Here is a 72,089-nt window from a genome sequence, read left to right on the forward strand (position 1 = left end):
TCCATTGAATTACATACAGAAGCAGCATATGGCCGACTCTCGCAGCTGTAGACGGTAATGTTGTCTCATAAATGTCAAAATTTATTCATACTGACTTACAAGACACACCTGACTATAAGATGCAGCACCAGCCAAGTTATGAAAAAAAGTGCTGCTTATAGACCAAAAAATAAGGTACCGTATTTGAGCATTTAATTATTTACACTGAACAGTCATTATATCACATGACGTCACTGCTGAGAGACTGTTGCTAGGTGATGATGTCATAAAGAGAGTTGTGACATCACTCCAGTAGTTCTGATGGACAGACATCTGATCTACTCACAGACCTGCATCATCTAACAATGACAAACACACAGAAAAAGATCATGTTATAAAATCTGACCATTAGTTTATTTAACATACAGATATACAGATTTTCTCACCTCTATTTCTTTGTCATCAGATATGTTTTTAGATGAATTCAATTTATTCATGCTGATGAAAAACCTGTAGGGTCAAAATTCACACTCTTACAATCTGAATTCATATCAGAATATTCACTGTATGTTATGCAGTTTTGAGTTTTACTTGATATTTTTACTTACCAGATCCATACAGCTCCTATAATGACAAACTGAGGCAGAAACACCAACAGGCGGAGAAACATTAATCTGTCCACTGCTTCATTGGTTTTGTCCGCCGTTACACTGGTTTTGTCCGCTGTTACACTGGTTTTGTCTGCTGTTTCCAAAGACAAAGACACAAACTCACTTATACTCAGAGAAGGCAGATCATTCAGAACTTGACTTTTCCATTTATCTTCAGTACAAAGACTCACAAACTAATCCATTAAACTTATCACAAAGATCACCTGAACGCAGGTGTGAGAGGCTGTGTTACATTATGAATATAGTCACAACTTACAGACTGGTACAGTGACAGATGTGTCAATTTATTTTGATAAAACAGTTACAATTAAATAAAAATAACAATGACACAAATGTTCCTTCCATTATCAGATATATTGTATATATCATACAATACATATATCAGATGTTGTGTTACCTCTTACAGTACAGGAATACTCTTGTAGCTCCTCACTGTTGATTGAGTCCAGGTACAGCTTGTTTAATAATGTCAATCCATCTGTTACCTGTTGTCCATTCTTATACCAGATGTAAGTATGTTTACTATCCAGAGTGCATTCAGTTGAACAGCTTAATATCACTTTTTCTTCATGTATCACAGGGTCCGGGCTGCTTATCACATGTGTACCTGAGATTTCATATAACGGAGTTCATGTCAACTACGTTTTTAGCCTGATCATTTTGATTTTGCTAAATTGGTAGTACACCTTGGCTGATAAAATTTATACTGTGACAATACATGTATTTATTAAAAACATGAGCATATACCTGTGACAGTAAGATAGACTCCAGGATAACCAGACACTTCATCGGATGTGTTAGTGATAATCCTGAACCGATAATCTCTAGTGTCAGACCTTCTGACGTCTTTGATTCTCAGTGTGTTTCCCACAAAGTTTACACGACCAGCAAACTGATCATCCTTACGCAGATCATAAAAATTATCTGGCAAATGCCAGTATGTTTTCTCTACTGTATATCCAGTGGGATGTGAGTATGAAGAGTGAATATCTACTGTTGATCCCACTAAAGCACAAACTCTTCTAGAGGTGTAAGTCACACCCCAACAGCTACTGTTAGAAAAACCTGAAAGAGTCACAAAATACTGCTGTAACATTCACAATCAATTACAAACACACTCATACTGTATATCAATCAACAAGAAAACTGCTATAATTAATTAATTAAAATATTGTGTAAATGTCAGACTCACACACAGATGAAGAGGGATCTGAATCAGACTCAGAGCAGTAATAACTGTCAGTGTTTCCACTGGATGACACAAATATGTTTTGGTTATATGTTAAATGTTGTCCATTCTTGTACCAGTAGTAATCATTTTCAGATGTTTTTGGGCAGGAGGAATCACAGCTCAGTTTTACTCGCTGTCCTGTAGATTCAGGAGTCATCTTTACCTGTAAAACTAAATAATCAAAACCTTACATTAGATGAGAAATGAAAAGAGTTTAACTGGACTGATGAGAATGTAAATGTACCTGTGACTGTTAGATTGACTGTGACTGAGCTGAGATGTTTAACTCCATCCTTCATAATGATCATGAGCTGATATTCTCCACTGTCTCTCTCTCTTGGATCTCTTATTGTTAGTCGTGAGTAGCGGTAAGTGATCATCTGATCCACTCGTCCTGAGTAATCTGAATCTAAAGTCAAATCTTCAGGTTCATCTTTGTTTCTCCAGTTTGTTCTCTGTTTCTGACTGAACCAGAACCCAGTTGTGATGGTGATGTCTGAGTAAGAGCATCTTACTGTCACCACTGTCCCCTTCACAGCACAAATATTCAGTTCATCACAGGTTACAGTAAATGTATCTATTGTTAGGGACTCTGAAGAACAACAAAAACAAAACAAAATGTAAAATAAGTCTTCTGTGTCCCCTTAGTGTGTTTGTGAAGTTTTAGCTCAAAATACCTCATGGATAATTTATTAAAGAATGTAAAATTGCCACTTTATAGATTTTTGGGTGTGTCCCTTTAAATGCAAATGAGCTGATGAAATGAAAACACTGATCGCCATAATGATGGTTTGTTGAAAGTGTCCTTTTAACTTATTAAAGGCAGTATAGGCAGGAATTATCTTAAACTTTTTTACCAATTTGTTTAAACTGTCTTTATATACCAATACATAATTAAAATGTAAGAACTCTAAAAAAGAGAGTATAAAAATGTCTGAAGTGTCTGATAATGTCTGAAGACCTCTCACGACTGTTTTAAACACAGCTCATTTCTCCATTCACTCCAACCCCTCCCTTCTGGGTTTCTTCTAAAGCCACGCCCCCTAAACACATGAACGTGCAACACTGACCAGCTCTGCTGGGAGAAGCATTTACCTCAGATGAGCGAAGAGGAAGGAGCGCGGTGCATGTAGTAACATCATGTCATAATACACCTAACTTTATATGAATATAAACAAATAGGATGGCTTTTAGTACTCACTATTAAGCTAGCATATCGATACTGGTAAAGTTTAAAATATATTTGGTTTGATTCGGTAACAAACGAGCTAGTTATATTTATAAGACAAAGCTAAAAACAGATTGCATTGATACAAGTTTTTTTTATTACCATCAGTTACACTGTGATGATGGTGAATTTCGTGGAAGATTCATAAAATATACGGTGTTTTGCATGTAAGAGTTTCCGTGATGAAAGCATTGTTGAATCCGATGACGAATACAATACCGGGACAATACCGCTACCGCATCGCCGACTCGAGGAAAAGCCACACGATATTTACTCTCGTTTGATTTCTTCGTTTATTCCTTTTTTTGCCTTGTTTGCCTTTGCTGACTGCATATGCAGGTACTGTGAGTTCTGAATGCTCTTTCTCTTTTTCTACTTTTGCTCTTACTAGCTTTCGTGCCTCGTGCACGTTCAATCGGGTGTGGGCATGTGTGGACAGATCCCGTAGCAACAGGGGTGGTGCCATGGTCGCGAGAGAGTGTGATAGTCGCGCAAGCCAATCATTTTTTTCATCCCGAATGGAAATAATAAGCTATGTTTAAAACAGCCGTGAGAGGTCTACAGACACTAGAGTTTTATACTCTCTTTTTCAGAGTACTTACATTTTAATTATGTATTGGTATATAAAGATAGTTTAAACAAATTTGTAAAAAAAGTTTTTTTTAGATAATTCCTGCCTATCCTGCCTTTAATGCACGCCATTTTATTTTATATATTTTTAAATTAGCTCGCCAGCATTTTTTTTTCACAAAAAGTTTCACAAAATGCCTTTCAGGAAAATTCTTCTAAAAATATATAAACATACAAAATATATCAAATGAAAGAACAGACCCTCTGCTTTCAAACAAACAATAAACAAACAAACAAACCAGGAAAAAAGTTTCATCCTATCTATATTTTTTCTCTGCTTATAAACGCTTAAATATGGGTATTTTTTATCTTTTATCTTTTATCTTTTTTTTATCTTGGAATTTTGTGAAAGAATTTTGTCAGAAATCAGATTTAGAACTATTATCAAAACATACACAGAGTTTAAAATTGGTACTTTTTTTGCTTAAGTTTTTTATAAATTGGGTAAGTGCGGCATCTAGTGGATAATCGCGGTATTACAGATAAAACCTCATCAGGAACATGTATTTTTTATGCAAATGTTTTATCTTAATTGATGAGATAACTTGTCAATGGCGGGGAGAGAGTTAAATGCAAAACGAGCTGATGAAACACAAACACTGATCGCCATAATGGAGGTTTGTTGAAAGTGTCATTTTAAATGCAAACGAGGTGATAAAATGCAAACACTGATCGCCATAATGGTCGTTTGTCGAAAGTGTCCTTTTAAATGCAAACACTGATCGCCATAATGGAGGTTTGTTGAAAGTGTCCTTTTAACTCTTTCCCCACCATTGACGAGTTATCTCGTCAATCTTCAATACCGCTATTATCCACCAGGTGGCGCTCTTCCGCCACTTATAAAAACCGGAAGTATTGCCTTAGGGCAGGGATTCCCAAAGTGTGGTGGGCGCACCCCCAGGGGTACGCGAGAGGAAAAATGTAATGGCGGTCTGTTTCTTTAAATGGAATTTTCCATACAATAAAAAAATAAAAAATGAACAGTAAACATTTCCTTTGTAATCGCTTTTATTTTAAATAAAAAACTATAATAAATTAGTTTTTGATAGAAACGTAGAAGACAGCTGCTGTCTTTTTCTACGCACTGCTCTTCTGTTATGCACTGCAGCCACCATATGCGTGCCAACTCGTTTCATTCATTCCATATATATTATAAATATGCTTAACTGGCTGAAATCAGGGAAACTGTCAAGTGTGCGACGTCTTATGATAAAGTTGTTAGTCACGAAGGAGGAGAGGGACCAAGAGAGAGAGACGTTTTTATGGCAAAAATAGAAATAATGAAATATGACGAGACATGGGCACATCTAATGCACAGGATACGCGAGCAATGTGTTTTCATGCATGGTAAAGAGACCGCCAATGAATTATATAATAAAATAGATAAATACTTACAAAGACACTGTAGAGAACTTATTAAAAGCTTTCATTTAATTTTGTTTTAAACTTGAGCTGTTATAATGAATCTGCAAACTATTATACACCTTTTGTGCAAACAGTAAAGGCTTTCGTGAATGATGGGTCTGCACGTTACGCACGCATCTAGAAGGAGAGCGCACTGCTAAACATGAGGAAACTCTCATATATCTTTTATTAGCTGATGGCAGTAAGTGTAAATTTTTTACCATAGTAAACTCGAATGGCATCTAAATATCACAGTGGTTAAACGCATACACGGGGGCGCGCATCTACGCTGAGCATAGCTGCGTCTGGTCGTACCCAGATAGCAAAAAATATCCGCATGGCTTCTTTATGTCGCCAGCCCCAAGCTGTCGGCTATAGGTGCGTCCCACTGGCGGGGATGAAACTTTTGCCGCCGAATATGTCACTCTCATTTGTTGCGAGATGCCGCCAGCATGCAGCCGGCGGACCGACTGCTTAATTTATGCAATTAATGCCGTCAGACCTCTTTGCGATTACGCCCTTATGACGCTTACTGCCGCCAGAGCACCGCCGGTGGTATCTATCTGGATAGTTTCAGATGGTGCAACACACGTAAATATTTTTCACAATAGCCTCTTTCACACAGTAATTCTGGTAAATTACCATGAATTTACCAGAATGAATTTACCAATAAATACAAAAATGTGCTGTTCACACACGCAGTGACGTTCCGTTATTTTACCAGTAAGACATCATTCACACATCAGTATCAAAATACCGGTAAATTCGTTGAGAAAGCGGAAGTACCTGTAGCACGCGGCGAGCTCAGTGTTGTATTTGTAAACAATCCACGTCGTTCATAATCACGGTCTGTATTTTGTTGTTTTCACGTATGTGGTAAACAGTCGCAAAGTTGCTCATGACCAAACAACATTGAATGAGACGACGTCAAACCGAAAATGCGTTTTTAACAACAGTACTGTTTGCACTTTAGGCTTCACAGAGGGCGTGCTAAGGACGTCGGCAATTCGGCGGTAAGCTGTTTTAAACAACTTGGTGAAGAAATGTGGACGTAAACTTCAAGTGTGCTCAACTTTCAAGCAGCATGTGTGTGGAAACGTCATTAAACACTGCGGGGGTAAACGCGTAATCTGTATTAAAACGCTATGATTGGCCCGAAGCTGTCAGCACGGTCTGACGTCGTCTGTTATAAATGCCGGTAATCCTATAATTTTCGTTCACACACAGCGCTTACCGGTAAATTACTGGTAATCTTACAACCTGTCTTACTGGTAAATTGGGAGCACTGATGTACCGGAAAGGTTCTGTTCACACATGACATGTTAACGGCAATTTACCAGTAAATTACCAGTAAAGACTGTATGTGTGAAAGGGACTAATGTCAGACGTAGTTGCAACCGGCCCCTGGTTATTTGCGCAAGATTAAAGTCTTTAAAAACAAATCTTTTTAGCTTTTTTTTTTTGAAGTGTGGATTGGGGGTGCGCCAACCCGGTTGGGGCATAGAAGGGGGTGCGCAGGAAAAAAAGTTTGGGAACCCCTGCCTTAGGGCAAACAGCTGTATGTCCGTGTATGTTTTAAAGATTGCTCTGCATCTGATCTCTATCAAAAGTCCTTCACAAAAATTGAATTATCTCAGCAAATTTGGTGTTTTTAAAGAAACCTACACATATTTGAGAGGGTGATAAAAACAGAACACATGAAGGTAGGATGAAACTGATTTTTTTGTTTGAAAGCAGAGGGTCTGTTCTTTTAATTCATATATTGTATGTTTATATATTTAAAACATAAATATATATTTATTTCTGGAAGGCATTAAACTTTTGTTAAAATCATGAAAAATTCTGGCGGTGAAAGAGTTAAATGCCAACGAGCTGATGAAACGCAAACACTAATCACCATAATGGTCGTTCGTCGAAAGTGTCCTTTTAAATCCAAATGAGCTGAAGAAACGCAAACACTGATCGCCATAATGGTGTTTTTTTAAAAGTGTCCTTTTAAACGTAAATAAGCTGATGTAATTCAAAAACACAGATCCCCATAATAGTGGTTTGTGGAAATTGAAACTCAACTGTGCTGTCAATTATTTTCTCTCTCTCTTTTTTATTCCCCACATATATAAGTTTCACCTGCTGCTGCACGTGCTAATTTAGTAAACACATCTTTGTGTCATATTTGGGGGAATAAACAAATGACCAAAATAATTGTATTGTTAGAGGATAAGCTGTCGCTATCAGACCTTATTCTTAGGAGTAAGTGAAGGAAAATATTAAACAGCAAAACATTAGTTTTCTACTCAATACTCAAAATGTTTGTACCTTGAATGTGTAAGAGCAGGATCAGTGATGAGAGTCTAGAGTTCATATTTTCACTTTATAAAAATCCAGTGTAACAGGCACAAATATTAATGTTCCTGAAAAAAACAAGCAAATTTAATTTAATAAATTAATAAATCTGTTAGTTTGGATTTCCCTTATTACACTAAAATCATAATTGCAATTAAACACAACTATTATGACAACTACAGTAACATAAATGTATTATCAAGTTGCATTTAATTAAAATATTAAGTATGCATACTTTCACATTGTTGTGCAGTCCTCCTTGTGCAGTGTGCACGCATCAGTGGTATGTACGGTTTTAGCACCTGGAAGATGATCTGTTGATCTCATTTCCTTCCTTCTGAGTCTGAAACTCCTATAAATAATTTTAGTAAATGTGTTGTGGTTTTCTTTTTGTTTATTTAAAGGTTTCAAAGAAGGCATTGATATCTTCTGTATGTAACTTTATTAAGTACAAAAATCTTCTTCAGTGGTCAGTGAGATGAGGAGCTACACTTTCAGAAAATTACCCAATGTTTTTGTTTGTGGTAAAAGTGTAGTAGCCATGTTTTTTTTTTTGGTATAGTGATTACTGTTAGCAAAACTATGGTTATTTGTGGTAAACTTGGTTTTACTACAGTAACACCACAGTCAATTTTGTAAGAGTAATTTTCAACTTCAGCTTGTCAAACCAAACAATATAAAAGCTGTTTTATAATTGTTGCAACTCTGTTTACAGTTAGCATTGTTTTTTTGTTGTTGTTTTTTGCTGCAGCTGCCTTACTAATGCAGTAATTGCATAGAAGTCAGTTTTAATCAAACATGTCCTGTATGGGCCTATCTCCCTCTACCCTGGCCATAAACACATTTATTAAAATGGAAACATTGGAAAATCCAGCAACGTTTTAAGAAATTTTTAACTTGTTTAATCTTGTTAACAAAGTTTAAACAATCAAATGGTGAATAAGCCACCACTTTTATAAAGTGTGCACTCTACGGAATGCATGAAGGGACAAACTTCCGCTTTTGGTGTTAACAACTTGTAATCCCAACATTGGCTTTGGTTTAAAATAGGAAATTTCACCAAAAATTTTAATGTAGAATTTATTATCAATATGTAAAATGACATCCTAACCCAAACCCCAAGTGGCAACGGTAAAAATAAAAAAAATAAAAAAACAATACATAATACGGCACATCTTTTTGTGTCTTTTTAAGTGAATGGGAAGGACTGGCACATCATATTCACTTAAAATTGGAATTTGGCATATAAATTGCATGAGTTTTCACATTTCGTACTATTTATACGCATCTCCATGACACCGGGTTGAAATTAACAAACACACTAAAGTGCCTTGTAACACTCAGCATTATTTGATGTGGTGACGCATCATGTAAACAGAAATAGGAAGTCAGTGCAGAAATATTGAGTATCATTTCTGTTTTTTTTTTAAACCAATAGCATTTTGTTTAAAGCACAGTCCAGCAAAGCTGCATTTGTGTCCTGATTTAGACCAGGGTGACTTAGACCACCTTGCCAGCTATAGAAGAGTGGATATATATATACCCTTATATACACATACAAAATTATAAGATTAATGTTATTATTATTATATTGCTGTTTCATGCATTAATGAATTAAGGGATTTATCAAACTGCGAATCAATATAAAAAAGCTACTAAACAACACTGAAAGTGTCAATGACTCACTTCTGCTGCTATTTACTTATACGTCTGACATCACGGAATCTCTGTTTGCATATGCACACTGTTGTTTATGATAAACTCATTAAAGGTGCTTTAACCAAATTATTTAATTGCACCAAAAACCCATTTAAGGTACACTGATTGGCCATTATCATCCACTCAACGGGCACAACTGTGATTGGTTGTAATGCTCAATGCTGCAAAAATAACACATAAAAAGTAACATCATGCAACATGAACAGATCTACCGTGAGGAAAATAAGTATCTAAACACCCTGCTATTTTGTAAGTTCTCCCACCTAGAAATCATGAAGGGGCCTGAAACCGTCACCGCAGGTGCACGTCCACCGCGAGAGACACAATCAAAAAAAAAAAAAATCCAGAAATCACAACGTATGATTTTTTAACTATTTATTTGAATGATACAGCTGCAGTATTTGAACACTTGAGAGGGTCAATGTTAATATTTCCTAAAATAGCCTTTGTTTGCAATTACATAGGTCAAACGTTTCTTGTAGTTTTTCACCAGGTTTGCACACACTGCAGGAGGGATTTCCTCCACACAGATCCTCTCTAGATCAGTCAGGTTTCTGACCTGTCGTTTGAGCTCCCTCCAAAGATTCTCTATTGGGTTTATGTCTGGAGACTGGCTAGGCCACGCCAGAACCTTGATATAATGCTTACAGAGCCACTCCTTGGTTATCCTGGCTGTGTGCTTTGGGTCATTGTCATGTTTGAATACCCAGCCTCGACCCATCTTCAATGGAGGAGGTTGTTCCCCAAAATCTTGCAATACATGGCCCTGGTCATCCTCTCCTTAATACAGTGCAGTCGCCCTGTCCCATGTGCAGAAAAACACCCCCAAAGCATGTTGCTACTACTCCCGTGCTTCACAGTAGGAATGGTGTTCTTGGGATGGTACTCATCATTCTTCTTCCTCCAAACACGTTTAGTGGAATTACGACCAAAAAGTTCTATTTTGGTCTCATCTGATCACATGACTTTTTCCCATGACTCCTCTGAATCATCCAAATGGTCATTGGCAAACTAAGACGGCCCTGGACGGCTGGTTTAAGCAGGGGAACCTCCGTGCCATGCATGATTTTAAACCATGACGTCTTACCCCCCAGTCACATTAGCTACAAGCAACAGAGACAGAGCGACAGGCTACCATTCATTTTCAATGGAAGTGGCCATTTGCCAGCGACAAGTGACGAGCTCGCCACTGCGCGAGCAAGGCGGGGCCAAAATAGACAAGCAGGCTATTTTATGCAAATGATGAGCGACGCGACAAAGCGACTGCCAATCGGAGTGAAGGAGCAGCGTGACGTAGGTCTGTGGTCGAGTCTGAGAAAATAATTCAAGATGGCGGAAAATGCGTATTTGATAAGTTTGGCATTTTATCTCATATTTTGTTACTTTTATCGAGAAATAAATACTTTTAAATCCAAAAACACCGTTCTTGTAACTTAACAATACCTCTAAAGTGACTTTTGATACCGCTTTTAGAAACTAGCCAAGGAACGCCCATCAAGCAAGTGCGTGTCACTCTGTGTCGCTCACTTTTGTAGCTAATGTGACTGTAGGGTTAGTGTATTACCAACAGTTACTTTGGAAACTGTGGTCCCAGCTCTTTTCAGGTCATTGACCAGCTCCTCTCGTGTAGTTCTGGGCTGATTTCTCACCTTTCTTAGGATCATTGAGACTCCACGAGATGAGATCTTGCATTGAGCCCCAGTCTGAGAGAGATTGACAGTCATGTTTAGCTTCTTCCATTTTCTAATGATTGCTCCAACAGTGGACCTTTTTCACTAAGCTGCTTGGCAGTTTCCTTGCAGCCCTTTCCCGCGTTGTGGAGGTGTACAATTTTGTCTCTAGTGTCTTTGGACAGCTCTCTAATCTTGGCCATGTTTGTAGTTGGATTCTTACTGAATGTATGGGGTGGACAGGTGTCTTTTTGCAGGTAATGACCTCAAACAGGTGCATCTAATTTAGGATAATAAATGGAGTGGAGGTGGACATTTTAAAGGTCTTTGAAGGTCAGAATTCTAGCTGATAGACAGGTGTTCAAATACTTATATGCAGCTGTATCATACAAATAAATAGTTAAAAACATTGTGATTTCTGGATTTTTTTAGATTATGTCTCTCACAGTGGACATGCACCTATGATGATAATTTCAGACCCATCCATGATTTCTAAGTGGGAGAACTTGCAAAATAGCAGGATGTTCAAATATTTATTTTCCTCACTTTACATGTTATGCTGTCATTGACGCTTGTCTTCATTCAATTATTTCTAAAGTGGGAGCTGTGGAAAAATTAGTTTTTCCTTGGATCATCGGAAACAACACGCAAGTAATTCTGCTTTAAGATCTTGTGTCGCATCAGTCAGATTCTCCTCTACAGACAGACGCCGCCCGCCTCATGAGTCGTAAGTTTTGAGTGACGTTGCTTTCAGCCAATAAAACAGAAAAATATACTGACATTTTCTGGTGTTGATTGATTAGCACAGTCTAGCCCTTCCTCCAACCAGAGTCATTGGAAGTACAAGTATGCTTGGTGCAAGTATACTATTACTATTCACCACAGATGTGCTTGTCTCATTTTGAGAAATGAAAATGTCATCACAGAAATCTATTTTTAAGCTTATGCACTCTTAGAAAGAAAGGTGCAAGAAGGTACAAAAGTAATCACTGGTGCATAAAAAGTTGACTTTGTACCTAAAAGGTGCATACTGGTTAAACCTTATAGGGGCTGTTTATACCTGGTATTAAGATGGTTTTTTTTATTCGATAAGATTACAAGTGGACGGAGAGACACAAAGGCCTGGATTGGCCATCGGGAGGACCGGGAGAATTCCCAGTGTTCAGGATGCATTTTGTTAATTTACTAATACATCAAGACTTACTTTTTCTTACTTATCTTTATAACGTGTCGAAATACCACCACCTATTGGATACAATATAGAAGAGCAGAAGAAATGCGAATTTCTCTGAGAACCAAATCAAACTTTTACTCATAATGAATTTCATTATGAAATAACATCACATGGATTTGTTTTAAGTCTTTTAAAGATAATCTCTTTCTTTAATATCCTACTCTACCTATTTAAAAACACATTTATAGGTCAGACGGTGAAGAATAAAAAATCTTGCTAAAAAAACAATATAAATGCTAATAGTTTCTATTACTAAATTCATCTTAGTTGTTTTGGCGATATTCCAGTATGAATAAAAGGTTTCCACAAGTTTCTAAAAGGTGTTTGTTGGTTCCCACAGTAGAGACCATTATCATTTTTATTAATAAAACCAATGCACCATTACATCCATTAGACTTTCTATGATGATTAGTTTGTTCAGCAGGGACACATAATAATGTTCATTCATACAGACAGTATATATATATATATGTGTTAGTTTGAACTTTGTGATATACGCTGTGAATTAGTGAAGTCTGACATTATGGGGACGCGTCTTCATTTGCAGGCTAATGTTGCAGAGAGGATGGTCTTTCTGCCAGCCAAGACAGATGGAGGCTCGGACATTGATTTCCAATGATTAGCATTAGGAAGCGAAGCTGCTCTTGATCACTGCCTGGCAACCATGAACGTGTCCATTGAGTTTTAATTAACGTAAAGTCAGATGCATTTCATTAACATTTAAAAATAGACGTCAGGAGGTAGTCAAGTCAGGAAAGAGTTCAGATTATCTGCCGGTTTGTATTCAGTATGTCAGATTATTCCTACAGACATCTGTATTTAACTTTAATCATTAGGCATAAGTCTTTTGAACAAATATACAATAAGTAACCGCTTTTTCTGTGCATTGTGTAGCTGAAGAATATACTGTATATTTATTATAGGGATGTCCACAATTTTGTTATTTTAATAGTTTTCAGGCCTGGAAATCACCATTCATGGTAATCCTGGTACAGGTACAAAATGTATAGTAATACAGTAAATACATTTGAGACTAGTGCATGCTATTTATTACAGTTTATTGCTGAAAGACTCATTAAAGCAAATTACCTACTTTACAGTCTCACTAAAGGAGGAAAGCACTTGGGAGCCTTAAAATAAATAGTACGATGCATAAAGCAGTATCATATAATATTTACAGTACATACAGTATACTGTAGAGGCATCTCAAGACATAATACTTTATGCAAACAGATTTAATCCTTTAACTCTTTCACCGCCAGCATTAAAAAAAAAATGATTTTCATGATTTTCACCAAAGTTTAATGCCTTCCAGAAAATGTTCTTCTTCAGATATATAAACATACAATATACCAAATGAAAGAACAGACCCTCTGCTTTCAAACAAATAAAAAAACTGTTTCATCCTACCTTCAGTAGTTCTTTTGTAATCAGCTTTTGAATATGGGTAGGTTTCTGCAAAAACACCACATTTTGAGCAAAAAGCAGAGATAATTCCATTTTTGTGACGGACTTTTCATAGAGATCCCATTCAGAGCGATCTTTAAAACAGACACGGACATGCAGCCGCTTGCCATAGGGCAATACTTCCGGGTTTAAAAAGTTGCGGAAATAAAAAAAAAATAGCGGTATTGCGGAAAGAAGGAAAATCTCGTCATTGGCGGGGAAAGAGTTAATAGCCCTGTTATGTATAAGAGAGTAATTTTACATCATAAGAGCCATCCACCTATAATTGGAATAGAAAACAAGAGTTAATTCAGTACAAAATGAAGAAGTGATTTTAAAGGCTAATGATGGTAGTGTGACTCACGTCAAAGCGACCAATTGAAGCCGCGTTCTGGTTCGCCTGCATGATCTCTGTCAGCGCCCACATCTGCTGAATACTGGAGGAAACTGTCTCTGGATCAGGAAGACCCTGAAGCACAAACCCAAAATATTAGGCCTATAACAGTATATGGCCTATTTGATAAAGCAATAACACCTTTAACATCTTTTTGTGCCTGAAACACAATTTTGGAAGGCGTGCGAGCACACAATTTAGTGTAAAGCTAGAATATAGTGTATACTTAAACCATATAGATTTCATACAAGATCCCTCATCAAGACGATCATGTCATTTTTATTGTACAGAATGTCCATTGGAATAACATAGATAGGCACAGGCTTTGTACTGTATGTGTAATATTGTTGCAGATTCAGTTTTGACCAGCAGATGGCAGTAGAGCTCTGCTGTAGAAATTAATAAATGCTCTCATTTAGAGAGCTGACTTGAGCCACACAAGTAATTTAAACCCCATTTTTACCAACTTTAGAGATTGCATTCATTGCAAGAGGACATCCACTGATACAGACTGCAGTTTTATACCAACAATAAAAAACTAAAAGTTAACGCTGGCTTAAAGGGGACATATCATGAAAATCAGACTTTTTACATGTTTAAGTGCTATAATTTCGAGCAACCTTGAAAATGTGAAAAAGATCAACCCAGTAATTTAGTTTTGATAAACCATTCTTTGTAAGTATGTGAAAAAATAGCTAATTGAAATTTGGCTCCCCTTGTGATGTCAGAAGGAGATCTTATAATAATAATACCGCCCCTTAATCTGCACTATCCAACCACAGCACTGACATTTAGTGCAGAGAAAAAAAGAGAGAGAAATAATAATTGACAACCCAATTGAGTTTCAATTTTAACAAACCACCATTATGGTGATCAGTGTTTGCTTTATCATCAGCTCATTTGCATTTTAAAGGACACACCCAAAAACGGCACATTTCTCGCAACTACAAAGTGTCAATTTCAACATGTTATAATAAATGATCTGTGGGGTATTTTGAGCTAAAACTTCAAATATGTACTCTGGGAACAGCGAAGAATTATTTGAAAAGTCTTGTGAAATGTATAAAACTTAAATTGTGTACTTTGATAACCTGGGAGAAACCTGACTGTTACCTTATGATCTTAAATCCCTTTAAATTAAAGGTTTATGCGTAAATGCTTTAGTCTTGCAAAAAAATGTTATTTGTGGATACATAAATTATGAATAGTAAGACCAGATGTAAACTGTTCTTTAAACGTACAGTCAGTCCTGTTGTAGACTTTAAATCAGAATTTTTTTATTGGCTTGACAATTCATTAAAACATTTTATCCTGGGATCCAACACACCATCACCCTCTGGTGGCTGGATGAAGTATACGTTTTGATTTCTATATGTTAATGAATGGGACATGAGCCAAATTATACTTTTTGTATATATATTTTTTTCAACAATGGTTTCTGTTATTCAAGTTATTTTATCATGTTGATGTACATTTAAGTGTTTGTTTTTCTTAAAAAAAAAATTTGATTTAAGTTAGTTTTAGATACTTTTTAAAATGGGTGTAATGACTTCATTTGTGTGTTTGTGATAGAGTTAAATGGGGAAATGGGCGGGGCCTTGATACCAAAGCTCCACCTTACGATCACTACTGCGCAGATTCTGACCCCAATAACATCATCGACATAATCATCATCATGAATTGTTAGATATTTTATCTTTTTTTTTACAATGGAAGATGCATCGTCCATCTTTTTATAGTTTTACCGTGCCTTTTCCCCAATAAAATACCAAAAGGTACAAAACCAATTATTATGCTAAGTACGCTCTTCTTTGTAGGTGCTAAGCGTTTTAAATAAACAACACGGCATTTATAAATAATGCTGAAGAGACGCCATCAAACAAGCATCTTATGTTCTAATGCAAATGACAGATAAATGAGAACTGGGTCATTATAACAATGCTCAGTGCTTGAAAAAAACAACAACAACCCACGAGTTTCATACATTTCAATCATTTTCATTTCAGTCTCCAGCTCAGAGCTCTATACATGCATAGAAACTACAGAGATGCATGTGTTGGTAAATAAAATGCATAGTATTAAATAAGATATTCAATATTCATTGAATGATGGTCTAAATGTCATAAAAGTTGTAGGACAAAATACTTACTTTCAAATCAACAGGTGCCTCTACGGGTGTAAGAGTAGATAACCAGACAGGAACGTCCCGTTCAGAGTCCTGATACGACAAAATTAACATAAACTATTTAGCTTTGTAACTTTAACAGTTAGGAATCAATCGAGTAATTGTAAAAAACAAAAAGAACAAAACAACAATAAATAACAAGGCAAAACACAAATAAACAATACAAATAAAGACAACAAAAACAAATAAATAAAGATAAAACAAACCTTTATTATACATTGCTGTGTATTTCCAATAACAATTGGTTTAATGTAATGTTCATTTAATATATGCATATATGAAGAGTTTCGTTGCAAAACGAGATAACCACCGTTTTTTTGATTGTTCAGAAATCTCGTTTTTTGGTTGTGCATTCCAATTAATATCAATTCAACTGCAGTTGGTTTGTTTTGATTTAAACCTTCATAACTTAAAAAATACAGCTAAGTAGCACCATAAAACAAAATAATAACATGATAACATAATAATAAACATGTTTTGACAAAAATGTTAAAAAATGGATTTATCTCGTTTTGCAACGAAACTCTTCATATCTAGTTTCAAGATCTAAGGTGTCATTTTTATTTTAAATGATGTAAAGGTTACAGATATGTATTTACAATTATGTTTATTTTTGAGCAAAAACGACAATGTATGTTCGCACACGTACCTCTTTCACACATGGATAAATGTTAATCTCTTCAATGCTAAAATGAAGCCATTCTGAGGAGGGCTGTCGTGAGATGAGTCGAACCGCCATCACGTTATCAGGTACAGACGACATCTGAAATTACACAACAAAAGATGTCATGTAAAATCTGTTGACACCAAAGATATTTCTTTCCAAATTTTAATGAATTATGTGAAGAGACAAACTGACAAACAAAGCGATTATTACACATTATTCGTCCGAAAAGAAAGTTTGTTGTGCTGTCATGGCGAATTTCTTATAAAAACTGCCACATTTGCAAAACAAAACTATGCCAAAGACTTGACTTTCTAAGTGTTGATGCTTGTGAAGTGTGTAAGCAAAACCCACAGCCAAGTTTCGTTCTAGTTCAGCTGCCGGCGGTGATACCCGAGAGACCGTTTCTACTCATGCACGTCTCTGAGCTTGTCAGCGATCTGCTTGAACATGATTATTCATCACAAATGATTATTCAGAGTCACAACCTTAGCAGAAATATAAATAAACATAATATATTATATAACAAACAGTACAAGACTTTATATGCTTTATTTTAAAACCTAGTAAGCATAGGCAGCTGCCATCCTAAATCCTAACGAAAGTTTGTGCACTTTATTTTGGCAGCAACTCGGCACGGCACACAAATAGTGCTCACAACAGCTGGATAAAGGAAAGTTTATTATAATGTGGCATAATGCTGCCCGGAGGCATATATCATAAACGATTACATGTGAGCTTTGGTGCAGTTAATTCTGAAATCGCTGATACTACAAAAATGCGAAGCAAATGTTGCAGCTCATTTAAATTATGATGCGGCAGTCTTTGCTCGTACAGGCAACACAAAAGAGATGAATAAAAGTGCTCATTGTAGCATTGCATAACCTTTAAAAGTCATTTATTTCACAGAAAACTAATAAAAGTATATGCACACACAATATGGTATTGGCGTAAAGCCAACCAATCAGATTTAAGCATTTTAAACTCTTTCATGTCATTAATATTAAACATACAAACCTTACCATTTCAACAAGGGTTTTAAGGTATAAAACAATCTGGTTTAAAAATTATTATTCAACCACTATCGATACCAAATCTACAGCACTCTATGAATGCCTGACAAAAGGGGGCGGAGTTTAGGCTGCATGACATCACCAGCAGGAGCTCTATACTGATAATATTGACATATTTAGTACTTTTATATGAACTTTTCATGACTGTAACATTATAAAGTCAAAAGGCATGTTGATGGCAATGTCTTTGATATTGTCTTGCTTCTTAAAAAAAAAAGACTTAATTATATCCCGTTTTCTTCTGACATCAAAAACATCTTACACATATGAGGTTAGGGCTGTGCAAAAAAATCGACACAGGTAACTATCGTGATAATTTTTCCATGATAGTGTATCGATATTTCGATCTCTGGTATTGGTATATATAAAAAAAACATCAAATCTCTCTGTGTGCGTCAAACGACTTTCTCGGCCGCTGCTATAGTTGTCACTGTCCAGTTGTCTGTCATATACGACCATTCGGCCAATGTCTCAGAAGTTAGCAGGAGTGAGAAAATGGCAGATAATTTAAAAACGCCTGCAACTTTTCAAAGCCGACGTGTGGAAGCACTTTGGTTTATTTTTTTTTATTCAGCTCTATTTTTATTATTATTATTGATATAAAAAAGTAGTGCAATGTATCGTAATATCCAACGTATCGTTTCATGATAGTTTTGGGTTTTTATCGTGTCACATGCATCGCGATATGTATCGTATCGTACCGTGAGCCCCTTGGTAATACCCAGCCCTAGATGGGGTGCAAGATGCCAATTTTAATGCCAATTTCATTTGATGACACTAAACATGCATCGTCCAACCACTTTAGGGTTCATGGGAGGACACAGGTCTAATATCTCTGTGTCTTTGAAATGGAGCTAAAAAGCAACGAGGGAGTCTGATCTCAATACATTAAAGCAGTTATTACAGTCCAATCACAGATCAAAGACCTGGACATCAAATCCCTGGAGAGAAACAAATGGGCCGAGTCACTGTGATGACAAACAGGATTTTTTTTCTTTTGATTCGTCTAGGATGCCTGACAAAACCGTTAAAGAGTTTTTTAATAGAAAAATTGATGATATCCCACAGACACAACAAGAGCAGGAAATTATTTTAAAAGATCGTCAACCTCTCATGTTTAGGGAACGATTTGTGTCTGCTTACAAAAAAGTATGCAGTAATTATACAGCATCCTAAACGGTTATGAAAAGCGTCGGTACATGACAAATTAGGCGGGTGTTCAACAAAAGACACATTCTTGCATTCAAAGCACAATGAGACAATACCGAACACAGATGTGAGAATGAATTACAATATACACTCACCTAAAGGATTATTAGGAACACCTGTTCAATTTCACATTAATGCAATGGTGTAATGGTGTGGGGGATGTTTTCTTGGCACACTTTAGGCCTCTTAGTGCCAATTGGGCATCGTTTAAATGCCACTGTCTACTTGAGCATTGTTTCTGACCATGTCCATCCCTTTATGACCACCATGTACTCATCCTCTGATGGCTACTTCCAGCAGGATAATGCAGCATGTCACAAAGCTCCAATCATTTCAAATTGGTTTCTTGAACATGACAATGAGTTCACTGTACTAAAATGGCCCCCACAGTCACCAGATCTCAACCCAATAGAGCATCTTTGGGATGTGGTGGATTGGGGGCTTCGTGCTTTGGATGTGCATCCCACAAATCAAGATGCAAGATGCTATCCTATCAATATGAGCCAACATTTATAAAGAATGCTTTCAGCACCTTGTTTAATCAATGCCACGTAGAATTAAGGCAGTTCTGTATTAAACACAGTATTAGTATGGTGGTCCTAATAATCCTTTAGGTGAGTGTACACACTGTTATTATTTCACGTCATTCTGATGTTATTTCATAAAAATTTTGGTGATCATCCCTAGGCCATCTGTTCAAATGCATTTTTGACTATCTTTGAAAGTGGACAAGCATGAGCCCCATTCACTTCCATAGTAGAAAAAAAGAAATACTATGGAAGTGAATGGGGCTCAAAACATTCCTCAAAATATTGTTCATCAAAAAGAAATTTAAACAGGTTTGTAACAACATAAGCGTGAGTACATTTTTGGGTAAACTATCCATTTAAACGATTTGCACATCATTTGCGCATATTTAGCGTCATCCACTCGTGATCCGATCGACCGAAACGCATCTTAATACTAAACTGTACCTGAGAGAATAATTCAGAATTATAAATTCCTTTAACCGAATGTCCTTCTCGTTCTTTCACGGGTGACCTTGGCCTACCTGCTGCCTGTAGATGGAGAAATAGTCATGCGATCCAGCCTCCGTGTGTGGGTTGTCCATGAGGGGGTGATTTTTCAGACAGGTGACCCATTTAGCACGACCTTCCTCCCTCCGCTGAACACGGACCGTCAGATACGCCGTGTAGTAGTTCTTAAAAGAGATTTCCTGAATCTAAACACAAGCACAGGGAAAATACCTGCGGGTTCAGCCAAAGGTGAACGAGTCATTGGGGCGAACAATGCCGAAAGTAAAAGCTTAGGTTACACACCCTTGTTTAAACTGTATATAAAGCTGCATATTATGAAAATAAATTACACTAAACTGAATTCAATACTTATATAGAGAAGACCACCAATGACGATGCTTGCGCTCCAAAAAGCATCTTGTGTACTCAAATGCAATGAAATCTGACCTGTTGTAAACATGAAGTTTATAAGCTCATTTGATTTGCACCCTAAATACTTTTTATTTGAGGTCACCCTTTAAAAAACTTCAAGATCTTCAATGTGCGCTCACATTTTTTGGACCACACGGTGCGTTAATCTCATTAGTGCAATAACTGAAAGTTTTACATGCATTGTTAGCGATACTCACATTAACCGGTTCTGAGAGGATGATGTCTGTTATATAGACGCCGGGGCGCGATAAATCAGACACTGCGTCTCCGATCTGCAAAGGGACCGGTGACTTTATAGTGCAGTTAACCGGTTCAACACTCATAATGGACCTGTGATACAAAAAGCATTTGAACTGTAAAATACATTAAAATTCAGCCAACAGCTAATGGGGTAAAATATCAGGCCTGGTGTCCAAACGAATGTACTGTAGGTTTAAATAATGGCAGGAGTTGCCATAGGCCCAAAATTAGTTCATTCATTTTATACTTCATTGTTTAGTTAGTCATATTTTCTAAACATTTACAATATGACCCAAATATAAGAATACTACTCTCTACACAATTTTCATACATCTTTACATAACACATAACATTAGAGGTCGACCGATAGTGGATTTTACTCATACCGATAGCTAAGTTGGTCCTTACTAGTTTGCCGATATCCAATTAATCAACAGATTAATAGTTTTTAAAATGGATACTGGATTAAAAAAAAGCATAACACTCAAAGTGAAACAGTGCTGAAATGTATTACAAAAGTAATAAAACAATAGTACTGAAACATAAAAATGTGCTAAATGAAATAAATATATAAATAAAAACATATTAATTATATTAATTAGGGCTGTCACAATGATTAAATAATAGTCTCATCGCGATTGTTTGACCTCATCGCGATGATTTTAGATCACCGCAATGATTGCACATCTCTCGAAAAAACACAAGGGGGAGCTGCAGTTTTTGAAATAAATATTCATTAAATAATTACTTTAAAAAATATATTATTTACTGCCAGGTGAAACTTGCAAAAGATTTAATTTAAATAATCACAACAATGTGTGAAAACTATTTCATAAACAAAACACAAAAGAGAATTAAATGTCAAAGCAATAAAACAGTCAATTAATCGCCATACCGTAATCGTCACAATTTATTTAACCATCAGCCAAATTTCATAACCGTGACAGCCCTAATATTAATAAGTACCTACCACTTGTAAAATTCAAATTATATGCGTAGTCTTGTACTTTATTTGTTTCTGTTTCAACATTTAATCCAATAAAAATAGCAAAAGATGTATTGGAGTGATGATTAAAAGAACTGAAATCAGATTTTGATCAGTTGGATATGTTAACGTAGCCGCCAGCTGCATGTAGTTCACTTTCTCTTGTTATTAACTTAAAATATGGATAACAGTAACCATCTGGAAATAAACTAATGCAATCAATGGGAATAATCATGACATTAAACATTTGGTTTGGATTTATCTGTGTGTGTATTATTGTTTGAGGTACTACTAATATTAGCGTCCTGTCAGTCTTGACGACAAACTTAAGTTCCTCCTGTTGTTTCTCTGCTAATGCAGCATCTATTTAGCAAATTAATTCCTTTATAATGATATGAAACAATGAACGCACTCGGAAAATCGGCATGGATTTTTTGCAGATTGCATCTACTAATGAACTATCGGTGCCGATTAATCGGTCTACCTCTACATAACATAAGACATATTCATGACAGGTGTTTTTAATGTCCACATGTAGTCTTGGCATGACTGATGAAGGGTCAAAAACAACCAGATGATGCTGTATGGCACATTTATTAAAAGAGCCTGGCAAAGACCTTAATAACGCTTAATAAACATATACATTTTGTAATCATCTTTATTTATTTATTTTAAATGCATTTATTTTTTGATTTTCATAATGTATATTATTTCATATAATAATTAATAAATTATCATTATATGTTTTACATTGAAAGGAGCAGACATTAAAATTATAATAAATGTGTGTCATTATATCGCCTTCATTTTACTATAAAAGTGTGTACATTTTGCTGCAGCCCTGTTTGTGTCATGTTTTTGTTTTGATAATTTTTAACTCACATAAAGGTCTTGTATTTATTATAGTAAACTGTTACACAGCGTTTTTTAATCTTGCCATAAACTGTTGCACTGATTTTTTTATGGCAAGATTAAAACCCGCTTAGAAAGTGTACTACAGTAACTAGTACTACAATAGATAAATTAATTAAGATAACAAAGTGTACTCATTACTATAATATACTATGCAATTTACTACAGTTTACTCTAGTAAATACTAAAGTATACTACATTATTGTTATTATAATTTTTATTTTACAAATTATGTCAACACTTTACAATGAAGTTATATTTGTTAACATTAGATAATGCATTAGCTATAATGAATGAACTAGCAATAAACAATACTTCTAGCTTACAGCATTTACTAATCTTACTTCATGTTAATTTCAACATTTACTTGCTCAATGAACTAACATAAACAAAGATTAATAAATGGTCAATAACTATATTGCTAATGCATTTATGCAACCTTATTGTAAAGTGTTACTAAAAAACCTGATCAGATTTATACATGCACTACAATTCATACATCTCAGGATCTTATTTCAAACAACAAAATCATTATATAAATCCCTATTACACAGCACAATGAGCGCACAAACAATAACAACACATCTATTATGCGCACTAATGCTGTCTATGTAGGTTGCTCACTAGCTTTTGAAACACCGTCAAGTGTGCATCGCTGCAGTAGGCTACTTACTATATTCAGTCAAGTGTGCATCACTGCAGTACTTACTATATTCAGCTCCGTGTCGTGCTGCTGTCTGGGGTAAATTTAACGTGAGATGTGCCCTTAATAGGCGCTAAAGCTCTTTACAGCAGCAGTGTCATCTCAGTTATCTGCTGAAGAATGTAAAGACTCTTCTTCAGGCTTTATTATCGCGTGTCATGTTGATAGTTACTGTCCTGCATCTCACTTCCGGTCTCCGTGTGACGTCTTTGTCTTAAAGGGGCAGCGTCACTTATAGCTGCTCACGCCGCATTACAATGTACATACATACATCACATGTTTATAAAACGAACATAAGTAGTAGAAGAAACTTTCGTTTTGAATAATAATAATAATAGTAATAATAATAATAATAATAATAACAATAACTATTTTTATTATTATAAAAAATAAACAAGTTTTACATTTTACATTTAGCAGATGCTAACAACACAAGGGTGAGGGAAAATAAAGCAGTATTAAAAATATTTTAAATATTTAAACCTTTTAAAGGAAGGAGAGAAAATAGTTTAAAAATAAATAAATACATAAATAAACCTCCTGTTTTATTTATTTATCTATATACATTTTACATTATTTTATTATATATACACATTTATTTATTTATTTCGTTTTTTATTATTACAGTGCTTGCTAAGGATATTTGTATACAGGGACCAGAATATTTAGGAAAGACTTCTCTGACTTGGGCCATATAGAAACCACCTATACTGCACATACAGAAATTATTAAAAACTTACTTAGATCCATGCATGCAAAGCACCAGTTTTATTATTTTCAGAAAATGTATGCATGTTGTTTTATGTCAGACTTCATCAGATCAATGTGTATTAAAACATGGCATAAGTTTATTTTACTTGGTTTCACAGACAGAGGGCAGAAACGCACTTTGGCTAATACATGGCATCTTTGTGCTAATGCATGTGCAGAGTTTGTACTATGCCAATATAATTGGCTTTTACCACTTATATGAAATGCATTTCGGTTCTGCGTGTCTGCTGTTTGGCATGCATGACATAGCAGACTCTTTCTGTCAAAGCCTTGATAATTAAAGATGTATAATTATTCATGAGATCCATGCTAAGACCATTGTTGATCTAGTATCAGGATGAAAAGAAAAGAGTTACAGTGTTCCTATGAGGTCTGTAACTTAATGCACATTTGTAATTGTTATCATTAGTTTTATTGTTATAGTTAAATGATCTACATATTTAAATAACGTTTGTGTGCCATGCCAGATATTTATTTCTAATACTGTTTATTCATGTATCATCCTACTAATAATGGTTATTTTAAACCGTATTCAATGTGTTTAATTTTAATGCAATAATGCATGCAAGCTAAACCAAATTTGTAACGACTGCACTTCAATTTATACTCATAATTTTCTTTGGAGAAAATGTTATTATGTGTTAGTGTATGCAGTGTGCACTGGACGCCCCACAATGGCACGCATCCAGGATCCCCATTGTACAGAAATGAGTGACAATTTCAAAAGCCAGCTTTTCCGAGGTTCACTTTGGGAAATGGAATAACAATGCACTCCCACTCGGGCCAAGATGGGCCCATTGAAGCATCTAGTATTTAGACCCGGGGATTTTTTATCTGAGCTGTACACAATCACGTTCTCAGCTCTTAAGGACTCTGCTAAGCATAACTGCAGGTTTACGAAGGTAGTCCGGCGCTCCAACAAAAGCAGAAAATTACACACCCCCTCTGAGATGTGCTACATGGTTTAGCTCTGGCTGAAAGGCAAAGGAGAAAAATATTTTCAAGGACAGACTATAGGAAATGAATTTGACTCGGATTCATCACTGATGTTTCCAAATGAACCTCTGAAGACATTAAACACATTTTAAGGTCCACATCTTGGGAATACATAATGACGTCTGATTAACTTAGTTTGTTAAGAAGGTACAGTGAGTCATAAGGTCGGATACGTCCAGCTTAACATGTTACTAAAATTTGCATTCAGGCATTTAACAGACATGTTTAAAGCAACTTATCGTAGATGACTATAAAAAATTAAGAATTTGGTTACAAAACGCAATAAATCCCAATCCCAATATAATACCAAACTAATTTGGGTAAAAAACTATACCAAGAAAGTAACAAAATGAAAACCACTATTTTTTGTTATAAACGTTCACATAGCATAAAGCGTAACTAAACCCCTGTTCAGAGCCTGACTCCAACCACTGGCAATATTTGAAAAATGCAAGAAAAGTGGGCAGATCCCAACGGAGATAAAGGGACGAACTAAGCTCGTACCAAGTGTGTGGTGAGATCGTAACAAGGGCGCGGTGAGCTTGAAACTGCTTACGTCACGAGTTATTTTTTTGGACTCAACATCCAATAAGAAAATTCAACTGCAATAGCCACCGTTCAACCTGAAGAGGGCAGCACTCAGATGTTTTTACACCATATATTGTAGTATTGAAACACTTTATTTCCAAATGTCAAAAAAATTACTAAAATCAATGAACAGCACTAATAAAGCATCATTCTTACAGACCATTAACTAAAAAAAAGTTGGTTTAGGGTTTAGTTACTCTTAACTGTGCGTTTACACGCGAAAGATGTGTCAAAAACGCGCTATTCATGCGTAGTTGGACGCTCAAACATTTTGAGTTTACTCGCTTCATTTGCGCGTGAAATTCTAGTCTTTTGAGACAAATAAATGTGTAAATTCGCATCATAGGAGGGGTTTAAATAGCTCAAATTGAGTAAACTCACTCACTTTCTTCCAAACAAGAACCTTTTAATTTCTGTAAAATTACGAAGATGTCTCGTGTTGCAATGATGATTGTCCTCCATTGTTGTTTTGTTTTTCTGCCTCCGCTTGCTTCCTTTAATCACGTCACTGTTAGAGCAAGTTCCTGATTGGTTAACATGGTGCGAAAATCCGGCAAAGTTCAGATTTTTCAGCTCGAGTGGAACACGCGGGAGCGCGCTTACTGCGCCACAGGATGCCTATTCACGTCTTTGCATTGACTTAACAATTATTCGATTTTGATGGCTTACGTTTCTTCCCCGTCACAGAAAACCACCACAGGATTATCAATGCTATGCTATCAATGTATTATTTTGATTTTGTTTGTTTGTTGATCACAAAGTACAAAGTAGATGAGGATGTGTATTCAAAGAGCTTCCATTATTGTTTACAATGCGTGGAATGGTGCGCTGTGATTGGTTAAGCGGATTTATTGCATTCTGTAGAGAATAAGTCACGGTATGGAAAAAAGGAAGGAAAGATGAAAGAATAACATGGCGGATATCGGATTTTGCGTAAAATGAAGAATTTACTTTTAAATACTGACCAGATACAAAATAGCCTACTGATTTTGGCGGTAACATTTTTTTTATCGCATTTTGGAAACAAACTATTTATAAAAAAAATAGAGGAGTTCACACCACACCTATCACAAATAAAGACTACTAAAACTATTTTTTTGCCAACTGATGAATGATAAACCATAGACTGCCAATCAAATGTATTTGAATTTAAAGTGCTTGCATATTTTTCAATAACAAACAACACTGTGAAGATGCGCATCACCATGCTCCGTAACATAAAATGTACATAAAATGGTCCTGAAAAGTGAAGCCAAAACGTCTCGATCAGCCCCCCAGTGACTGGTCCCAGTATAGGTCATAAACCCCACCTCCCCATGTTATTCAATGGGACTTGAGACCAACTAAACAATTTAATTACACTTTAATTATCTTTTCTCCGAAGCTGGTTTCTGTCATTTACTGTAGTTTTTTATCACGTTCATGTATATTCAAGTGTTTGTTTTTAAAATAAGTTTGTTTTTAGTTAGTATAAAAACGGCGGTGTGACGACATGATTGACAGCTGTGATATGCGCATTCTGCGAGGGCGGGGCCTTGCTTTACTTCCTGCTCGCTACTGCGCAGGACTGGTCCCGAAATCGCTACTGCGCAGACTCAAGACCCAAGATGTCAGTGCCGTATCGGGACACTGGCGGCTTCACTTTTCACCAATGGAAGAGAGCGAACGGGCGTTGTCCTTTTTTTTTACAGTCTATGTTGTGGACGCTAAAATTTTCTTTAGCAACCAATTAACCAATGAGATTTTGAGAGAGGTGGGATTACCCAAAGCACATTCCACCAATCTAAAACTTCTAAATCTTATGGTATAAATATGTGTTGATATTCTTCATCTGTTCTGTATCTGCAAAAAATGTTTCCTATAAGGGCACGACCATAAGCAAAACACAAGCCTGTGGAGATTTTATTCACATAGGCGCTTTTTGATTTTCTTCAAAATCCCATTTTAAGGGAATAGTATGGGCTTAATGAATAATAGATGCTTTTTGTCTAGCACACTTCCAGTATGTAGGTCATTTATGATTTTGTGCCTGAAAGTGCAGCTAAAAGATTACAGGCCCTTTGGCTTGAATGTCATTTCCATCTGTGTATTTGTGTGGGAATTTCGGAAGAATTCTATCTCCCTCGTAGAGGAAACGGTTTTGTATCAAGGCGATATTGAAAAGGGAGATAATGTCTGTTCCAGATGCTATTATCAAGAGATCCATTAACTGTATTTCTGTGTGAAGAATGGCGACAAATTGTGCATGTGTTCATCCTGCGTGCATTGTAAATGGGGGCTGCGATGGGGGGAAAATCGCTCCTAAGTGCCTCGCAGTTTTCAGCCAGCACTACCGCCAGTCTGATTGAAGTATTGTGAAACATTTTGACAAAAAGGAAATGAGCATCTTCATTGCTTTTATTATTATTTTTCTATCGTGTTTGAACATTCTGATGAGCCTCTGTACTGTTTAAAGAGGTTGGTTAAGACTAAATCACCTCAAATGCACATGCCGGCAGATGTCAAATAAATTATTATCAATAAAATCCAAACCCAAAAAAATCATATATGAGGTTGTGTATCTGTCTGTCACTCGTTCTTATCATTTTGTGAGTACCTGGCAGTCAGTTATTGAACCTCCTGCACACATCACCTTAAGGAGGATATCCCACAAGGCACTGCAGGACCACTTCAAGTTCATACGAGTTGAATTTTTCCTATGTTGTCATGGTGACAGAAGGATCTGGTGCATCGTCACCTGCCCGAGGGAGATATGCTCTCCAGTGTTGGATTGAAGGTCAAATGTGAGGATACAGGACAAGGAAAGGTTCACTGGTTTTCAAAGCATCAGTTAAACTGTGCGGCTGGTTGAGGGATGGGGCGACTTGATGACCCCCGAGCTTGTACTTGATGACCCAAAGAGACCTTATGTTACTGATGTCCCGCACCAGCTGCCCCATCTAATCCATTTTGGCAGATTTTCTGGCCTCGTTCGGTTTGGCCCGGACCGCTTCTGTTTCCTGAACTGTAAGCCAAGCGCTTGTTCCTCCGAGTCTCTGGAGATCCAGGACTCGGTTTCTTAGGGAGAGTGAAATATAGGAGTTGACAGTGTCTGTAAATCAATCCATGTTGGAGCACATATCTCTAGAGACGCGGTAATGTGAATGCGGTTTTGCTTAGCACCTGTTGCCTTGGCTGAGGATTTTGGAAAGCTTGTTCGGCTTTAACCTTTTGTTGTGGTCACTATGATTGTAGGGCTTCTAAACTCTTATTTGTGTAAAGTGCATGTTTAATCTTCACATTGCGATTTAGAAATGGGGGTCATCTGTCATTAATAGAAGTATAAAAATAACTAAATGTTTGATTAATTTGCACATTGAAATGTGTATGAATATATGCATGGGTCGTATTTGTGTTAAATCTTAGCAGCTGTCTTAGCTTTGCACCTTGGCAACGTGTATATTTCCTGAAACCGCCTAAGAGGAAAATCCCAGAACATTTGTTACATTATTTTTAATTTAGCAGATGTTTCTCATCCAAAGCAATTTAAGTATATTTTTTCTTCAGGGACAGTACAAGTGCTAAAGTGATGTTGAATGAGATTGCAATAGTTACATTCTGATCAATAAGTAACAAACCCTAAAGATTGATACAATGGCTTGCAGTGAGTAGCCGAGCGTTTTATCAAGTCTTGCTATATAAAATCCTTGAAAAGAGCACAATCTCTGCTCCAAACAGTGAGTAGGCATCATACAGTAAATGTGCTTGTTCCTGATTCAAATCAATATTATTATCCTAGCTCATAAGATAACCCGCGTTAGGCAGATTCTCGGGCAGCACCTCATGTATCTTAATGGAGAAGACAATCCCAGAATGCATTGCTTTATAGGCACTTTCTAATGCAGGCAACGAAGAACCGACCCATAGTTACTTACGGTATCTGGGTGTTGATTTTTTACTTTGATTATGTGTGATGAGCCTACTAATAGCACAGATACCTCTCAGTTACTAATTTTAATGTGGGAGTTGAGGACATTCTTTATCTAAGGAGGCTCATGGGAACAGTGGTGGGAAAGGACGGCTTTGATGCTGTCAGTCACTGCTGAAAACATCTCCCACGGGACAAGTTGTGTGGAATTACAACAACTTAGAGCTCAATTTTCGCTAATTCTTTAAGGTGTTAAACATAATTTTTCACACTTCTCGATATAGTCGTATGTGAATGCAGTGAGTGTTAATTTAATGAGTAAAGACTACATTATATAGAATATTGTTATTGGGTTGCATATTTACAGACATTTATGCATCTGGCAGATGTTTCATGTCCTTTGAGATGCTAATGCAATACTACAGGAACTTAAGCACACACTCAATAAATGCTGGGTTATTTTTAACGCATGTTTATGTCAAATAGCGACAAACCCAACTAACCTTGAAAATACCCATATTTGACCCAGCCATGGGTTGGGCTAAAACAAATCCAGCATTGGTTAATTGTGACCTGGTATGTGAAAACCTAGCCAAGGTCATTTCTTTGAGATTTGTCCTACATAATCTAAAGAACATTTTGTGAAAATATCATTGATAAATAAATATATGTTAAAATATTTAATATTGACTGGTTAAAGGTGATGTCAGACAATCAATTTTGTGTGAACTCAATGATTGAAATTTGATTGATTAGCCTGTTTTTCGCATGCAGGGTCACAATTTCTAACCCAGTGGTTGGGTATGTCCCTTTTTGACCCAAACATAGATTAAAATATAACCCAGCATTTTTTTTAGAAGGCACATTATATAAATATGCCACCATGTTATATTTACCTGGTAAACTTAATGGTAAACTTAAACGATTCCCAATGCTAAGCTTATAATAATGATTTTTCGGATTTTGTGGAAAAAATGTCAGTTGTCAATACACATAAAAATAAAGTAGCTAAAGTAACCTGCAAGTATACGTTTCAAACAAAGATGGCGATAGAGAGGCAAAACCATAGACTGTAAAAAAGATGAACAACGCAACGTTGCTTCCTTCCATTGTAATAAACTGAACGTAAAATGTATGACGATGGTCGTTGACATGTTACACAAAAACGTCAGTTTGGAGCCTAGGCATGCGCAGAAGCGGAGCCACAGTATCAAACTTATGCCCAAACGCTTGCATGCCCAATTCCACCATGCCCTTTGGCTGGCTTGCTAAAATAAGGTAAGTTAAATACAACTCATTTTGTTGGTGTAAAATAAGCATAGACTGTTAAAAATATGGATGTAGTGTCTGTGATGTCATCCATAGGTTTGTGAAGAGCTTTTTTGAAGCCAATCTTGGCCGCGTGTCACCCCGCATCACTCGTGGATGACCGTAAATGGGTAAAGAGGCGGGACTTGGGTGAAGCTGAGGTAGCTGAAACCACACCCGCCTAGCTTGACTCTAGTGACAGCCGTGGCAGTTTACCCGTCACTCAAGTGGCCACGCCCTTATTTATGCAGAACTTTAAAGGGATACTTCACCGATTTAGCATTCAGCTTTGTATCTGTAGAAACCCGGCAGTATTACTGAATGACCATGTTTCCCTCCCTCATTTCCCTCTGAGAGTAGAGATATCTGCATTTTGGTTCTGCAAAAAAGTCCTCCAATGATGTAATATGACGATTTTTGCATCATCGGAGGACTTTTTTGCAGAACCAAAATGCAGATATCTCTCCTCTCAGGGGGAAATGATGGAGGGAAACATGGTCATTCAGTAATACTGCCGGGTTTCTACAGATACAAAGCTGAATGCTAAATCGGTGAAGTATCCCTTTAAGGCTTAATATATTTTAAACAAATCAGTTACAAAAAAATATAATATTCACCCCCTCACAGTTGTCATGAAGAGCAAAATATATAGCTATATAGACCAAAAACACTTTTTGTACCAGGTTTTAAACATATATTTTTACTGTAAAGTTGGGTATTTTAATATGGGGGTCTATGGAAATTGACTCCCTTTTGGAGCCTCTAGTGGCCAGTCGATGAATTGCAGTTTAATTCACTTACGTATTGGCTTCTTCAAAGAAATGGGAAGATTGCCCCTTGGGAAAACACAGAAATTGAAAATGAATAGTTAGTTATATTTTCAATCTTCCCTCGAAGCTCCGACCCTAACGCCCCATTTCTATAGCATCAAATTATAGCTAAAAGGAAACTTATCACAAAAATGAACAATAAGCTTTATGCCCAGCTGCACTACTTCCTGAACTTCAGCAAGCTCCTTGTTTCCCGTCTGTCATTATTGGACAGACTGATTAGTCCAGGTGTGTCTGATTATTGTTGTTGTGACTACTGAGGTCAGGCACACCTGGATTGATCGGTTTGTCCGGTGATGGCGGACGGGGGGCGGGGAGCTGGCTGAAGTTCGGGAGGTGGTGCAGCTGGGCATAAAGCCTATTGAACATATAACAGTGTGATAACAACTACCTTAAAGGACCAAAACCATCTTTTGGAAAATTTTATTGGAAGTGTAATTTATTTTTTTATTTAGAGCCGAGTCCCGTTCGTTTGCATGGAGAGGGTGGGGTTTATGACTTGTACTGCATCCAGCCACCAGGGGGCGGCGATCAAAGAGCCAACAGATTTACTTTTCAGAATGTGAAAATTATGGAATGCAGCTTTAAGCAAAAAACTACATTTCCCATGATGCACACTTGAATAAACATTGATTTCACACTTCATTTAAAATTATTAACATTTAAAAACTTATTTTTTTATACATAGTAACTCTTATCCATCCTTAAATTCATGAGAAGTTGTCTACACAAGTAAAATGCTGCAAGTGCTTCCAATCATTTTGCCTGGACTTGGTTTTCACACAGCATATGATCACACATTCGCCGCTGATGAATTTCAGGAGCAGGCCAAATATTAATCAAGTCTAACCAGGTGTAAAATTTACTGTTCATATGTCCACTCAAGCGCACGGTCTAACCCGTGACATATGACACCTGATAGTCAAATTATATCAAGCGTAAATTTTAGCCTTGAGGCCGCCCGATTCCTCTTCCCCCCAGCATGCCGAAGGTTTACGACCATGCTGAGCGCCCCGGTGGCAACTGCATCGATCTCACTAATTATGACCATTATGAGACTGTTATTTCCTGCATCCCGAGCAGAGGCACAGAGGAACGGATTACGGTGCGAGAGGCCGCCTGGCCGCTGAGATAATGCACTGCAGCATCGTGAGGATCAGCTGGGAGGCAGAGAAACAGGCCGAGCTGAATGTTGGTTTGATGAGTGTCACCTGCCCACACCAGCACAATAAATCTCAATAAAAAAATATATTAAGTCATGAGATATTGCAATGCAGCGTGCTATCATGATTGATATTTGGTTCTGGACGGATTCTGACAGATCCCGAAGGGCGGAGGATTTTAGCATGCGAACCTGAAGGTGAATGCATTTTCTCACACAGAATCTATTCAGCAGGGTTACAACGGTCTCGAAGAAGCATTTGGAGAGTTCAGCCGTTCTTAAAAATGCATGAGAGTCTTGAAAAATGGCACAAGTGAAACAAAACAATTACATCAGATATATTGATCAAATCGATCTTAATGGAGGACGTTCATAGTTAAAGTGATGAATTTCACCTCTGCTAGGAATTCCCACATCCACTAAATTTTGTAGGACCTACTTGTAGACCCCACGTCAAGTGTGAAGACTTTGGGGCTGAGGGCATGTTTTGATATCACATTTAATCGTCGACAGCTTGAAAAGTCTTTTATTTCTCCAGCAATATGCCGGCTGTATCCGAGGACCCCTTAGTGAAGTGTCACTCATATCAATTTCATCCAATTATATCCTGATTAAGTCGTAATGAACATTTGTAATATCATCTCTAAATTCAATTGCTACTTATCACCTGAGCGTTCGTCATCCCTCGGAGACAAAAACACGTGTCCGCTAATGTTTCCTTCTAATCATGCGTAATGTATTTGTGAAATTACGCTGAATAATGATAAGTCGGAAAGGCTTTCATGGAGTCCAAAGCAGCGGATTGTCATGGCATTGTGTTCTTCAATGAGGAAATTCACTCTTTTTTTGCTTAAAGTGTCATTCGAAATTAGTTCCTCTATAGCTCCAAATCTTTCAATCAATCAATCAATCGGTGACTCATTTAACTAACTTCAGAGCTCTCCGGAACAAAGTAACTAATCTTCAGGCCCTCAAACTTCAATGGGATCGTGCTGATGGTGGTTAATTTAATCTTTGGGAAGCGGAAATTGCTGTCTGTCTCTGGTTCCTGTCAGCGAAAACAGAATTTAATCAGTACTTAATTGTTTCCCAGTCCTTGTTGTAATTCAATAACATAACCTCCTCTTCAGATGTTATTTAAGACCGCTTTACCCCCCTTTTGTGAGACCTTATATATCAGCTGCTGTCAAGTTTTTGTGACATTGGCAAATTCAGGCCCCGTATCGTGATGTGAGACAGATAGCTGATAGTTACTTAATTTGGTTTGAAATGTATACCAGTGAAAGGCTGTAATCGTAAAAATGAATGAAGCAGCATTGTTTTTGATAACACTAGTCAGTAATAGTTGCTAAAAAATATATATGTTATCAGTGGCAACTAATGCAACACTTAATATTAGTCTTTAAATGTTTTTTTTTTCTTTTAAAAATATATAAACATACAAATAAATAAAATAAAAGAACAGACCATCTGCTTTGAAACATTCAAAACAAAAACAGAGAAAAAAACCTGAAAAAAACTTTTCATCCTATCTAATTTTTTTTCTCTGTTTATAAACTCTTAAATATGGGTATTTTTCTTCGAAAATATTTTTTTGAGCAAAAAGCTGAAAGAATTGCATTTTTGTGAAGGAATTTTGATTCAGAACGATTTTCAAAACATACACGGAGTTTAAAATGATTAAATAACATTTTGGCTTCAGTTTTTTTATAAATTGGGTAAATTGTGCCATCAGATGGATAATCGCGGTATTGCAGATTAACATAAAAATTCATCAGGAACAATTTTTTAAAGCAAATTTTTCTCTTAATTGACGAGATAACTTGTCAATTGCGAGGAACGAGTTAATCCGAGATGTTTAGTGTTGTGCATTGCCAGTGTATTATTGACTCAAAACCTATAACCTTGCACCCTTTCACACCCATTCTTTCCTCTAGAAGCCGAAGTATAGTCCAATTTTTATGTACGCATGTGACAAAGTTTTCGTCATAAAAAAGTGTATGTGTACTGTGCAAAATGCGCATTTGTCGAACGTCTGCATACACGTACACAAGTCAAATGAACTATACTTTGCAAGGCTGTGCATTCAACTGTGCGCATATGTTCATATAAAACACACTATACACTGTCAAAAATAAAGGTACGAAGCCGTCACTGGGGCAGTACCCTTCAAAAAAGGTCCTAATATGTACCATTTAGGTACAAGTATGTACCTTTAAAAGGTACATTTTGGCAGTTCAAAGTACTGATATGCACTCTTTGGGTACAAATGTGTACCTTTTTGAAAGAGTACTGTCCCAGTGACAACTTTTGTACCTTTATTTCTGAGAGTGTACTTTGGGCATAACGATGAAAAATTGCAACCAAAAATTAGTTTTTAAAACCTGCAAACATCCATTATTTTTCAACTAGTTCATTTGATTTAAACTGGATGGCAAGGTGATTTATGACATTTATGGCTTGTATGATTAACACAAAAACCTAAATCCCATGACCAAAGATGTAAGGGAGCTTCAGAGCTGCTTTCATTGAGATGAATGGGACAGATAACTTTTCCTTGGGATTACTACATTAAAAACAAGAGTTTATTTTCTGTACAATGAAAGAAATTAGAAAAATAAATCATGGTGAGGATCTTACAAATAAACATGAAGTTTTTGTTAAAGGTGCAGTGTGTAAATTTTAGCGGCATCTAGTGGTGAGGTTACGAATTTCAACCAACGTTTCAGTCCACTGTTTACCGAAACGCATAGAGAAGCTACGGTAGCCGCCACCAGACAAACATGTCATCTTCGGAGACAACTTGGTAAAAAATGTGTCCATTTAGGGCTTCTGTAGAAACATGGGGGCACAAAGTGGCCACTTCTATGTGAGGGGACCCTCGTGTATGTAGATAAAAACAATTCTTCTAAGGTAATAAAAACATAACGGTTCATTATGAAAGGACTTTATACACAACTGAATTATGCATTTTATATTGCATTTCTGTCAAAAGATCCTTATAGTTAAGTAAGTTACACACTGCACCTTTAACGTGTCTCTAAATAGGACAAAACATTTTTTTTATAAAACTTTGTTTTTATAAAACGTATTTTACACTACAATATGCTATTAAATTAAATGAAAAATATTCCATAATATTAAAAACAGCTAGGAACACGTAGAGAAACCTTTTTACAACCTTTATTTTTATAAGTATATTGAAAAAACAGATATGAATCCAAATCACAAAGATTTATAGGATTTTTTTCATCTTTAATAAATCCCTGAATTATTCTAATTTCAAAAACCTATTACACTAAATGTGGCATCGTTGCATTAAAACCCTGTTGAAACGTATATAAAGCCTGGTGTGTTTTTCTTATTTCTGCAGTGCTGATCTGAACACCAAAGTGAATTCATTGTATGAACTCCAGCAGAACACAAAGTTCAATTAAGTGGCGAGTTGTTCATTTTGAACCTCATTAACGGAGAGGGAACCGCTGAGGCGCCTTGGGCAGCTCATGCGAGCATTTTACACTGTACCTGGCACTTCAGCGATAACTGCTTGGCATCATTAAATAGCCACTATGAAAGCAGTTTCACACCCCCAAGAAAATTCATCATGACATTTATTCCCTTTGAAATAATCCATTGATAAAAGTATGACATGAATTTTTTTCTCTACGATGCCGACTCGAAATTGTTTACTCAACCACTTCTAAAACAAAATATATCAAGGGCTTTAGGATGAATAACACTAAAAGCAGCCTATGGATATTTGCAAAAACTACAAGAGATTGCCAAATATTACTTTCAATTTTAGCAAAGTAAGCACTTTAGTTGAACCCCTCCCACAGTATTTGTCAAACAGTTAGACATTTGTTTTTAAACCCTTTTGTCAAAGAAAGAAACGTCCAACCTGATGAATTATTAACATTGCAAAAACAAAGCTAAGAGCTCTAATTAAACAGTCAATGATCATTTATAATTCACAGCACAACATATTTTTACAAAGAGGAATGCAATGTTTTTTTTTTTTTTTATTAAAGAGATATTGTGTTCAAAACACAAAATGTTTCCAGTACTATTTTTAAAGCGCTTTAGTTCAGCTATTAAACGTAAATAATAAAGTATATTTACAAATTTTAAGGTTAAATCTGCTAAAAGCTAAACTTCAGTTACAGAAACAAATCTGTTTTTTGTGAATCATCTAAACTGGATTACAAAACCAACAGGAACAATTAATTTACAGCTAGCTAACTTAAACATGACAACATTTAAACATGTTAACTCTTTCACCGCCATTGACGAGATATCTCGTCAATTAAGAGAAAACGCTTCCCCGTCAATGACGAGATTTTCCGTCTTTCCGCAATACCGCTATTATCCTTCCGCAACTTTTTAAAACCGGAAGTATTGTCCTTTGGCAAGCGACTGCATGTCCGTGCTTCTTTTAAAGATCACTCTGAATGGGATCTGTATGAAAAGTCTGTGATAAAAAATGCTCAAAATGTGGTGTTTTTGCAGAAACCTACCCATATTCAAAAGCTGATTACAAAAGAACCACTGAAGGTAGGATGAAACAGTTTTTTTTGTTTGAAAGCAGAGGGTCTGTTCTTTCATTTCGTATATTGTATGTTTATATATTTAAAGAAGAACATTTTCTGGAAGGCTGGAAGGCATTAAACTTTGGTGAAAACCACGCTGGCGGTGAAAGAGTTAAACATGAACACAATCTCATAACAATTCTGTAAAAAATTTGCAAAATTAAAACAACTTGGTTTTGCAAGTCAAATTAACGTACGTTTAAGTTTTGGCTTAAAAAGTTGACATAACTTATAAATTCAAGTTGATATTGTTTAATAATTTTTTTAAGTTAAAGTAACATAAAAATATGATTTTTTTTACAATGTACCCATTTTATGTGGTGGCTAAATTGTATGAATTCATACGACCTATTTCGAAAGTTTATGTGCGCTTGCTTTTGCCGCTGTAACGTTGGTAGGGTCAACCCTCCCATTTTTCCTGACATTCTACTGTATTTTACATTTCTTTCACACTATCATCCCGTTTAAATATTTTCCCGTATTTGAATCTTTCTATAAAAAATCCCACTGGGCGTAGTTGATAGGTTTGCATCATTCACCGTTGGGAAAGCAGGCGTCAATATTAGCTGTAACATCTCACTCGCAACGACACCCGCCAATAAAACAAGTAGAAGAAGAAGAACAGAATCCTGAGGAAGAAGGATGCCAAACCGCATGCAAAGTTACACAGAATACAGAGCCCACGACACGACAAGCTTACAAATCCACTCCAACATATGAAAAGGTTTTGTCTACAGTACCGTATATAATGCGATGATTGAAATGCAAGACCACATCACATCTTATTTCACACCTTATTTTAGCTCACCGCTCTTCTGTATTATAAGCTGGTCCATAGGGTCTCTATCTCCAGAGACAAACACAAAGCAATGAAGTGAATTATAAAAGATGACATTGAAGAGCAGACATAAGTTCTGCTCAAGCTCAAGCAAGCACTTCAGAGGAACGCTCACGAAGCGATGGCAGCGGTCTGAGGATTCATTCAATGCACGCCAACAAAAATAGATTTCAATTACATAAAACCACAGCTGAACTTGTTTTATATGGGAGTGGATTTGACAAACCGCAAAGTTGTATTCCTGGCTAAATTATCTTCAAACCCCCCCCAAAAAAAATTATTTACATGTGTACTGTATAGTTGTTGTTTTTCAGTCACTTTGTTTTATACGAAGCCCCTAAGGGGACATAAAAATTAAATAAAGTTTAGTTTCGCACGCACATGTGAAACTATCGCGCACACGCAATAGTTTCAGGTGCGCACGCGATAGTTTCAGGTGCGCACGCGATAGTTTCACGATCTGCCCATGAAGGTTTTGCGTGAGCACATGAAACTAAACTTTAGATTTTTTTACTCCAGTGTCACTTTAGGGGCTCGGTAGTTTTAGTTAAAATAACTCAAATTTTCTTTTATCAAATTTAATTAATTAAATAATTATTGATGCTTGCTAAGCACACATCTTTAGTGCTACAGACATAATGATGCCTTAAATCACGTGGCTTGATGTGTGCTGTTGCATCATACATTTTTTTCACTTGTTCTGTATCATACTGTATACGCTTCCATTAAAGGCAGGTCCAGAATATTTAAGTGTGCTTTTTAAACTGGTTAAGTAAGCAACCGTGCATTTAAAGCAACTTACAATGCATTAAATTTTAACATTTTATCAGTATTTGCGCTCTGTTGAAATCAAACCTATGACTTTTGCGCTTCTAATTGATAACCTCTCTAACCTAAAATGAGGGGGTTTATGTATTTTTAATACTAAAAACGTATTAAACATCGTCAACAGACGTTACGGTTAAGTGAACTTTTTGGCCTTTTTCATTAGGCAATGTTGTCTTTTCTAACCTCTCCGCATTCCTCCATTCTCTCTCTCTTTCACTTCCCCCACGTCTGGGAGTCCCTGGCTAAATTAAGGAAGCAAATTGTCCATTACGAAAAGTCATTAGACACAGAGAATACATTAGGACATTGTTATGGTTGAGAATATTGTTTTCTGTTTTAATCAAACCATTAACACGTTAGCTCAAATCAAGGACGGTCCTATCATCATTCATTGGACCCTTGAGGAATGGCTTTTAACTCTCTTGCCGCAAGTTTCATTGATTGAAGTGAGTCGCAGGGTTTAGAGCACTCCCCCCTGAATCCCCAACTTCTTAAAAAAACATTTCTATAGCCTCGTTTCAGCACCTGTGCAGCATATCAAAGCCGTCGAATCGATGGTGCGGCTGACATTTCTGGTAAATCATGAAAATTGAAAAACACACATAGAGATGAAATTACACATTTTCTACAGTGCATGTAAAATCAATATTTAGCAAGGTGTAAGTACTATTACAGAACAAATGATGCGGGAAACTGGATGGCATGTTGTAGATTTGTTTGTTTCCTAGTTTGCTTAAAGATGTCTACTGTAAGTCTGAAGTGATTTGTTTGCCTACACTGTAAAAAAAAAATGCTGCATTCAAGTTTATAACAATACAATGTTTACAAAAATAAACCTTGACTGTTCCCTGAGTCTTTTGCAAAACACACCTGCTTCGAAACACATGCATCCCACAGAAGCACATGTGTTTACTACTTGCCCTTGGCACTTCTGCTTGTAGTTTTTATTTTGTCTAGTCTTTAATACTGTCCAGGACTCCTGCAATATAAGAGATGTATGTTTAAAAATCGGCATGTGAAAATACATATTTTTTCATTTGCATGTGTGAACCATTTGACATGACACCTCATTAGCTTTGGAATATTGCATAATAATTGCTCATTAGCATATTTATTATTGCAGAATATAGCATCGCCGCATGAAAGATGTTTGGTCACCGTAAAGCCAGTTGAAGTGTGCATACTCTTCTGATCAGTTTAGTCAACCCTTGCTTTTAAAAACAAATGCATTAAATAGACATGACTGAAGATTACACAATTTTTATGGTACTGTCACGCTGTGTAACATAATCTGGGATTAGAGAGCAGATAGTGCACACTAATTGGATCTTAATATACCGTGATATCCCTGTGAGAATGTCACCAAATAAACATTTGCACGTTCGAAATGAGGATAGCTTGACTTTATCTAAAATAAAAAACAAATAAAACAAAAATAAATAAATAAATAAATAAATAAATAAATAAATAAATAAATAAATAAATAAATAAATAAATAAATAAATAAATAAAAATTAAATAAAATAATAATAAAAAATTTTAATAAAATAAAATAAAATGAATAAATAAATAGATAAATAGATAAATAGATAAATAAATAAATTAAAATAAATAAATAAATGAATAAAAAATAAATAAATAAATAAATAAATAAATAAATAAATAAATAAATAAATAAATAAATAAATACAAAAATAAATAGGCAAAAATAAAGACAAAAATAAATAAATAAATATCACAGGCAAAAAGGCTTTTTTATTAATATTCAATTATGTCAGTATTCAGTAAGTTTATAGCAGATATCCCATCACGCAACACGGTACTCATTTTGAACGCTTTTAAAAATGCATATCCCAAAATGACCTACCCTGTGGTCTCAGTTTAAAGGATAGGCCTTTGCAAATCTACTCTTTTAAACCCTTAGCTTTCTCTGAGACTTTACAAAATATCGATCTTGTTTTTTCTATACAACACAAATTGTTAATGATTGGGGCTCTTGGTCTTCAAAAGTAAAAGTAGTCCATACAGCTCATATGCTATAATTTACAAATGCCAAGATTAAAAATGTCAATAATCTTGAATCTCATTGGTTGTTGCATATCTTGCAACTAAAGATCATAAATCATAGGACACAATGAGATTTAATTTATCGATGTGCCATCATATTTGATTTGATCATATATAAACCTAATAGATTTTTTGCTGAGGTCAAGTGATTTCACTAAATAAGTTTGAAATATTAATGTTTTATTTATACACACACACACTTATAGTTTTGTTTCTGTAGACATTTATTAATCCACTACAGTATGGATTACTTTTATGATTGCTGTATTTGAATGTTTAATGCTGTATGGATGAAACACCATCAGTAGTGTATGAGGGTGGGTAATTATAATTTTCACTAGAAAGCTTACTGTAGTTACCCTTTAAATTGCAAAATTAAAATACACCCAATGAAAACTCTTCAATATATATTAATTGTTAGACTTTTTATTGTATATATTTCCATTTTATATGCTTTTAAAACACTATTTTATTCAACTACAGTAGCAATACTGCTGTTGCTTTACAGCAGTCTACCGCAAATTCAAAACATACAGTAAATCACTCACGTCGGACACATGTCGCTTGCCGTAGTGATGTGTGCAAATCTTTAATAAAAAACGGGCCAATGATTACAAGCAAGTGCTTCCCTCTCTTTATCTCTCAGATTATTATGAATTATAAAATCTGGAAAGGACAAAGTCACATTCAAAGTAAAGCACAAAAAGTACAACATGGATCTTGAACTTACAGTGAGGTGTTATTTTGAAATGTATACACGAGCTTCTCCTGTGGTTTGAGGAAAAAAGTCAAATACACAGAGTCTGGGATGAAGAAAATGACCAATGGACAGATTTTTCACTAAATGAAGCCATAGACTGCAGTCGGACGCGAACCTCTACATGATGCCCTCTTGAGACAGGTGTTGCTAGGTAACAGAGGCCTTGTTTTGTAAGCATGGCAATAACAGTAGTTGATTTAGTATAAATACGTGGAATAGTAGGGTAGCAAATCCAGTGTTTGAGCAATGTTTGTGGTAACCGTGGTATAAGCGTGCCGCTTCGCGTCGTGCCGCATTACCACCTTGGTGTGCATTATTTTCTTATAATTCAATGGCCCAAGGTGCAATGCGGCACGACGCAAATAATTTCAAATAATTCAAAGGACCGGAGTCAATTATTCCTCTTATACCACGGTTACCACAAACATTGCTCTGGTGCCTATTTTAAGATATTTGAAAAGTTAGGTGTGCGAATTACAGAAAAATAATCAACACCTATAGAACATTTCTCAGCCAATCAGAATGCAGCATTCAACAGACCCGTGGTATAATCTTTAATAATTTGGACTGTTAGTCTATATCAGTCTGAGCAAGCCCTGTAAAATAAAAACTGGACTAACCAGATTAGCTAAACTGAGAGACAAGCTTGCAACCTTTAGGTTGGATGTCTTTCAACAGGTCTAGGTAGGTCTAGACCATGTAAACTACAAGCTGGAGATCAACCTTTGGGCCATATTGGTCAACTGGGTAAGTGCTAAAATATCATGCTAATCACTTGGGGCCTACGGCATAAAATGTAACCAGCTAGAATAAAGTTGGCGTGTTGTCTGTTATGACCAGCCTTTTTAATCCCTGATGTTGTGGTTGCCAAACTTGCTTTCTGAGCTATGCCAATACAAGCATTCCCAATTTAAACTGGTACCCAAACTTGTTTGGTGTAGCATCAATGCAGATTTGTATCAGTGCTTACAGCATTCTTTTCCTTACACCTTGGAAACTACTTGAGAAACTGAGACAGCCTTGTGCCCATTGCTGTAACAGTACAAGCGGCTTTAAGTGAGCTGCTAACAGCCTGAACCTCAGCTTTTAAGGTCACTAATATTTTTAGCTTCATACTGGCATTTGGCTTCCGTGATCATTAAGTAAAAATATCCAGAGACAAATAGACGTCGATCTGATTATGCAGATACAGCCGTGCTAGCAAGCTGTAAATAGATGTTTTTCTCTACGCAAATGCATTTATTAGTAAAAAAAAAGTCAATGCTTTCAATCCATCAGCAATTATTGATGTTTCGTGTACAAATTCTATATAATGATTTTGTTAATATGGCAGGCTGTTTATAAACAGGAATAAAATGGTATTGCCACAATGTGCTTGTTCCGGTTTACAAAACTATTTATATTCACCAGTAACTAAGTAAATGTTCACTCTACATCATCAATTTGAAATATTGAATGAATGAATGAATGAATGACTAAAGACTTGAGGTCACATAATAAATAAAATGTGATAAAAGTGGCAAATGTCTTTCAACGTTGACACCCAAAATAAAGGTTTAGTTAGTTAAATTTAGTTATTTTGAAATTAGACATATTGAAGAATGTACTAAAAGTTGCTTTGGATAAAACTTTAAACCCTTTCATTTAAAACCAGCACAGTTGAATAACTAAAGGACAGGAGCTCCAAAATATACAAAATTTCAAAAGCAGAGTAGGTCAACGAGAGCGCAACAAATAGGGCTGGGCAAAAAAAAAAACGATTTTTCGATTAATCGTATTTTAGTCGATTCAGAATCGATTCTCAACGAGCAGAAGCGATTTGTTTTTTTCATATTTTTTTCTGCAAACATTGAACGTAAGATTAACGTTGATCTTATTACTAGTCTTCTTCACTAGATGTCACCCTCCTTTACCAAGGAGCGAGAGGTGAGCCTGTCATTCTTTCATTTAGTCCTTAAAATGGCGGTTTTGGGTGCTTCATCGACGTTGATGCCACCTTCACATAAAAAGTAAGAGGTATGGAGGCATTTTAGATTTCGCTAGCAAGACGACGACGACGATAGTGTTGTGGCTTTTAATTTCTTTTTAATTAATTACCCACTCCTTTTTATTAATATAGTATTTGTATTAAATCTATATTCATTGAGTTGAATTGAGAATTGAGTATAAAAACAGACCCAAGACCCGGAATCGAAAATTGATTTTTTGATAGCCTGTGAATCAATTGAATCGATCTGGAACATCTGAATCGATACCCAGCCCTAGCAACAAATAGCACCTGTACGGCAAGTTTCTAACTTTATCTAACAAGTTTTTGTACTTGTTTACACTATTTATCCCCTACATTTACATTACAAAACTGAGACAAATAAAAAGCGCACTGAACAGTCAGGAGTGGAGCTCATTTTGGTGGATAAGCGATATATAAAAGATTAAGACACAAACTGTAGGGGTGAGTGGAAACAGTCAGTGGTGGAGTAATAGAGTAGCGCTGGAGTAATTAAGGTCTAACTAATCAGTTTCTTTTGCTTGGGCTTAATAGACTCACTGATCCAAACTGAGAAGAAAACCACTGACCCTGAAGAGCAACAGGAAATGAAGTCTGACTCATGATAGAAAAGAGTTTGTTCTGGGACACAATGGAAGGCTAGTTCACGACCCCCGAAAGCAAGCCAACCGAAAAGATACATCAGTCTCTTACCCAGAAGCCCACAATAGACTGATGAAACCTCCCTAATCCTGCTGCTATTCCTTGTATGGAGATTTGTGATGTTTTGGTAGAAGGGCTTAGCTTGGAGAAACGATGTGTGGGTGTCCGATCACAATAAAAAGCCGGCAATACTGATGGATCCTCATTTATGACTTGAATTGGTTTGGATCAAACTGGCTTTACAATGCAGTATTAGGGATGTGAGTGCATTCGCGTATTGCAATTTTGCCCTGTATTAGGTTTTCCATTGTCACCGCACACATTTAGTGTGTGTAAATTTAGTTATATTACAACATTTGTAAACAAATAGTTATTTAGCTGACACTTTTATCGAAAGTGACTTTCACTTCACTTATCATCGACTCTCTACAATGCAAATCAGCACCTGTTTACACTTCAGCGATGTATTTTCCCCTAAGCCATGCCTTTTACCTTAGGGGCTGTCAAGCTCCAAACATTTATTTTTTGAAGTACAGTAAAAGTATCTTAAAGTAGGTTATATACATATTTAACACAATATATTTCAATTCAGAAAAGTTGTTTTTCCTCACCCAAAGTGTCGCATGGACAATTCAGAAACTTACCCAGCAAGCAATTTTGCTTTTTAAAGATGTACAATAGTGTCCAAACACAGCCCAGATGTATAGGCTAAAACAATGTAATATACGCTCACCTAAAGGATTATTAGGAACACCTGTTCAATTGATCATTAATGCAATTATCTAATCAACCAATCACATGGCAGTTGCTTCAATGCATTTAGGGGTGTGGTCCTGGTCAAGACAATCTCCTGAACTCCAAACTGAATGTCAGAATGGGAAAGAAAGGTGATTTAAGCAATTTTTAACGTGGCATGGTTGTTGGTGCAGGACGGGCAGGTCTGATTATTTCACAATCTGCTCAGTTACTGGGATTTTCAAGCACAACCATTTCTAGGGTTTACAAAGAATGGTGTGAAAAGAGTAAAACATCCAGTATGCGGCAGTCCTTATTGATGCTGGAGGTCAGAGGAGAATGAGCCGACTGATTCAAGCTGATAGAAGAGCAACTTTGATTGAAATAACCACTCGTTACAACCGAGGTATGCAGCAAAGCATTTGTGAAGCCACAACACACACAACCTTGAGGCGGATGGGCTACAACACCAGAAGACCCCACCGGGTACCACTCATCTCCACTACAAATAGGAAAAAGAGGCTATAATTTGCACAAGCTCACCAAAATTGGACAGTTGAAGACTGGATAAATGTTGCCTGGTCTGATGAGTCTCGATTTCTGTTGAGACATTCAGATGATAGAGTCAGAATTTGACGTAAACAGAATGAGAACATGGATCCATCATGCCTTGTTACCACTGTGCAGGCAGGTGGTGGTGGTGTAATGTTGTGGGGGATGTTTTCTAGGCACACTTTAGGCCTCTTAGTGCCAACTGGGCATTGTTTAAATGACACGGGCTACCTGAGCATTGTTTATGTCCATCCTTTATGACCACCATGTACTCATCCTCTGATGGCTACTTCCAGCAGGATAATGCACCATGTCAGAAAGCTCGAATCATTTCAAATTGGTTTCTTGAACATGACAATGAGTTCACTGTACTAAAATGGCCCCCACAGTCACCAGATCTCAACCCAATACAGCATCTTTGCATTGTGGTGGAATGGGAGCTTCGTGTCCTGGATGTGCATCCCACAAATCTCCATTAACTGCAAGATGCTATCCTATCAATATGGGCCAACATTTCAAAAGAATGCTTTCAGCACCTTGTTGAATCAATGCCACGTAGAATTAAGGCAGTTCTGAATGTGAACGGGGGTCAAACACAGTATTAGTATGGTGTTCCTAATAATCCATTAGGTGAGTGTATACATCTAACCATAGCAAAAAATAAAATAAATAAATAAATACATAAATAAATAAATACATAAATAAAACGCAATCACTTTGTTTACGAGATGAAAATATAATTTAAGTTATTTTAGCGAAACTAATTCAAGTTCAAGTTTATTTTGTCTAGATGTAAGTTCCTTATAGCTGGACTATGTCGGGTCTGTAGATAATCTAGACTGTGAAATGATGGCTAGTGCTTGCTGGGTCTGCCCAACAAAACAAATATATTTCTCCAGCTCAACTACACTGTAAAAATATGCAACATAAACAATTTGGGTTTGCAAGTCAATTTAACCTACTATTTTAAGTTTTGGCTTAAAATAGTTGACATAACTTCACAACAACAATTTCAACTTGATTTTATAAGTTAAAGTAACATAAAAATACATGTTGATTTGACAAAAATGCTGCATGTTTTTTACAGTGTTTATTACTGATTTAAATGTTTAAATCGAATGCACTGTATGTCACCAAATGCAATAATGTAAACATGAATGTAATCGTCACTTTACACTATAAAAAGTAAAAGTCGGATCAATTTAAAAAATGACTTCAATTGGTGACGCATAAAAAAAATTTTCAACCTAAATGTTCTCATTTTAAGTTGAAAATGTTTAAATATATAGGTTTTACCAATTGGAATATTTTTGTTTTATTTTTTCACCTTTCAAATTGTCACTTCACCAATTGATCCAAATTTTACTTTTTACAGTGTTTGCGTCAATAATTCGCTCCCATTTAAATGTGTGGTTCTTGACAAGTTCACTATAAAAAAAGTAAGTTACCTGGTTGCCTTAAAATGTTTATTTAATTCAACTTAAAAATATCAGTCCACACAATTTTTACAGAACTTTTTGAGTCAACTAATTTTTTAAGTTGAATTAACTTGGGTAACAACCAAGTAACTAACTTATTTAAAGTCAAACCAGTTAAATATTTTTTACACTGAGGTAACAGAAAGCCTGAGACCTTTAGCCCCAGTTAAAGGTACGACTACTCGCGAGCACCCTCCCACCCACTGTGTCTGCTTGACTGTTTTGCAGATGTTCACCCTGACAGATCTTAGACCTCTCTTACAGTTATCCAGCCTGAATTACACTCCCGGCGTAGAGAAAAGGCCATCTGTGTAGTCATTAACTATTAATGCATTTTCAGATCAATAATCCAGGAGCGCAGTGTCAAAAGGGAAATACGGCAGAATAGACTGTGCTAACGAAGAACTTCCTTCTGTGGCGTTAGATGGATGCATCGTGCCGCAAGTGACAATCATAAACCGACAAAATACTTCATAAATAAGATTATCAAACATTCACACAAGTCAATCCGATGACAATGCTATTGCAAGCGTCAGTTTTACTCGCTCATACATGGGGTTTGGGATTTAGGCAAACCCCTAACATGAAAGTATTAAACATCACCTTGCTGTAGACATGAATGATGAATGAAATTTGGCATGTTGTTTAGGGGCATTATTGCTTTTCTAAGCGTTTGGACGTATGCTACTGTAAGCATGCAGCATATTATTGTTGCTCGTCGCCATCAAGTTGAAGGGTGGTTTGCGTCCCAAAGGTTATTTGTCACATATATATTGCATACGTGCGATGCAATGCAGTGAAATACTGTAGTTCCTCATCCCCCAGGGCAAAAACTAAAGACATAAACTAAAGATTAATACTAAAATAAAATACAATGTTGAACAACAGACTTTATACTAATATAATATAATATATCTTAAATATATACCAAACAATAATAAAATATGCACATATGTTAAAACCCTGCCTGTGAAAACACATCTAGTCATTTTCTCCATCAAATCTTCATACATAATGTAAAAAACATTCAGTGAAAATATAAATATTGATATCTTGGAAAATCAATGTTAAATCAAACATTTATGGTCCTAATATGATAATTTAAATTTTGTCTAGATTTTACATCTCAATATTTAGTTGTCAAGTCATATCAACAGCCAATCAGATTGAAAGAGGAGTTTGGAAAGCCAATGTTTTTACCTTACAATTTTTTGCCGTGTGTTATATTGTATTTTAAGTATGTTTTCATACACACTGAAATGTATGACATCGGCGTGTTGATAGAACAAATATTTTTAAAACAACTTTTTTTAATATTAAGTTTGTTTTAGGTGTTTTCTCTTATACACTGCAAAAAATTAAAAAATGACTTTCTTACTTAGTATTTTTGTCTGGTTTTCAGTAAAAAATCTTAAAATTCTTAAATTGAGATGTATTTTCTTGATGACCAAAATTACCTAAGAAAATAAGTCTAGTTTTAGACAAAAATAAACAATTTAACGAAATGTGTGCTGATAACAAAGAAAAATGCCAATGGGATTGAGAAACTTTTGTGTTTTTTAAGTGTTTAAGAAAAAAGTTTGTGCTTGTTTTAATTAACTAAAATTGTTTATTTTTGTCTAAAAACTAGATGTACAATAAAAATAAAATACATCTTAATTTAAGAATTTTTAGAAATTTTGACTGAAAACAAGACAGAAGTAATTTTTTGCAGTGTAATTACACCAAAATACAACTTAAATTCACAAAAGATGTTAATTTTATTTATTCACTGTAAACCACATCTTAAAAATTTATATGATTGTGAGGAGCAAATTAAATTAACTCATTCGTGGAAGTTGAAATAAAAAATTTTAGCAAAAAGCTGAAAAAAATTGCATATTTGTAAAGAAATTTTGTTAGAGATCAGATTCAGAATGAGGAAGGTAATTCCCTAACAGGGTAAACTCCTTAATAGCTCCAAGCTACAGTATTATTCATTAAAGGGTGAAAGTTTAACAAAAAAAAAGAAAAGGAAAAGGGGTAAAATTATATTTAAATGGTCCTCCACACGCCTCAGCATCTATTTAAATGTATGTAGCACGTGTGTTTTTGAAAATGACATATTAACATTGAGACCAGTCTGTCTTGGCGAGGGATATTTTGCGAGCATATTGACATGCTAATGCTTTAGCTGACAAGAGTGATTGTTTAACTATGCAGAGCCTAATTAAAGTTTTATTACTTTCATTTATGCCTAACATTTTGTGAGTCTTTAGTAATTATATTGAATATTATCAGAATGTTAATACCAAAACCATTTCCATTTTACTTGTTCTATCTGTCTATCACATTCATGTTTATAAAACTCATTGTAAGTTTTTGATGGATGGATCAGAATTGTTATGACGCACAGAGAGCCCTTTAAATTATTTATGTGATTATGTGAATTATTCATTGATGGTCAACTCTCAGATATTGTGTAGTTCATACAGTCAATGATGGGAGTGCTGATGTTAATAATCAAAGACTTATGGAAGAAAAATGTGTACAATTAGCACTTTATGACCCTTGATAGTTCACAAAAATGAAGCCATATGAATTATTTTTCAATAGTGCATATGATGAAATTGACATGATAAGCACGGCCTTTACTTACGTAATGTATTCAATGTGATATACACCAAACTTAGTAGCCATATTTAACACAAGCAGTTCACAATGTTCTGGCTTCTTTTAAAATCAGAGCATGAGGCTCATTAGTGAAGTTTTATGTTTACGAGGCTCTGCGTGTGATAATTACTTTGATGAACCACCTGAAGGGTTAAAAGAAAAGCACTTCATTTCGCATGCATCCAGATTTAGTCCTTCCCGAAGCAACCCAGCTCACATTACAGTAAATAACTCTAAAAGTGGAAAAATATAAAACTCTGAGGTAACTCAAACCCTTTCCTCCAAAGACTTCACTTTGAAGACAAACGCCCATCGGAATCAACGGTGATCAAGGGTGGGAATGTCACTCTCAGCGTGGGTGGGTTTGTACTGAAATAACAAAGAGAGACACCATCTGTTGATGGCCCACCTGCTCGTGTCCTGGTGGTCTCTGGTGTGGGCTGGAGATAGGAGTGTAGCGAGGTGGTCTTAAGCCTTTAGATCACAGCTCGTATGGAGGGGGGTTGATAGTTACTCAATTATACATGAACTGATGCTCGCCGAAAAGAGATAAGCTGTGCTGGGCTTTGGCATCTTGCTAAGAAAGGCCTGGTGGTTGGATAATATATTTAATGTCAAACCTATGTCTGTTGGCTTTGTGGTTATCTATATGGTAGTTTATTCCTAAAGCTTGACCAAGATAAGTCTGACCTAGATGCTTTAATAAAGTGTCTGCCAAATGCATAAATAAATAAATATTATGTGTGCATTGTTTACTTTTAACCCCCTCAGGTTAGATTATACCATTAAAATATGAGGTGCATGGTACAAAATGGACAAAACACTAAATATGTTACATGTAAGGTTATTTTGGACAAAATAATCTGAGAAAACAGGCAAAACATGAACTTTGAAGAAAAAATAAATGCATAGAAATACAAAATGCTCACAGGTAATACAGCAATCACTGACTACAGTTTTATTCAGCCTGATCTCACACAGATTTTACAAGTTAGCTAATTCATATGAATTCATACGAAGTTAATTGTGCAAAAACGGATGATATCATAAAAAACAAAAACGAAACTCCAACCCGAACATCACAGTACACAGCAAAAATGACTATCTTACTTAGTATTTTTGTCTTGCTTTCAGTAAAAATATCTAAACATTCTCAAATTAAGATGCTGTTTCTTAATGAGCAAAATGACCTAAGAAAAAGTTTAGTTTTTACACAAAAAAATATATAAAATTTATGTGAATTTGTGCTTCAATGGGATGAAAAAAAAATCTTGAAAATTGTTTTTTTCTAAAACACTTAATTCAAGCAACATTTTCTCACCCCATTGGCAGATATTTTTGCTTGTTTCAAGCACAAATTCACTTAAATTGACTTAGGTCATTTTGCTCATTAAGAAAATACATCTTGATTTAAGAATTTTTAGATATTTCTACTGAAAACAAGACAAAAATACTAAGTAAGAAAGTCATTTTTTGCAGTGTAGTCAAGGGAAATCGTACAAAAATGTATGAATGTGAATGTAAAAATGAATACAAATGAGCCACCTCATTAAATACATACAAATTGCCATGAAGATAGAGATGGTTTTATATTTTATTAATATTCAAAGTGCTCAGATTTAAAAGTAAAAAGTAAGATAATGATAATAACCGAATGCTCTCGGCATGTACTATATGTGCATCAAATACTTTCCCTTCAAATCCTCTTAATCTCAGCCTCAGGCCAGAAATACCGATTTGTTGGCAGAATCCGTAAAACGATTTTTCAACAAAGTACTGAAAGATAAATTGCATGCACTTAGAGGGTTATGCAACCAAAAGCTTTTTCAAACAATGAAACTAACTTTATATTGGCATTAAAGTGAAATTATTGAAACTAAACATAAAAATGCTCAAAGAAGTTTCTCAAAATGCATGGCTACTGGATTGAATAGTTACATCTATACATTTCTGAAACAAACCAGCTAAACTTTGATCCCAATAGCAAGTACAAAATCATGATTTTGCATGCATGTAAGCTACAGTAAGAGCTACTGACTTGTATGCATGTATGCATTTGGCAGATGCTTTTATTTAAAGTGACTTGCAGTGCATTCAATCTATACATTTTTTCAGTATGTGTTAAACCCATGACCTCTGTGCTGCTAATGCAGTACCAATTACGCTACAAGAACATTCACATCCAACCCTTTATCTCAGCACAATAAAGATAATTGTGCTTATTTAATCAATATAAGCCGTTGCATAGACAGATGTCCAAGGATATTTTTTATAAATGCATGCACATTATTTAAAGTTATGTTTGCATAATGCTAAACAAATGGAAATGCGCATGTTAATTTATCATTGCACAAAAATCATTGCCAATGAACACCCATTGAGTTGAAAAAACCTACAAATGTATTGAAATCATATGTGCTGCTCATATAACCCACCCTGTAAATAATGTAGCGGGCTCTGTCTAGTCTCACATCCCTGACCAATCACATCATCGCCAAAGGAAAAGCTGCTGCTTTCTCGGGCTTAAAAGCATTTGGATATGTACTTTCCCTCAGGGCCCGGAATTAAACATAAACAGTTTCTCTTTCTCTGACACACACCCACACCGACTGGAAAGCATAGATTTCATTTGACTGTATATCTCCCGGGGAACAGACAGTGAATATTGTAGAGAAAACACATATGTTAATCAGTTGCTGGTTTAAGATGAAGTTCAGTAAAGACAATGCGAGTGCCATCTGTTTTCTTTGCATTTACTTGATCACTTTTAAATGAGGTACACTGCTAGAAGAAAAGTAATGATCATACAATTATGATGCTTGTACTGTACACTGTCTGAAATAAAGCTACAAAAAAGGTAAAGAGGACCTTTTCTGTCACTGGGGTAGTATTTTTGTACCTTTATGGGTATACAACACATTATTACATTTGGAGGTACAAAACTGTACCTTTAATAGATCTTTAAGGTACCCCAAAAGGTACCTTTTTTAGTCTAAAAAACTGTGTCTTCACCACAAAGAACCATTGTGTTGAACAAAAAGGTTCTTCAGATGTTAAAAGCTCTTTGTGGAACCATTGTGCCAAAAATGGTTCTTCTATGGCATCATAAAGCACCTTTAAAAAGTGCATGCTGTGTTGCATTTGCATCATTATTTTAAACTTGAAACCTCCAGTCCCAAATAATTGCCCAAAAGCATCAAAAGAAAAATTCATTTAAAATGTCTCTCTTTGCATGAATGAAAGTCGTGTTGTTTTGGGAGAACTATTCCTCTAGCAACAAAACTCAATGAAAGTGATCAAGCGAAGGCAAACTAAAGCGAAAGTCCTGTGGCGAGGGACAGAGGAGATGGAAATTTAGCCAAAGCACCTAAATAACTCATGGCCGGGTTGTTCAGCGACTAGACCAACGAGGGCTCCAAGAGCGATAACAGGAGAAGAGAAAAAGCAAAGGGGAGAACGACGGTCCTCATCCGAGACCTCATTACATTTTCCCAGCTCTGTGTGTGCGTGAAGGTGATGGTAGGGAAATGTCTGGAGCGGTGAGAAAGTTTCAATGAGATTTGTTCCCCCGTGGGCTTCAAAATACAATTCCAACAGGTGACAAAGTACAGGTGCCCTCTTTGACTCGTAATCCAGAACATTAATCCTATGGGTCGACTGCGGCCGGGTGCAAGACCGCTGCAAATAGAAAAGTCAGCGCATGGATCAGAGTAATGGAGAATATAACATAACATGACTATATCACCGTTGAGTGCAGTAAATAAGCCAATGACAAATAAAAGGTTACATTTGTAGAAATGTAATCTTTGTGTAGATGTCAATACAATCTGATGGCAATTCATAACAGTTTTTTTTGTTTTTATCGATTTGGTGGCTAATTCATGTGAATTTGTACAATATTGTAAAAACGGGGAAAAAAAACGTTCATCCTATCTATAATTTTCTCTGCTTAAAAACGCTTGAATATGGGTATTTTTCTTCAAAAATACATTTTTGTAGCAAAAAGCTGAAATAATAGCTTTTTTGAAGGAATTTTGTTAGAGATCAGATTCAGAAAGATAATCAAAACATACACAGAGTTTAAAATGACTAAATAACATTTACAAGTTTTTGCATAAATTGGATAAGCCATCTAGTGGATAATCACAGTATTGCATATTAACATAAAAATTCTTTAGAAATGCGATTTTTTTATGCAAATGTTTTCACTTAATTGACAAGATAACTTGTCAATGGCGGGGAAAGAGTTAATGTGAAAGGCCATTACATGGCTACACTGTAAAAAATCCTTGTTGCACTAAAATTTTTACCTTTAATCAACTTGAACACACAATTATATACTTAAATTTGTAAGTATAATCTACTTAAATATACAATTAATTTCAATTTTATTGACTATTGAGGAGTTGCTATAAATGATAAAAAATAAGGTGAAATAACAAACGAATTCAACTTTATTTTTATTATTTATAACAACTCCTCACTAGTCAATAAAGTTGAAATTAATTGTATATTTAAGTTGACTATACTAAAAAATGTAAGTGCAAGAGGAAATATTTTACTAGTGTTTGCTAAATGCATAAATTTAAATGACTGGTTAATCAAATGTGCTTTGAGTCTGATTATTTTAATAAAAATTACAAAAAATAAAATAAATTACCTTAATTGGTAACTAAATTTCACTTTAGTTTTACTTTAGGAGAATTAAAAAGTTGAAACAACTTAATTTTTTAGGTGTTACCAATTGAAGTAACTTTTAAGTTAATACTTTTTATATTGAGTAAATTATAAACTTATTAAAAACGAATTAAATTAGTGGTATGGCAATACAGAAAACAGCTGAAATTCAAATAATCGTTATTTATATTCATTATGTGAACAGTTAAAAATCTGTTGAGGATGTGTGGGTGTGCTTAGACGGCGAAGATGAAAACTTCTGAGCTAATAAATGTTTTCACGTTCCCTTGAGACATGAATGTTCCTTATTAGAATCGTCAACTTTCAAAGGATCAGCTGGTACAGTAAATCTTGCATGGGCCCAAACTCTCTGTGCGTTGGGGGAATATAATTGTTTGTGGGCATCTACGTATATGAACACCAAACGAGACATGATATAATGTGCGAGCAGTTGGTAACGCAGCAAACCAAATCCCTCGGTTGTCGCCCATGAAATAAACCCCCAGATCTGGAGGCTCTCAGCTTTGTCTTCCTTCAAAACCTAAGAGCTGTTGTCACAAGTGTCCAGATGGTTTCGTGCGAAGAACCACATTGGAGGGAGGCGGGAGACTGGACGATCCATCGTGTGGGAATTCTCCTCCATATCCTAAGCTTTACTACCATTTGGTGTGATTTCATAGGGAATTAGGCTTTTATTAAAAGACTACGCAAATTGAAAACGCTATTTTGTTCATTCATTTGGGAGACACTTTTTCTTCATCTAAAATGACTTAAAGTGCATTAAATGTTGAACCCTGGACCATAACACTGTCAAAGGCATGCCGTACCCGTTTAGCTACCAAAAAACAATGTGTTTATATTTCTATCCCTGGCGTATACTGTATAAGGAGGTTGTCTGAGCATGTCTGTTGAAGATGAAGAATGTTCATTTAATCCATGGGTTTTATGAATCACTAATTGCTTTGAATACAAATACACACCAAGAATACAGAAATACCTTTGTGATCATGATCTGTTGTAGTGCCATATGGCATAATACATCAATTAATAAAAATAACACATACGATGAAGGGTTCTCTTTTGTAATTGCTTGTTACACTGCGTGTCATTTGGCAAGTAATGTTTGTCATGATATATTTTATTGTTGACACAACAGTCTTGAAAATTGGCTAGCCAAGCAGTGAAAATCTTAGACAGATGAGATGTAAGATTGATCTTTGTAAACATAATGGTTTACTTTTACCATTAATGATTATTGTCTACTTGGTCTACTCTGCTTGCTTCTTTTGGTTGAACTGTCGATTTGGGAGTTGATTTTCAATCTGCTATCAGAAAAGTTCAGCTAGATCATCATTTAAAATCAGTTTACAGCAGATCTGTGCTGGTGCTCATTCTCCGCCAGCAATTTTTTTTAAGTTGCCCGCCAGCATTTTTGTGATTTTCACAAAAGTTTGCCTTTCAGGAAAATATTCTTCCAAAAATATACAAACATACAATTATATCAAATGAAAAAAAAAAGGTCCCTTTGCTTTCAAACAAACAATGAACAAACAAATAAAACAGAGGAAAAAGTTTTATCCTGTATTTTTTTCTCTTAATTATTTCTCTTTTTTACTGAGCCCCTAAGGTGACACTGGAGTAAAAAAATCTAAAGTTTACTTTCATGTGCAGATTTTTTTTAAAGTTTACTTTTGCGTCCGCACGTGAAACTTTCGCGTGTGCACAAGAAACGTTCGCTTTCACATGCACACGCAACACTAAACATAATAGTTTCACGTGCGCACGCGATAGTTTCATGTGCGCACGTGAAACTAAACATTATTTAATTTTTTCTCCATGTCCATACTTTTTTAGATTTTAAAATATTTTAATTGCATTTTTGTGAAGGAATTTTGGTTACAGATCAGATTCAGAATGATTATCAAAACATACACAAAGTTTAAAATGAGTAAATAACATTTTTTTTCATAAATTGGGTAAGTGCGCCATATAGTGGATAATTGGTTAACATAAACATTTATCAGGAACGCATTTTTTATGCATTTTAACTCATCAATGGCGGGGAAAGAGTTAACTGGAGCCTGTGCCCTGTGTCCATCTCCAAAAAAGTTTTAGGCATTTCTTGGCCCAATTTGAATGTTTTTCTGCTTATGATGTTTCTTAAGTAAAGACTAGTTTCATTTCTAAGAGCATGACACACCTCCTGATGAATACAGTTAAAGTGTACCTGGTGACTTCACACCTAATTCACACCTAAGGCATTTACAGTAATATCTTTAAATGCTAGAATAATAGATGACATTAATTGAAATGAAGCATCAAATGAAACTTTAATTACATAATTAGATGATGAGACTTCATTTGAGGTTGGATTCCACAAACAGGCTCACAAATGTTAACTTTGATGTTTGCATAAAATATATATGATCAAAAATCATATTTAATCTAATAATCAAACATGCACATTTTACAATACTGTATATTGCATGGTTGTGTAACCACAAAGCTAAAACAAGCTGTAAGTCTTATTTTAAATGCTTATATTATGTTTTTGATTTGCTTAAAGAACTGACACTAGTATTCAAGATGCAAGGTTTCAAATAACCTAATGAAATGATATCACTGTATATATCACACACAAATCAGTTTGCTGCCCTGAATGAGTGGCTTGTCTGCTAAGGCATCTCTGCAGTCTTCAAACATCGACATAATCAATTTAAAATGTGGCGTGATAGGAGGCCAGCGTCGTTCTTCATGAGTGTCGCAGTAATCTGACTTCTCATATTGAAGCAATTATAGCTAAATAGGGTTACTGGGATGTATATGATAAGAACAAGAACAGGTGTCAACAAGTTTCATTTGTAATGTAATATTCAGGCATGTTTTATAGGGACTAATGCATTGCTGATGAAACCATTGTGGATTTTCATTTCATTTGTGCCTCGATGGAAATCAACAATTTATCACAAATACCGTTTGTGGTTAGTAATGATATATGTATATGAGGATAACAGTGATCACATAAGGGATTTGGACTCTAAAACCACACTTAAAATATACAATATGAATGTTTTACATTAAATATCCAAGGATAAAAATATCAAATAATTAAAGGTATAATTCTACTTCAGTAGTACAACTGATTTTTAGTGTATTCAATTTAGTGTTTTCAAAAAGATGTTCTTAACTCATTCCCCGCAAGCCATTTTTTGAAAAGTTGCCCGCCAGCATTTTTTGTGATTGTCACAAAATGCTTCTCAGGAAGTTTTTATTCTATAAATATATAAACATACAAATATATCAAATGAAAAAACAAACCCTCTGCTTACAAACAAGCGAAGAAACAAAAAAACAACAAACAAAAAATGTTTCATCCTATCTTCATTTGTTCTCTTTAAAACCTCTCAAATATGGGTTGGTTTCTTTAAAAATACCAAATTTTGAGGAAAAAGCTGAAATAATTGCATTTTTGTAAAGGAACTTTGTTAGAGATCAAATTCAGAATGATTATCAAACATACACGTAGTTTAAAATGTTGTTACATATATATATATATATATATATATATATATATATATATGTAAATAGCTCCCGTTCCACCACATCTCAAAGATGCTCCATTGGGTTGAGATCTGGTGACTGTGGGGGCCATTTTAGTACAGTGAACTCATTGTCATGTTCAAGAAACCAATTTGAAATGATTTGAGTTTGTGACAAGGTGCATTATCCTGCTGGAAGTAGCCATCAGAGGATGAGTACATGGTGGTCATAAATGGATGAACATGGTCAGAAACAATGCTCAGGTAGGCTGTGGCATTTAAACAATGCCCAGTTGGCACTAAGGGGCCTAAAGTGTGCCAAGAAAACATCCCCCACACCATTACACCACCACCACCAGCCTGCACAGTGGTAACAAGTCATGATGGATCCATGTTCTCATTCTGTTTACGCCAAATTCTGACAGAAATCGATACTCATCAGACCAGGCAACATTTTTCCAGTCTTCAACTGTCCAATTTTGGTGAGCTTGTGCAAATTGTAGCCTCTTTTTCCTATTTGTAGTGGAGATGAGTGGTACCCGGTGGGGTCTTCTGCTGTTGTAGCCCATCCACCTCAAGGTTGTGCGTGTTGTGGGTTCACAAATGCTTTGCTGCATACCTCGGTTGTAACGAGTGGTTATTTCAGTCAAAGTTGCTCTTCTATCAGCTTGTATTAGTCGGCTCATTCTCCTCTGACCTCTAGCATCAACAAAGCATTTTCGCCCACAGGACTGCCACATAGTGGATGTTTTTCCCTTTTCACACCATTCTTTGTAAACCCTAGAAATGGTTGTGTGTGAAAATCCCACTAACTGAGCAGATTGTGAAATACTCAGACCGGCCCGTCTGGCACCAACAATATGCCACGCTCAAAATTGCTTAAATCACTCTTCTTTCCCATTCTGACATTCAGTTTGGAGTTCAGGAGATGGTCTTGACCAGGACCACACCCCTAAATGCATTGAAGCAACTGCCATGTGATTGGTTGATTAGATAATTGCATTAATGAGAAATTGAACAGGTGTTCCTAATAATCTTTTAGGTGAGTGTATATGAAATGTACTGTACATAACATTGGATAAAAGTGTTTACCGAATGTGTAAAAGAGATGGAAGTGACCTCATGCATTCACAAAAAATGACCTTGTCACAGATGTAATTGCAAAATGGCTCAGAACTTTTTTTTATCAAATGCAATGAAACTCATAAATGATTAAGTATAACCTCTGTCCAAGACTTTACTGAGCCCAGTAAATCTTTAAAAGGGATTTATATAATTATGTGGCAAACTGCATTCAAGTCAAAATGCATCTATATGCTGTGTTTATATTGATAATCCATGCTCTGTAAAGCTCTTACTGTGTTTATACGTAAAGGCTATTATGTGGGTATATAATTACCATCCACGGCAAAGCTGTGGAGTTAGCGAAAGAGTCAAACTCTCCAAGTCTGAGCTGCAGCGATATCCTCCTCAACGGTCTGGAATGTAAGAAGGAAATAGGATTACATGGTTTCAAACCTACCATTACATCTACAGTTGTAGGGAACGATGAGAAAGAGCCAGAAAATCCCATGCAGAGACAAAGAGCAGTTTATGCATCTACAATTCCAGATCTAGCAAGATGATATGAGCCACCCAACACTTGGATACCGCCCCAAAGATGCTTCACGGGAAGCGGTAGTTAAGCAGCTAAGGAGACGTGAAGACGGGACCCCTGGTAGAGCCAAAACTTGGTTCGTGAGAAACTAGCCAAATCTTTTCGAACAGCTGCATGTCATACGCCAACCCAGGAAGGAACCAGCAAAGGGCTGGGAAAAAGAAAGCGACGATGTCTCTGCGGGAGAAGACGAGTGGGTGAAAAATCTCATGAGTCGTAAAACTTTAATTACAGATTCACAGCAAAATTCTGGTGATGAGCAAGCCGAGGATAAAATGGGTGGGCGCTGTGCCCGGAAAGATAAGGATGGATAATGGGGCACAAACCAAGATGATGGAAATGACGGAGAAGAAGAAAGAGGGGGTCAGGGAGGGTGGAGATAGCGCCGTTGAATCATTAGTCAAATGAAACAAGTTTCATCGCAGTCCCAAATGCCACAAAGAAATTATGCATGTTTTGACATCTTCAACATTACAAATTGTTTGATGCATCAGCAGAGGACGATCGGATGGGATAAGAAACACATGGATAAAAATCCCCTCGCAATGTTTATCTTATTGTCTGACCTTTCATTAACATGCACACATGTGCATTTATATAAATAAAGATGCATCTATCTGAGAGAAATTCACAGCCTTTCCGGGCCACTGGGTTTATGAATAACCCAGATTATAAGGCGAGTACATATTTCCATACGGATCACTGCCGGTTTTATTATGTTCAGCTATTCAGCTGCGAAGCGAGACGCTGCTCACAGGCTGGCCTATTTTCTTGGAGAGCTGAGCTGATTTTGGTCTGACTTATAGCTCCCAAACAGAGACTTCAGCCCTCTTAAAGCAGGCACTCACTCGAAGGCTCTTGAAATCCTTACCACGGAGATTCAAGCACAACTCTCCGGTGATTTCTCATCCTGTTAGCCTAATAGCAAGTACAGTAAACAACTTAGTTTTTAAGCTATGGTCTTCATCAATTGTAATGCTGCGGTTTAAGCGTCCGGATATTTTGAACAGAATATCAAAGTGACATTTTTGACCTTTTGGTGTTGAGAATCTCAAGGTAAACAGCTGAGGGAGATGATTGTCATATTGTCAAGTGTCTGAAGTGCACACTCTGATTATACACTACACTCTACAAAATAAAAAGAATGGAGGATGTGAATTATAATCATTCTGGATATCTGCTTTTTTCTTTGGACTATTGATTCACATTCAGCAAAAAGCTAATTGTAAAAATGGTAAAAACCTTGGTAGTTCGTGAGTCAGCTGGTCTCAGTCCGAAATAAGCCACCTGCAAGACCAGCTTAAACCATCTACTATCATCACAAACCAGCGAAGACCAGCCAACCATCTTAGCCAATTTGGCCAAGCTTCTAGACCAGCTTTATCAGCTAAAACATTGGTAAAACCACTTGGGTTGGCTGATAAAGCTGGTCTCCCAGTCTGGTTTTATGCTATAGTAAAGCAGACTGGTTTTAGAGAGGGGTTTTGGATACTTTAACTTACTTTGATACTTTGACTTAAAAAGTGGCCAAACCCCCTTCAAAACCTGCCTGGTACTCAAGCTTAACCAGCTAAAACGAAGTAGACCAGCTAAAACCAGCCCACAAACTTGGGATGGTTTTATGTGGTCTTTCAGTAGAGGGCATCTCACTTATCCTGTTTATGGAGATCATTTGCATCTATATCCATATAATGACCGATGATAATAATACAAATTTTGCACTAGCAAATGACAAATGGACTTTAAATGCATTAATATAATGGTTTCTCAGACAGGGATTAGACTAGTCCCAGACTAAAATAAATGTAAGAGCTGTCCAAACTGAAAACAACTTGCACTGACATATCTTAAAATACATCAGTGCCCTTTGTTTTGCTTGTTTGTCAAAACTAGTTCCCAATTACACAAAGGTCTAGTCCTGGTTTAAGTTATTCCCTGTCCGGGAAACCACCCCAAAATGTTTTAGGAGGACTTACCTAGTGGTCCTGTATGAAGTTGTGCTAACAAGACCCAACTCAAGGTCGCAGTCAAAGTATTGCCGGTTCTCCTCCCAAAACTGTGGTATGTTAAAAGAAGCAGAGAGCTAATGATGAGCATTCGCAGAGGCACATGCCAACTAGAGCTGATTAGACGCCACCATCGTTTAACACAACGGCCACTGACATTTCTCGGGGCTGAGGAAGGGGAAAAGTCGAGGCGAGCTTTAGGAACCTTCGGCAAGTTGGTATTGTGCAAATCATGGCTAATTACTCCTCCCTGCTGCCTACACTCATTAGGCAAGACAAAGGGCACATCCAGCTGACAGTCAAATTACTCCTGGCATCATTGACATCACCTTTTAAAACCAATTAAATAAAGCAAGGTTGGGAAAGACAGATTATGATGTGTTATGGAATGACCGGCTACTGTTTCCGAGCGGTTCATCTTCCCCAATCAATCTCAAAAATGATGTATAACAAAATGACGTTAAGAAAGAGACAGCCATCCCTGTGAGGGCATGCTAAATTTGGTAGCGGTATAAATAATTACACTTTCATTGTAGGGGACAACGCTCTCGACCCGCCTCGCTTTGTGCACAAATTGCATGCTAACACTAATGCTCATTTTCATTAAAGAGGGGAAGCTGATAGTTAACACACACAAAAATAAATGATATGTAAAGAGAGGTCAACCTGTAATGGCAAATGTTAAAATGATGATACATTGTCATAAAAAAAGTCCCTAGTTGTCACTAAAGTGGTTCCCTGTCAAAAAGTACACATTTGCAACTAAAGAGTTCATATTAGCACCTCAGAGGTACATATTGGTACCAAATGCATGTACTTAAGTCAGGGATGGGCAACTTTGGTCCTGGAGGGTCGGTGTCCAGCAGAGTTTAGCTCCAACTTGCCACGGCACACCTGCCTAAAAGTTTCTAGTAAGACCTTAATTGGCTGCTTCAGGTGTGTTTAATTATGGTTGGAGCTAAACTCTGCAGGACACCGGCCCTCCAGGACCGAAGTTGCCCATCCCTGACTTAACCCTGGAGAACCCATTTATTCTATTGAACAAATTTGACCCAGTGGGTTCTCTAGGGTTAAGTGGTACATAAGAATTGTCCCAGTGTTGGTTAGGGACCATTTTAAACCATTTATCTGACACTATGGTAAATTTTTGTAAAATGTTCCCCTTATATTCATTGTTACTGACATGTATCATGCCAAAACTCTGGGATAACTTTTAATTCTGCCTGAAAAAAGAAACTAAAGAGCCCACCATTCCTCTCAGCTACCATCCATCAAGTTGTTTGATAGCTGAGAATGAAAAAAACTTTAAGAGTGCTTGGTTATTTGTTGTACAGACAGTCAATTTCTTCATAAGATTACATTTTTGAAGCCTGTACAGACGTTTTAGACTTTTTTGCTTTATACCCATTTGTTTCCTTTCTTTGCCGAGCACATCATGGCTCTGCCCTTCACAACAGAGAGGACGCAGAAGATACATTTCGCAGTGGCCTCGTGGTCCGTCCGAAAGGTTTCTGTTGTATAAAAGAGCAGTCCTATTCAGCTGTCACAGCGTAACTAAGCGAAATCCATTTAACAAGAAGAACATTCAATGTGAACACACAATTTTGTGACAGTGATGGCTAGCATAATCCATACAACTTTAGCCTTTGTACTTCAGGTATCAAGGATTCTTAAAATTCATTGTGCGCCGCTCACAAATTCGTGTAAGCTGGGATGGCGGATTACATTATGAGTTTATTCAGCGAGGTTGCTAAGAAACCTAACAGTATTTAAAGTTCCCTGAGAGCGCCTGAAGGGCGAGTCACGGGAATGCCGCCATCAATAACCCCCCTCCCACTTTTACCCCTCAGTCTACATTTGTCTGGACGACATAAACCAAGAAGATTTAGATAAATCAATAGTCCAATGATTCACACTCGGGATAGCAGTGACGTCGCCCCGGCTGGCAACGATGACCAATGGAATGTTAAAAAAGAAGAGGGGAAGATGGGCTCTTTCACCAGTTGATTGACTTCCCGGTGACTCTTGAGAGCCAGGCCAACTGCGGTGCACAGTCTTCCAGCTATTAATTGCTGTGTTTACCCTTTCCTGTGGGCCTAATTTTTAGAGCAAATGATCACTTGAACTCACACCAAATCGAAAATTAGGAAATTTGCTAATTAGCCGAACTGCTTCAACATCGCCTCTGAAGGGGAGGCGGGTCACTCGCTGCCATATTTATCAGCTCTAATTGCCAATCGCCATAGTGCCCTGCGTTTATTGCATCATGCTAACGACGGGCACATCGACACCTATGCCACAATAATTTTGAATATTTGTTACGCTGCATACACTGCATTAACCTTTTGTTCAACATTTTCACATGGGATTGCATAACAGCGTCTGAAGTATGGCTAGAGTCCAAACCACCGCTTCAGCATTTTTGGCAGGGCAATCATTTTACGGTGACCCATTTTGTACTCTTTGCATTTTGATGGATGGGTCGCACTTATAGGGTACATGACAAAAGACGCCGTCATTGTCGAAAGAATCCAGCAACGTGATAGTGGCTTTTTTCCGAAGCGGAGCCCATCAGGAGAGCAGCGGCACGTCCCAGCATGTGTCTTCTAATGAATTCCACTCATCCTGACCCTCTTGTGAGTAGCTAGGAAGATCAGGGGATGCCGATTCTTTTCATATTCTGCACGCCGTTTGCGACACACTTCCCATGAGGATGCCACACTGGGCCAAGTAGGGAGTTGGGCCTCAAGTCACGTCGACGTCTTTGGGAAAAGATAATGAAATGTTTTCATCCTACGCCTGTCTTCAGGCGTAATTCGCTCGAAAAACAGATGGAGCCTAAATTCATGCACCTAAAACAACACTTCGGTACTTTGCTATATTTGTTAGCTCATGCTACGTGTGCACAAAATCCATCCTCTGACCTAATTTGATCATGCCATTAGCTTCAAAACTTTTTAAAACATTTAATTCATTCTGTAAAGTTCCGCAGATGTTCCCTCCAAAATCAAGGCTGAAGTTATGAGAAGTCAGTATATAACATTTGCTAATTAGCACGTTAGACACTGTTATTGTACTAATTACAAGCATTTCGCTTGGAACAGGAAGCTAACTTAGCATTAGCGCTAAAAACACAGCGGGAAAACTATACTAGACTTTTGACTCAAGCAAGCTCTTAAAACTTTCCCCTTCCTTTCTCTAATGCCCGCGTGGACACATTGACAGCCAAAAAGACATGTGTGCATTTGACGTCATGTTTTGACGATACTCTGCGAACTCATCAGTGCCAATTAGTTCTGCTCTGACTGGAAGCACAGATAGCAATTATTCCCTCTCTCTCACTGGAAACTGACAAAGATGAGGCAACTTGATAAAGAGTCGAGTGAAATGTTTCATGACACCGAAACTGAATGTAAGAGTGGTATATTAACATATGCCAGTGACAAACAGCGGGGAATAAAAACTTCTGAATCTGGGATTCGACGTGAAATTTTGATAATTGAAAATGACCATAAAGTGTTAGGATTTTGAAAGAATTAAAATTAAACCTCAAGTCAATGATGAACATTTGATATGAACCATCGCATTTTGCATAAATTAAAACCTAAATTCTAAATGGAAACTTTCATTTCCGTTCACTAGGGATCTGTATATACATATATATATATATATCTACCGAGGAGAAATATTATCCATTAGGCGTGTTTATTCCTAAATTGATCAACATATTGTAGACGATCTGCTCCGGCTTTGATTCCAGATTGAATCTGGAACTAACAGGACAAGTGGCAGTTAATGAGGGACTGGATGAAAAAGCCTTTAATCAGCCATACGTTACTCCTGTAATTTGAACATCAAGCCATGCGCTAAATATACAGTCAGACAATTGCGCAATTGCCACGCATTCACATGCTCGGATGAAGATTAATAAAGGTGGAATGATTAACTGCTCTGGCCAGCGCATTAAGGTGTTATCTTTATAATTCACATCCTGACGGGTATTAAAATCTTATCACCGGCCAGGTGTAAACATCAGCAAATCCCAATGGATATCCACAGGGAGAGTCAGGGCCCAGGAGTTCGGCTTACAGTAATTGTTGCTTGGCATTCGGAAATGTCAAAAGTATCGCATTTACAAATTCGGTCAGGTACCGGGAGATTGCATTTTATCAACATACAAAATGAACAGGCTGTGATATTTCCATGCAATGTTCATCTTCAGCCTTGAATACTAATCCAGATATGTGCCGGAGAGTCTCTAGTTAATCAATGAAGCCGCTCTGCCGTGAATTTTAAGAGAAAACAGTGAAATGAAAAGCAGAGATCAAATGACATGTTTACAAATATATAAGTAGAACACAAATATTGCAAAGCTCAATATGATAGTCCCGCACAGTTACAGTAAAAGAGCCAATCACTGTTTTTGAAAATTATAATCCAGTCCTACAAGTCAAATACTCAAATGCCTGTTTAAATTCACGTGTGGCCAAAAGTGATGTCTAACTTTGAACAATTGTAATTTTCGCACTTTATTTAAATATTGTATTAATAAAAATGTTTTCGTGGTGTGTTTGGAGTATAAACTGAAGCTCAGCTTCAGGATGAATTTAAGGAGGCTTGCCAAAAATGACACACATCAAATGTGCAAAGTTTATAAAGACATAACAATTCAATTCAATTCAATTTTATTTATATAGCGCTTTTTACAATTGTTAATTGTTTCAAAGCAGCTTTACATGAATAGATGTAGGGGAAAACCCAGAATAATCGATAGATAATATAAGAAGCAGAATACGGCAGCTAAGAATAAGCCGTACAATGAGTACAAATATACCACAAAAGAGAATCAACAAATATTGACCCTTAAATCAATAAAAAAAAAATGTGTAGTCAATGTATGCCTTATTACCAGTGAGTTTTTTTGCAAATAAAACCCAAATTCCCTAATACAATTTTGTACCATACCCTTGCCCAATTAATGTCATGTGCAAAAAATTCTTTTTTAAGTTTAGTTTTGTGCGCGCATGTGAAACTATGTGAAAGCGCAAGTTTTACGTGCGCACGCAAAAGTTTCACGTGAGCACGCAAAACTAAACACGGTAGTTTCACCTGCGACACGCGATAGTTTACGTGAGAACGCGAAAGTTTCACGTGCGCATGCGATTTTTCACGTGAGCACACAAAACTAACCGCGGTAGTTTCAAGTGCAACACGCGATAGTTTACGTGAGCACATGATAGTTTCACGTGCGCACATGAAACTAAATTTTATTTAATTTTTGCTCCATGTGCCCTTAGGAGCTCCGTAAATCTGAGGGTGCAATAATATAAAAATATTGGGGAAAATGTCTTCCAAAGTTGTCCAATTTACATTTTTGATATATTTTTGGTAGGAAATCAACAAAATATTGTCATGGAAGATGATCTTTACTTAACTCTTTCACCGGCATTTACGAGTTATCTCATCAAATAAGAGAAAACTTTTGGATAAAAAAACATGTTCCTGATGAATTTTTTGGTTAATCTGCAATACTGCGATTACCCAATTTATGAAAAAAAAAACAAAGCCAAAAAGTTATTAACTAATTTTAAACTCTGTGTATGCTTTGATAATCGTTCTGAATATGATCTCAAACAAAATTCCTTCACAAAACCACAATTATTTCAGCTTTTTGCTAAAGAATTTGTATTTTTAAAGAAAAATACCTATATTTATGAGTTTATACGCAAAGAAAAAAAAATTGATACAGTAGGATGAAACTTTTTTCCCATTTTGTTTGTTTGTTTGAAAGCAGAGGGTCTGTTCTTTCATTTGATATATTTGTATGTTTATATATTTTTTTAAAATAAAATTTTGTGAAAATCACAAAAATGCAGGCGGGCAACTTTTCAAAAAATGGCTGGCGGGGAATGAGTTAATATCCTAATGATTATTTTGACCCATGCAATGTATTGTTGGCTACTGCTACAAATATATCCATGTGATTTATGACTGGTTTTGTTGTCACATATTTTTGTAACACTTCCGTATAAGAAACACATATTCATGATTAAATATAGATGTTGTCTTAATAAACACAAATGTACTGCTTATGAATACTTTGTAAGGTAGTTGTTGTATGTGTTGGTAGGATTAAAGGATGAAGAATATGGCCATGCACTATATGCTTTATAGTTAATAATAATAATAATAATCAGCCAATATGCTGATTGCATAATATGCAAGCTAATAGGCAACTTGTTAAGTTAGCAAACATCCACAAGATTGTAGCACTATGGCATAATGTTTAGTTTGGTAAAACTGTATTTAAGTGTTACTCGCAGGTGCTATAACAGCTACCTGTCATGATGTATTATACTCCTAAGAATAGCACTGTATGTCCAAATGGTGCTCCTGCTGGCATAATATGTTTCTGTGACCTACATTCCAGTCATTGTGCATTGTGTATGTACTGCATACATTTATTACATTTACTGTATAGTTTTACATGGTATTGATTTGAACTGCAGTATGTTTTTAAAATTGTGTAATGACAGGTTGAAAGACATTCTTTATTAGTTAGATTACAACTTTCTCCTAATAATTTTAGCATTATTTAATAAGCCATTCATCTATATGTCTAATAAAGCTGCACAATGTTTTTTTTTCTTTTATTTCTCAGAGGATGGCCTTTTGTGGTTTCATCTGAAATAATGTATGATTTATCTTCTCAGGTCGGTTTAACTGTTCAGTTTTCAGGCGTGGGAGAATTGGTCATTACGTGATAAGTTGCTGCGACCTCAAAAATTTTGTGACCTGCCGCTTTACGGGTAATAAAGCTTATGTACACGCTGCTGGGCGCTCACAATTCACTTTTATGTCATCTCGGGCCGTGAGTGGCACAATTATCCAATTCGCTTTGTTTATGACGACCACCTGGGCTTGCAATTAAGGGATGTGGCAAAGAGAAATGGTATTTAAATATAACCCACACTAAGATAATTACTATAAACCAAAAACTCCCTCAATCCTATTTCAATATTCGCATGTCAGACTGTGCTCGTGCATAAAGCGTTATCAACTTTAATTTGCCTTTGATTGTATAACAATTATCGCCACACTTTACCTGCCATGTACCATTGAATAACAGTAAACTCTTTAAATGGTACAGCTTGACCTTAGTAATTAGACAGAATGGTTGAGAATTGTCAACAATTGGCTATAGCTGAATTTTCTGTGAACTAGTGAGCTCTTTTTGGGAAAATACCAAACCTTTTTAAATTGTTGTCAAAAGTATGTACTGAATCACAAACCGAAATTGTAAGAATTTAGTATGGGGACCTGTAACAAATAGTCATATCAATATAATCTTCCATTTACCTTAATACTTAGCCCCTAAGCTCTGGAATGATTTACCAAAACATGTTTGAGAATCAGACACAGTCGATCATTTTAAAGATATTTCACAGAACAAAGCATTCGCAATACTCGTCTGGGTAATATACTTATGCCGCAATAGTTAGCCTGTCTGAAACCGAGTGGATAGTAAACCACAATACTGAATGAAACTTGCATTAAATGCATAAAAAACCCTTACATTGTGCGTTCACACCAGACATGAATGAAGCATTAAGCATGAGTGATTTACAAGTTAATAGAAAGACACAATAGACATCTTGCGGCGCAAAAGACGTGGCGCAAATTGAGCTTTTATAAAGACAGGAATACAAAGGATCTTATTTGGAAGAAGGTGAGTGAGGAGGTTGTACAATCTCTTTACTTAATTTGAGCTGTATATATATATATATATATATATATATATATATATATATATATATATATATATATATATATATATATATATATATATATATATATAGATACTAAAGCTAGTCAGATAAAGCCAAATTAAGCATATTCACGTCTGAATTTCATGCGCGAACAAAGAGTGTTAACTCAAAATGTTCAAGCGTCCAACTACGTAATTTATTTGCTTCATTCGCGTCTGGTGTGAACACATAGGAAGGGGGTCACATACCACATACCAGGGGGTCACAAATGTATTCTCTATGATACTCATGTCTTTTCATAAATGCAAGTCTGTGGGATATTTGTTTCTGTTTAATTTTTATTTTAAAAGTAAACATTTTATAAACTATTAATCACTTATAAGCACACAGTTTTTCATCAACCAGATTTCCAACAGGATGTGAGGCATCCCCATGTCCAAAAGATGCAAGAACAAGCCACACATGCAGGATTACTTGGGTGCCATTTCAATACGTAGCCGGTAAATACCAAGTTTTAGCAAATAAGAATTACAGGAATCCCTCAGGAGTCCCTACAGGCCACGTCAAGGACCTCAAACAAAAGTAATATGATTCAATTTCGCTGCAATAAAAACTTCATTGTCTTCGTATCTTTCCAGTCATGGCCCCAATGTGCGAGTTACTCTGGTGGAACGAGTGAGCGGAGGAAAAAAACGCTCGCCAGATGTCAGGACAGGCGAACTCCGTCTGTCAAAACAGCAGAAGGACTGGCAGTTCCCTCATGCCCACCGCTATCGCAAATCACGCCGTCCTCAGACAGTTCCTCCCATCCCAGGTGCCGGAACGTAAAGGGAGAGAGAAATCTACCTTTCTTTGCACTGATGGTCCAGAAAAACCTTGCCTCCGAATTACCTGGCTGTGCAAGGGAGTATGGAGTGACTGATGATGAGTCATGTGACAGCTTGCCCTTCACGAGCAGACATAATGACTTTGAGACATCAAGAGACGAGGGACATGGAGAGGAAAGTGTGAATGTGAAAGAGGGAACGCGAGAGACCGGATAGGTGCGAGAGAAGGGATGTGTGAGGCCGAGAAAGAATGAAGAAGTGTCGAAAAAGAGAGATGACAGTGTATTCTGCATTGAGAATTGCGACCGCTGTCATGGTTTTAATGGCTGATTTCTGTGAACGTGAAGCTGCGATACCTGTAAAGTGCTGTGCAGGGGTTCAGCTGGGATTTCGAAGGGGTCCCGAGTGAAAATAAAATGCACTAAAATACGCTTCATTTAAGTACAAACATGTTAGTAAATGTACTGTTTTATGCACTAATTTTGTACTTAATATAGAAAGAAATGTTACATAAGAGCATTCAACAGAGACACCTTTTTTTTTCAAAACACTAAAAATCTATTTAAAGGGGCCATGGCACAATACTTTTTTAATATGTAAAATAAATCTTTGGTGTCCCCAGAGCACATACGTGAAGTTATAGCTCAAAATACCATATAAATAATTTATTATAGCATGTTAAAATGCCACTTTGTAGGTGTGTGCAAAAATGTGCCGTTTTGGGTGTGTCCTTTAAAATGCAAATGCTGATTAAATGCAAACACTGATCACCATAATGATGGTTTGTTGCAATTGAAACTCAATCGTGCTTTTAATTATGTTCTCTCTCTCTTTTTCTCTGCACTAAATGGCAGTTCTGTGAATGGATAAGGCAGATAAAGGGGCGGTATTATTATAATAAGAGCTCCTTATGACATCATAAGGAGAACCAATTTTTTCATGTGCTTGTAGGGAATGGTTTACCAAAACTAAGTTACTGGGTTGATCTTTTTCACATTTTCTAGGTTGAAAGAAGCACTGGGGACCCAATTATAGCACTTAAACATGTAAAAAGTCAGATTTTCATGCCATGGGCCCTTTAAGTATTTAGTAAACTAAAGAGTATGTACAGAAATGTGTATAACTTTTACACTTTTATTTAGCACAAAAATAACAATGTACTACAACTGGACTTGCTGATATAAGTAATATTTTGTTGACCTGGGGTCGTTTTTGGCTTAGATATATCTTCAGTGTAAATTTATGAAACTTGATCACTTTTTTATAGTCGACCAGAACTTACTTTGGCATTTGGATGTTCAAAATCTGCCAACTTATTTAACATTTATTATCCAATCCAAATAACATCAACATTTTACAGTCTTGCTCATTTGCATGCAAACATGCAAAATAATTGTACTAAAATATTTTTGCAATTTAAATGTTGCTTGCAAATAATTAATTTTCTACTCAGATTGGCATTAATAATCATCATAATGATCCCATTGTGGTTGTACTTGTGATCTTCTCATAGGGCGACATCATTTCAACAGTTT

At 36.2% G+C, this 72,089-nt stretch overlaps 2 protein-coding genes across 3 annotated transcripts; both read right to left on the reverse strand.

Moving 5' to 3' along the window:
- Positions 1-317: 317 nt before the first annotated feature.
- LOC129453116 (uncharacterized) lies at positions 318-11,078 on the reverse strand. The gene is made up of 8 exons (XM_073862399.1): positions 10,973-11,078; positions 10,855-10,908; positions 2,126-2,473; positions 1,843-2,052; positions 1,386-1,715; positions 588-723; positions 426-489; positions 318-338 (listed from the first exon to the last, which is right to left on the reverse strand). Exons 1-8 carry the CDS (start codon positions 11,076-11,078, stop codon positions 318-320), a joined length of 1,269 nt encoding a protein of 422 aa, XP_073718500.1.
- A 2,429-nt stretch (positions 11,079-13,507) lies between these two features.
- On the reverse strand, positions 13,508-23,603 carry LOC129454090 (nicolin-1). 2 transcript variants are annotated; one of them, XM_055218581.2, is made up of 7 exons: positions 23,339-23,357; positions 20,726-20,858; positions 20,132-20,302; positions 16,784-16,897; positions 16,099-16,167; positions 13,920-14,024; positions 13,508-13,835 (listed from the first exon to the last, which is right to left on the reverse strand). In XM_055218581.2, the coding sequence occupies exons 2-7, from the start codon at positions 20,849-20,851 to the stop codon at positions 13,794-13,796; spliced, it is 627 nt and encodes a 208-aa protein (XP_055074556.2). In that variant the 5' UTR covers positions 20,852-20,858; positions 23,339-23,357; the 3' UTR covers positions 13,508-13,793. The 2 variants fall into 2 exon arrangements, with proteins under 2 accessions (XP_055074556.2, XP_055074555.2); XM_055218580.2 differs by lacking the exon at positions 23,339-23,357 and adding an exon at positions 23,375-23,603 and having other exon boundaries at positions 13,731-13,835.
- Positions 23,604-72,089: the final 48,486 nt, after the last annotated feature.

The sequence above is a fragment of the Misgurnus anguillicaudatus genome, chromosome 23 (genome assembly GCF_027580225.2).
Source record: "Misgurnus anguillicaudatus chromosome 23, ASM2758022v2, whole genome shotgun sequence".
In the NCBI taxonomy this organism is placed as follows: Eukaryota; Metazoa; Chordata; class Actinopteri; order Cypriniformes; family Cobitidae; genus Misgurnus; species Misgurnus anguillicaudatus.

Bases quoted from the DNA above. Each gene is read 5' to 3' on its own strand.
- LOC129453116 (XM_073862399.1), bottom strand. From the start codon at position 11,078: ATGGCCAAGATTAGAGAGCTGTCCAAAGACACTAGAGACAAAATTGTA. The intron at 2,053-2,125 runs GTACATTTACAT...TTGATTATTTAG, and splicing joins AGTCAATCTAACAGTCACAG to TTTTACAGGTAAAGATGACT. The intron at 1,716-1,842 runs GTGAGTCTGACA...TGACTCTTTCAG, and splicing joins AGATCCCTCTTCATCTGTGT to GTTTTTCTAACAGTAGCTGT.
- LOC129454090 (XM_055218581.2), bottom strand. From the start codon at position 20,851: ATGAGTGTTGAACCGGTTAACTGCACTATAAAGTCACCGGTCCCTTTG. The intron at 16,898-20,131 runs GTAGGCCAAGGT...GTGTAATTTCAG, and splicing joins TCTCCATCTACAGGCAGCAG to ATGTCGTCTGTACCTGATAA. The intron at 14,025-16,098 runs GTAAGTATTTTG...TTTGTGCTTCAG, and splicing joins AGGCACCTGTTGATTTGAAA to GGTCTTCCTGATCCAGAGAC.